The sequence below is a fragment of the Eleutherodactylus coqui genome, chromosome 6 (assembly GCF_035609145.1).
Source record: "Eleutherodactylus coqui strain aEleCoq1 chromosome 6, aEleCoq1.hap1, whole genome shotgun sequence".
NCBI lineage: Eukaryota > Metazoa > Chordata > Amphibia > Anura > Eleutherodactylidae > Eleutherodactylus > Eleutherodactylus coqui.
This window is the reverse complement of record NC_089842.1, coordinates 101,582,313-101,654,401: the sequence shown is the minus strand read 5'-3', so window position 1 is coordinate 101,654,401 and position 72,089 is coordinate 101,582,313.

The following is a 72,089-nucleotide window of genomic DNA, read 5'->3' as shown; positions in this document are numbered from 1 at the left end:
GACCCATTAGCTTTTCCTATTTATGACATAATCAATGCTCATGCCAAATTTCCTGTTTCTATGACACTGGAAAGTGAGAAAATTACATTCCGCACGTAAAATTTGGACGCTAATTCTTTTGCGCATAGAATTGAATAATGGAGTTGGGACCCATTAGCTTTTCCTATTTATGACATATTCAATGCTCGTGCCAAATTTCCCGTTTCTATGACACCGGAAAGTGAGAAAATTACATTCCGCACGTAAAATTTGGACTCTAATTCTTCTGCACATAGAATTGAATAATGGAGTTGGGACCCATTAGCTTTTCCTATTTATGACATAATCAATGCTCGTGCCAAATTTCCCGTTTCTATGACACCGGAAAGTGAGAAAATTACATTCCGCACGTAAAATTTGGACGCTAATTCTTTTGCGCATAGAATTGAATAATGGAGTTGGGACCCATTAGCTTTTCCTATTTATGACATAATCAATGCTCGTGCCAAATTTCACGTTTCTATGACACCGGAAAGTGAGAAAATTACATTCTGCACATAAAATCTCGACGCTAATTCTTTTGTGCATAGAATTGAATAATCGAGTTGGGACCCATTAGCTTTTCCTATTTATGACATAATCAATGCTCGTGCCAAATTTCACGTTTCTATGACACCGGAAAGTGAGAAAATTACATTCTGCACATAAAATCTCGACGCTAATTCTTTTGTGCATAGAATTGAATAATTGAGTTGGGACCCATTAGCTTTTCATATTTATGACATAATCAATGCTCGTGCCAAATTTCACGTTTCTATGACACCGGAAAGTGAGAAAATTACATTCTGCACATAAAATCTCGACGCTAATTCTTTTGTGCATAGAATTGAATAATCGAGTTGGGACCCATTAGCTTTTCATATTTATGACATAATCAATGCTCGTGCCAAATTTCACGTTTCTATGACACCGGAAAGTGAGAAAATTACATTCGGCACATAAAATCTCGACGCCAATTCTTTTGCACATAGAATTGAATAATCGAGTTGGGACCCATTAGCGTTTCCTATTTATGACATAATCAATGCTCGTGCCAAATTTCACGTTTCTATGACACCGGAAAGTGAAAAAATTACATTCCGCACGTAAAATTTCGATACCAATTCTTTTGCGCTAGAATTGAATAATCGAGTTGGGACCTATGAACTTTTCCTATTTATGACATAATCAATGCTCGTGCCAAATTTCACGTTTCTATGACACCGGAAAGTGAGAAAATTAGATTCCGTACGTAACATTTTGACGCCAATTCTTTTGCGCTAGAATTGAATAATCGAGGCAGGACCTATGAACTTTTCATATTTATGACATAATCAATGCTCGTGCCAAATTTCGGGTTTCTATGACATTGGGAAGTGAGAGATTTAGATTATGTACGTAAAATTTGGACGCTAATTCTTTTGCGCATAGAATTGAATAGTGGAGTTGGGACCCATTAGCTTTTCCTATTTATGACATAATTAATGCTCGTGCCAAATTTCCTGTTTCTATGACACCGGAAAGTGAAGAAATTGCATTCAGCACGTAAAATTTGGATGCTAATTCTTTTGCGCATAGAATTGAATAATGGAGTTGGGACCCATTAGCTTTTCCTATTTATGACATAATCAATGTTTGTGCCAAATTTCACGTTTCTATGACACCGGAAAGTGAGAAAATTAGATTCCGTATGTAAAATTTGGACGCTAATTCTTTTGCGCATAGAATTGAATAATCGAGTTGGGACCTATTAGCTTTTCCTATTTATGACATAATCAATGCTTGTGCCAAATTTTAAGTTTCTATGACATTGGGAAGTGAGAGATTTAAATTATGTACGTTAAATTTCGATGCCAATTCTTTTGCGCTAGAATTGAATAATCGAGTTGGGACCCAATTACTTTTCCTATTTTGGAGATAATCTATGCTCGTTTCTACGACATTGGGAAGTTGGAGAACTTTTGGCGAGTCAGTCAGTCAGTGAGTGAGTGAGTCAGTGAGTGAGTGAGTCAGTGAGTCAGTGAGGGCTTTCGTCTTTATATATATAGATACCATTGACTGACTGATTGCGAATACATTACTGGTTGGTGGGATGGATGGGTATAAATTGGTTATAGAGGATTGATGGATAGGAATCAGTGAAAGACAAGATGGTAGATAGATAAATAGATAAACTTTGTCATGTGTTTGGCAGTGTAAGAGGGGTGAGTAGTGCCCTGCTCCCCTTTTACTCCTGATTGCAGCTATGCGTAGCAGGCAGCATCCCCATGCTGGGGAGCTGCAGAGGACCTAAGTGCTCAGAGTTTTTGACAGAGGCCAAGGGTACTGCAAGCCAGGGGGCACAAATACTGGACACAGAGGACTCTGATGACCCGGGGGCCAAAGATGGCAGTGATGACAGTGACAAGCCGAGTGGAAGGAGAGGGAGTCTATCTTCCCGCATGGGACTCGGTTCCAGAAGATGATGATGATGACTGTCTGAATGGGACTGTGTTTAAAATTTGCAGGCTTGTGGTAGGGGTGTTAGCAAAAGGAACAAGGCTGTAACTTTCAAATACACTTCCTGTCAGAGAGAACGGACTGCTAGTTTGAACCAGGGAACAGAGTGAAGTGATGTTTAATCCTTTTGTAGCCAGTAATGCAGTGTATAGAAAAGAGTATAAGAATTCTTGATTAATGATGTATGTGTAATGTGACATTGCAACAAGACCACCTGATGTAAAGAAAGAAAAGTAGCAAAGTACATTAGACCTTAAGTAGTAGTGACGACGTTGTTTCGTCCTGCTGTGAAAAGTGTCCTCCTATGGAGTGAGAACAGCGCGCTCTGTAAAGTTTTGTTTTTTAATTGTGCTGCCTCCGCCTGTCATTGCTGCACCATAACCCCCCACCCGCCTGCTTCAGCGGGATGCATTATGCTGCTAAAAGAGGGTAAGAGGCCATGTTTAGGTAGGTGGTACTGTAGGCGCCAAAGTAACATCCTCATGAATGCCAGGACCCAAGGTTTCTCTCCCAGAGCATCATACCAGCTTGTCGTCTGCCCACATTGCATCCTGGTGTCATGTCTTCCCCAGGTACAAGCACCTAACCGTCCACATATAAGAAAAAATGTGATTGATCAGACCTGGCCATCTTCTTCCTTTGCTCTATGGTCAATTTCTGATACTTCCATTGCAAGCAGTTTTGGCAGTATACAGGCTGGTCTGCGGCTATGCGGCCCCATATACAGCAGGCTGAGACGTCTTATGTGTTCTGACTAGAGATGAGCGAGCACCAAAATGCTCGGGTGCTCGTTACTCGGGACGAATTTATCGCGATGCTCGAGGGTTCGTTTCGAGTAACGAACCCCATTGAAGTCAATGGGCGACCCGAGCATTTTTGTATTTCGCCGATGCTCGCTAAGGTTTTCATGTGTGAAAATCTAGGCAATTCAAGAAAGTGATGGGAACGACACAGAAACGGATAGGGCAGGCGAGGGGCTACATGTTGGACTGCATCTCAAGTTCACAGGTCCCACTATTAAGCCACAATACCGGCAAGAGTGGGCCCCCCCCCCCTCCCAACAACTTTTACTTCTGAAAAGCCCTCATTAGCATGGCATACCTTAGCTAAGCACCACACTAGCTACAACAAAGCACAATCACTGCCTGCATGACACTCCGCTGCCACTTCTCCTGGGTTACATGCTGCCCAATCCCCCTCCCCCCTGCACGACACAGTGTCCACAGCGCACACCAAACTGTCCCTGCGCAGCCTTCAGCTGCCCTCATGCCACACCACCCTCATGTCTATTTATAAGTGCGTCTGCCATGAGGAGGAACTACAGGCACACACTGCAGAGGGTTGGCACGGCTAGGCAGCGACCCTCTTTAAAAGTGGCGGGGCGATAGCCCACAATGCTGTACAGAAGCAATGAGAAATCCAATCCTGTGCCACCTCCATCAGGAGCTGCACACGTGGGCATAGCAATGGGGAACCTATGTGCCACACACTATTCATTCTGTCAAGGTGTCTGTATGCCCCAGTCAGACTGGTAATATGTACCTTAACAGTAACCGCGTTGGTGGTAATGTGGTGGTGACTGCGGACCTAGTAGCACGGTTGTATTTTGTTGGTTTTCGGAATGTGGCCAGGATTAAGTGGGCCGTGGCGGGGGGATGGTGGGGGGGCTCTCTTGTTGTGTCGGTAAAGGTGAAATTCTTGGACTGCCACCAGACGAACCAATGCAAAGGCATTTGCCAAGAATGTTTTCATTGTTGGAGGAGGAGGGGGATGTTTTTGAGGCACTACGTGTCCTCTCCACGTGTCCGTGGTTATATGCACCTTAACAGTAACTGCGTTGGTGGTAATGTGGTGGTGACTGCGGACCTAGTAGCACGGTTGTATTTTGTTGGTTTTCGGAATGCGGCCAGGATTAAGTGGGCCGTGGCGGGGGGATGGTGGGGGGGGCTCTCTTGTTGTGTCGGTAAAGGTGAAATTCTTGGACTGCCACCAGACGAACCAATGCAAAGGCATTTGCCAAGAATGTTTTCATTGTTGGAGGAGGAGGGGGATGTTTTGGAGGCACTACGTGTCCTCTCCACGTGTCCGTGGTTATATGCACCTTAACAGTAACCGCGTTGGTGGGAAATGGCCTCGCCGCCATCATGTCTTTGGGAAGCCTCTGTTTCCACACCCCAGAGACATACCATTAGCAGCGGTATAGGCAGAGCCCAGAATTCGTAACATTTCAGCCGTAGCATTAGGACAGGCCCCACTAACATATCACTAGCAGCATTATAGGGGGAGCACAGTATTAGTTCCATTTCAGTAATAGTAGCACTCAAGACAGGCCCCAGTAACAATTCCGAAGCAGCAGTATAGTGGGAGCGCAGTCTTAGTTCCATTTCAGTAGCTGCAGTATAGCCAAGGCCCAAGTTACATTTATGTAGCTAAAGTGTAGGCCAACCCCACACACCTTTCTGTACCATGAGTGCAGGCGAAGAACATAGAAATTGCTATGATTACACTGTAGGTGAGGGCCCCAAAAAATTGGTGCACCAACAGTACTAATGTACCTCAGTAAAAATTGGCCATGCCCAACCAAGATGGCAGGTGAAACCCATTAATCGCTTTGGTTAATGTGGCTTAAGTGGTAACTAGGCCTGGAGGCAGGCCAGTTTAACGAAAAATTGGTTCAAGTTAAAGTTCCAACGCTTTTAAGAGCATTGAAACGTATAAAAAATTTTTAGAAAAATTATATGAGTGAGCCTTGTGGCCCTAAGAAAAATTGCCCGTTCAGCGTCATTACGTGAGGTTTCAGGAGGAGGAGCAGGAGGAGGAGGAGGAATATTATACACAGATTGATGAAGCAGAAATGTCCCCGTTTTGGATGGTGAGAGAGAACGATGCTTCCATCCGCGGGTGCAGCCTACGTATTGCTTACGTATCGCTGCTGTCCGCTGGTGGAGAAGAGAAGTCTGGGGAAATCCAGGCTTTGTTCATCTTGATGAGTGTTAGCCTGTCGGCACTGTCGGTTGACAGGCGGGTACGCTTATCTGTGATGATTCCCCCAGCCGCACTAAACACCCTCTCCAACAAGACGCTAGCCGCAGGACAAGCAAGCACCTCCAGGGCATACAGCGCTAGTTCAGGCCACGTGTCCAGCTTCGACACCCAGTAGTTGTAGGTGGCAGAGGCGTCACGGAGGACGGTCGTGCGATCGGCTACGTACTCCCTCACCATCCTTTTACAGTGCTCCCGCCGACTCAGCCTTGACTGGGGAGCGGTGACACAGTCTTGCTGGGGAGCCATAAAGCTGTCCAGGCCCTTAAAGACTGTTGCACTGCCTGGGCTGTACATGCTGCTCGATCTCCGCACCTCCCCTGCTACCTGGCCCTCGGAACTGCGCCTTCTGCCACTAGCGCTGTCGGATGGGAATTTTACCATCAGCTTGTCCGCCAGGGTCCTGTGGTATAGCAACACTCTCGAACCCCTTTCCTCTTCGGGAATGAGAGTGGGAAGGTTCTCCTTATAGCGTGGGTCGAGCAGTGTGTACACCCAGTAATCCGTAGTGGCCAGAATGCGTGTAACGCGAGGGTCACGAGAAAGGCATCCTAACATGAAGTCAGCCATGTGTGCCAGGGTACCTGTACGCAACACATGGCTGTCCGCACTAGGAAGATCACTTTCAGGATCCTCCTCCTCCTCCTCCTCAGGCCATACACGCTGAAATGATGACAGGCAAGCAGCATGGGTACCGTCAGCAGTGGGCCAAGCTGTCTCTTCCCCCTCCTCCTCATCCTCCTCATGCTCCTCCTCCTCCTCCTGAACGCGCTGAGATATAGACAGGAGGGTGCTCTGACTATTCAGCGACATACTGTCTTCCCCCGGCTCTGTTTCCGAGCGCAAAGCGGCTGCCTTTATGGTTTGCAGGGAACTTCTCAAGATGCATAGCAGAGGAATGGTGACGCTAATGATTGCAGCATCGCCGCTCACCACCTGGGTAGACTGCTCAAAGTTTCGAAGGACCTGGCAGATGTCTGCCAACCAGGCCCACTCTTCTGAAAAGAATTGAGGAGGCTGACTCCCACTGCGCCGCCCATGTTGGAGTTGGTATTCCACTATAGCTCTATGCTGCTCATAGAGCCTAGCCAACATGTGGAGCGTAGAGTTCCACCGTGTGGGCACGTCGCACAGCAGTCGGTGCACTGGCAGATTAAACCGATGTTGCAGGGTGCGCAGGGTGGCAGCGTCCATGTGGGACTTGCGGAAATGTGCGCTGAGCCGGCGCACCTTTACGAGCAGGTCTGACAAGCGTGGGTAGCTTTTCAGAAAGCGCTGAACCACCAAATTAAAGACGTGGGCCAGGCATGGCACGTGCGTGAGGCTGCCGAGCTGCAGAGCCGCCACCAGGTTATGGCCGTTGTCACACACGACCATGCCCGGTTGGAGGCTCAGCGGCGCAAGCCAACGGTCGGTCTGCTCTGTCAGACCCTGCAGCAGTTCGTGGGCCGTGTGCCTCCTATCTCCTAAGCTGAGTAGTTTCAGCACGGCCTGCTGACGCTTGCCCACCGCTGTGCTGCCACGCCGCGCGACACCGACTGCTGGCGACGTCCTGCTGCTGCTGACACATCTAGATTGCGAGACAGAGGTTGAGGAGGAGGAGGAGGAGGAGGGTGCTTTAGTGGAGGAAGCATACACCGCCGAACATACCACCACCGAGCTGGGGCCCGCAATTCTGGGGGTGGGTAGGACGTGAGCGGTCCCAGGCTCTGACTCTGTCCCAGCCTCCACTAAATTCACCCAATGTGCCGTCAGGGAGATGTAGTGGCCCTGCCCGCCTGTGCTTGTCCACGTGTCCGTAGTTAAGTGGACCTTGCCACTAACCGCATTGGTGAGGGCGCGTACAATGTTGCGGGAGACGTGGTCGTGCAGGGCTGGGACGGCACATCGGGAAAAGTAGTGGCGACTGGGAACTGAGTAGCGCGGGGCCGCCGCCGCCATCATAGCTTTGAAAGCCTCCGTTTCCACAACCCTATACGGCAACATCTCAAGGCTGATAAATTTGGCTATGTGGACGGTTAACGATTGAACGTGCGGGTGCGTGGCGGCGTACTTGCGCTTGCGCTCCAACACTTGCGCTAGTGACGGCTGGACTGTGCGGTGCGAGACATTGGTGGATGGGGCCGAGGACAGCGGAGGTGAGGGTGTGGGTGCAGGCCAGGAGACGGTAGTGCCTGTGTCCTGAGAGGGGGGTTGGATCTCAGTGGCAGGTTGGGGCACAGGGGGAGAGGCAGCGGTGCAAACCGGAGGCGGTGAACGGCCTTCGTCCCACCTTGTGGGGTGCTTGGCCATCATATGTCTGCGCATGCTGGTGGTGGTGAGGCTGTTGGTGGTGGCTCCCCGGCTGATCTTGGCGTGACAAAGGTTGCACACCACTGTTCGTCGGTCGTCAGGCGTCTCTGTGAAAAACTGCCAGACCTTAGAGCACCTCGGCCTCTGCAGGGTGGCATGGCGCGAGGGTGCGCTTTGGGAAACAGTTGGTGGATTATTCGGTCTGGCCCTGCCTCCACCCCTGGCCACCGCACTGCCTCTTGCAACCTGCCCTGCTGCTGCCCTTGCCTGCCCCTCTGAAGACCTGTCCTGAGTAGGCGTTGCACACCAGGTGGGGTCAGTCACCTCATCGTCCTGCTGCTCTTCCTCCGAATCCTCTGTGCGCTCCTCCCTCGGACTTACTGCCCTTACTACTATCTCACTGCAAGACAACTGTGTCTCATCGTCATCGTCCTCCTCACCCACTGAAAGGTCTTGAGACAGTTGCCGGAAGTCCCCAGCCTCATCCCCCGGACCCCGGGAACTTTCCAATGGTTGTGCATCAGTGACGATAAACTCCTCTGGTGGGAGAGGAACCACTGCTGCCCAATCTGAGCAGGGGCCCGAGAACAGTTCCTGGGAGTTTTCCCGCTCCTGAGCATGTGTCATTGTAGTGGAGTGAGGAGGCTGGGAGGAAGGAGGAGCAGCAGACAGAGGATTCGGATTTGCAGCACTGGACGGCGCAGAACTCTGGGTGGATGATAGCTTGCTCGAAGCACTTTCTGCCATCCACGACAGGACCTGCTCACACTGCTCATTTTCTAATAAAGGTCTCCCGCTTGGACCCATTAATTGGGCGATGAATGTGGGGACGCCAGAAACGTGCCTCTCTCCTAATCGCGCAGCAGTCGGCTGCGACACACCTGGATCAGGAGCTCGGCCTGTGCCCACACCCTCACTTGGGCCTACGCGTCCTCGGCCGCGTCCACGTCCTCTAGGCCTACCCCTACCCCTCAGCATCCTGTATTACCAGTGATTTCCAAGCCAGGAAAGAAATTGGCGCAAGCCTGCAGCCAAAATAGAATTTTTTCCCTTGTTTTTCAAAGGACAAGCCACACTGCGTGTATTCAATGAATACTACTAAGTTTAATAACTGTGTTGTGGCCCTGCAAATGTGTCACAGAACTGCAGTGATGCAAAGTTATTCGCTACAGCAGATCAGGGATTTCCCATGCAGGAAAAAAATTGGCGCAAGCCTGCAGTAAAATGTAGCTGGCTGCGTCTGATTTTTTTTAACGTTCTGCACGCAGCACACACGTACCCAGAGCCCTGAGGACTGTCAGAGGCAGGCGAAATAGAATTTTTTCCCTTGTTTTTCAAAGGAAAAGCCACACTGCGTCTATTCAATGAATAATGTATGTCTTCTGGCCCTGCCTACACAATTCTATCCCTGTAGTATTAATGCCGGGTGCAATGGTCTGCACAGCCGGTTTTGAGAAGAAAAAAAATATGCAACACTGCTAACAGCAGCCTGGACAGTACTGCACACGGATAGATGTGGCCCTAGAAAGGACCGTTGGGGTTCTTGAAGCCTACACTCACTGCTAACACTCTCCCTGCCTAACCACCACTTCTGTCCCTATTGCAGGGCGCAATGCTCTGCAGATCCAATTTTGAAAAAAAAAATAAAAATACAGTGCTAACACAGTACTGCACACTATTAGATGTGGCCCTGAGAAGGGCCGTTGGGGTTCTTGAAGCCTACACTAACTCCTAACACTCTCCCTACAGCAGCTCCAGCACGATACCACTGTCCCTCAGCTAACTCACAAGGCATCTGAGCCGAGCCGCGGGAGGGGCCGATTTTTATACTCGGGTGACATCACATCTCCCCAGCCACTCACAGCAGGGGGGTGGTATAGGGCTTGAACGTCACAGGGGGAAGTTGTAATTAGAGATGAGCGAACGTGCTCGGCCCCGCCCCTTTTTCGCCCGAATACCGCGTTTTTCGAGTACTTCCGTACTCGGGCGAAAAAATTCGGGGGGCGCCGTGGCGGCGCGGGGGGTTGCAGCGGGGAGTGGGGGGGAGAGGGAGAGAGAGAGGGCTCCCCCCTGTTCCCCGCTGCTACCCCCCGCACCGCCGCGCCTCTCCCCGCCCCCCGGCGCCCCCCGAATCTTTACGCGCGAGTACTGAAGTACTCGAAAATGGCGGTACTCGGGTGCGTAAGTACTCATTACGAGTACGTTCACTCATCTCTAGTTGTAATGCCTTCCTTGTCTTTCAATTGGCCAGAAAAGCGCGCTAACGTCTCAGGGAAGGAAGTGAAAGTAACCAGAACACCGCATGGTGTTCGTTACGAGTAACGAGCATCCCGAACACCCTAATATTCGCACGAATATCAAGCTCGGACGAGTACGTTCGCTCATCTCTAGTTCTGACTCCTTTCTATAATAGCCAGCAGTAACTTTTTTAGTAATTTGTGCTAGAGTAGCTTGTTTGTGGGATCAGACAGGCAAGCTAATCTCCGCTTCCTACATGTTTCACTGAGCCTTGCCGAACTCACTGATTGTGTTTTTTAGACTATTTCTGGTGGATACTAACCACTAAATACGAGGAACACAGTACTAGTCTAGTCATCACAATTTGATCTTTGTCAATATCGCTCAGATCCTTACACTGCCTCATTTTTCCTGCTTCCAACGCATCGACTCCAAGAATTGACTGCAGCCTATTATACGCCTCCCCATGACAGGTGCCATTGTCCCAAGGCAATCAATGTTATTCGCTTCACCTGTCTGTGGTTTTAATTTTATGGCTGATCTGTGTATACAGAATAGCTGTGAAATGATCTTCATGCTGCTTACAGTAACCGTCTGTTGAGCTTTATGTAGCTGAAGTGATCCCTCTAGTGGTCAGTAGCAGGGACTGCAAGGGAACAATTAGTGAATGTACAACTTTTATTGCAATAATAAAGTTAGATTCAGGCAATCTACTATCTGAACAATAATGATACTTTCTTGTTTTACATACAAGCTAATTCTTTATCACAATAACAAAAGTGCAACAATATAGACTGGTGCCTAGCAGTATCATTTGTACATCACAGCCATTGTAAAGCAATGACTCTCTACTGAGCTGGATAGGAAGATTACCTAAGCCTCCGCATACTTATTCCAGGATTACTAGAGAGACAATAGAACGTACAATGTACTTAACGTCTCTTTTATTCCCAAACCATTCACTAGTTTTCACCTGCAGTGTATTTACTATGTAGAGTTTCCCTATTGTGTTGTGTGCTATAGTACAAGACCTCTTTTACTCGACCATGTGCATTTTTACGTACAGCCGTATGTGCTGAAAAATCACATGAATGAAGAATAGCTGCGATCACAAGCCAATCCTTAGCTGCATATTTTCTGCCGCTCACACGGATGGGTGCAGCGTGTCGGCAAAAAAATACGCTGCAGTGCGGAAATCCCTCAATTGGCAGAACTCCACGGAATGACTACTAATGCTTAAGTAGAGCCAGCTGTCTTCTTTTCCCAGCGTTGGACGCAGCTAAACTCCCTCGCCCTTCCTTTTTTTCCCAGCTCCCATAGGGGTCTATGGGAGCTTCCAGCGTATCTCGGCCAAAATCGCTCATCTGAATACACTGGAATCCAATGCTTCAGATGGTCGCGATTTTTGCCCAACTTTTGGACGCAGCTAAATAGCTGCGTATATATGGATAAGGCCTTAACCTGAAACAGCTTATTTTGAACCATAGCCATCATATAGGGCGACGTTATAATAGGGCCCTTTTACACGCAGGACGATTGTCAGAAGCAGAAGTGCCCGACAGTCGTCCCAGCTATAATCACTCCTGCGCATTCACGCAAAAGTGATGATTGCTCAGTGAATGGAGGTGGAGCGCGTCGGAGATCGCTGCAGCTGCCCTCCTCCATTCACAGTAATCAGGCCTTCATTCATAGATGACTGTCAGATCATCATTCAATTTTTATACCTGCCTAAACTGAATGAATTATCATTTGTCATTTAGTCGCTAGCAGCATTTGCACTGAGCAATTGCCGTTCAAATTCCCATGATCCAGCAAGAAGCTAAATAGTTATCAGTTGGTGTAGAAGTTTATTTACACTGCAAAATTATTAGGCAAAAATGTTCATCTAAGCATTCGATCATCGGGTCATGCCCACGATTAGCTGAGGGATGACCGAACCTTCATTCATTGGCTAATGGGCTCATTTAGGCAAGTATAGAACTGCCCATCTGCCCGTGTAAACAGCGAGATAAGCAGACAACCAATGATATGGGGACAAACAATCATACTAACGATCGTTCATCCCGCACCAGTGATCCTCTACCACAAGGGGCAGGGAGTAGCGGGCACTCATTACATCGGCAATGTCTTAGCCCATGTAAAAGTAACCTTAACCCTTCATGTCTCTAATGAAACAATGACAAATGCTGAAATAATATATAATCTATCTACTGTATCTAAGTTACTTTAACTGTGAATACCATCTTAAAGAACACTCGCTTCTTAAATATTCTCATTAGCTTTTATTGTGCTTCACATTAAAATTAAAGAGTTCTCCTTTAAATCCTGAACCAAGACATGTTCTTTTCTGTCATAGCTACTTGTAAACCTAAGTAAGCTGTTCTGTGGGCTGAGATATTGAAGTTTTGAGAGATATACTGTATATAAATATGTCCTCATGCCGTAAATCTCAGCCCCCTCAACGCTTTCATCAGGGAGGAGCACACTTCTCCATCAGCAGAAAATGTAGTACTCTACCAGTAAGGTCGGGCAGCTTCAGCTGGAGAAACTTTTATCATTCCAAATTCCAGTTACTAAGTGTCTGTAAAGCAGATAGATCACAATAAACTGTCATTGCAAACAGCTCTGGGTCAGATGTGACTAGTCCGGGTGGCAGCTAATGGGATAACAACCCGGAGTGAGGCTGGACTGCTTGTTACTTGGATGTCCTGCAATACTTGTCAGCTGTCAATCTCCTTTACCGGCCCAGTGAGACAGAGTTTGGATGCTTGCAGCCGATACAGATATATTAACTAAGATATTAATTAGCTAAGAAAACCACATTGATGATAGATAGATAGATAGATAGATAGATAGAGACATGAGATTGGTATGGGATAGATAGATATGAGATAGATGGATGAATAGATAGATAGATATGAGATAGAAAGATAGATGGATAGATATGAGATAGATAGATAGATATGAGATAGATAGATGGATATATATATAGATGATAGATAGATAAATAGATAGATAGATATTAGATAGATAGATAGATACATATATATGAGATAGATAGATATTAGATAGATATGAGATGGATATATATGAGATAGATAGATATTAGATAGATAGATATGAGATAAATAGATATTAGATAGATAGATAGATAGATAGAGAAAGAGAAAAGTGTCTAACATGTCTAGCAAGATGCACAAAATCCAACCGACAGCATGAGCCGCTGTCATAACTTTCCACATTCCTGGCGTAGTTTTAAGCTGTCGAAGCTTAACACAGTAATAATAAATCTGGCCCATTGCCCTTTGACTATTGCCAGCCTATTGATCTTTTAATTCATTTTACCAAATCTAAGTGAAAGGTCTGATTGTAAGAACTTAAGGGATAATAGTGTGCTATTAGACATAAACCCTGTGGCAGAATTCAGGCTTAATCACACACTGCCATGGAACAGATGGAAGTAAGCGAAGCTTTTGCCTGTAATTAGTTGATTATAATAACTTGGTTACCATTTAATCAATAGCATTCACTGTGTTAATAACTATACTATTCTAAAAAGTTCTATCAGTGTCCCCACTCTTGACGGAATCCAAGTACAAAGGAAAAAACTGATGTAGTGATACATTAGCGTTATATGCGTGAGTCATAGACGTTGTTAAAAAGAAATCTGTGGGACTTCACACCAAACTTCTGGCTGGAATAAGACACTTTAGTCCATCTCTTCATGAGAAGGGCTATGAGCATATAAATGGGGGGCCGTTCAAGAGCATCAAGAGTAGTTCGAGAGATAACAGCAAGTCCCTTTCAATGGTGCGGAATCTTCAGGAAATAAGTAAAAGGCACATTAAATAACACACATTATGGCCATAATTGATCCCCCCCCCCCCCCCCCTCCTTCCCTGAATTTATTAGCCAAGGTGCTAAGCTGCTAGAAACACTGTCTTTCATTTTGGATGATTTGATATGTCTGTGCAGTACATAAAAATGCCATTGATTTTAATATCATGAAATGCTTTATGTCCCTGTGGTGATGCTGATGGGAAGTTGAACATTTGCTGCCAGGTTCCTCCACAGATTATTGCTGATCGTTAAATATCTCAGCAGTCAGATACCCTGTGATTGGCTTATCAGCAGGGGACCATTCTAACAAAACCAGATTGTCCAAAGTGAACAATCCCTTTAAGGCCTTCTTCACTGTGACTGTGAATATGCAGCTATTGTAGCCGCATGAAAAAATTGCGACCATCTGAAGCATTGGATTCCAATGTATTCATTCAGATGAGTGATTTTTGGGCACGTTAAAAAATAGCGCCAGGAAAGATAGCGCATGGGCGACCGAAAACAACGACCGATTTTATAAGGTGCATGAAAAGATAGGTCTTGCCCTATCTTTTGACAAGATACAAAAGAAGCTCCCATAGACTTAATGGAAGCTGAAAAAAAGGAGGAGGAGGAGGGAGTTTAGCTCGCTCTATTTAAGCATTAGCAGTCATTCTGATGATTACTGCCAATTGAAGGATTTCTGCGCTGCAGCGTAATTTTTTGCTGATATGCCGCAGCCAGCCATGTGAATGGACAAGAAAACGTTAATTAGGATCGGGACTTGATCGCGGCTATTCTTCATTCATGCAATTTGATGGCACTATAGGGCAAGCGTAAAAACGCATACAGTCATGTGAAAGAGGCTTAAGGCAGATGGATAGTCTCCTAACTAAGCTTCTCGGTCTAATCCTGGGATTCTTGGTTTAGGGTGGATGTCAAACACCTAGTACAGCAGTAGAAGCAGTTCACATATTAGTCCCTTAGGAACGCCATCTTTGAATTATAATAGTTTTATATCACTATATTATTAGTATGGCATTATAGTATTTGTGGAAAAATCAGTTCTCAAGCACAAAATTGATGATCCGCCTTTACAAGTTCTATTGTTTTTGCGTACATACCAAGTATCAACCTCCAATGGTCCATAGTCCTGGCCCCTGCTCAAGGAGTGTCAGACTACACAAGCACACCATGAACGTGACCAATCAGACTGCTGCAGACCTGCGTTAAAGGCAACTCTAGTACTAATATTGTACCAATGATAGTAGATGAATACAAGACAGCTCTAAGTGGTTGTTCATTGCCTTTAACTTTAGAGTTTTTTTTTATTTCAGAATTCTGACCCCTTTTGAGTTATACCCACACAACGTTGTCAAATAGTCACCTGAACTTAGTCAATGCTTTGTTTTCTAACATGGCACCACACAGTCAGCACTTGTCAATCTTACCCATAAAATGGTAGAGTTGGAAGGGACCTCCAGGGTCATCGGGCCCAACCCCCTGCTCAATGCAGGACTTACAATGACCATTCGTGCCTCTGATACTGTTTCCTTATTTAGTACCATGTTTGATCACCCTATTGACAATCTGGCCTAACATCTATGCACAGCCTTCCAATTACCATAGGGTACCACTTATTCCAGTAAGGAATTTTTTTAATTAGTTCAACTCAGTGAGGTTGCTGAAGAAAGCATACTTAGAAGAAGAACTTTGCAACCCATTGCTGAGGCCAGAAGAGAAAACGTGACCTTAATTGAAATTCTGGACAACTATAGGACTAGAAGATACTGCAATGTACCACGGCAGACCTATGGCCAGTCCCAGCTTTAATTTCTTTTGGGAGAGTCGGGGAGTAATGGTTCCATGTGCTAAAGATTGATCACCCATGTCCATTGACCAGAAATGTACAAAAAGATCCCATATTACATGTCTTCATGTGAATGAACATGACCCTGGCTGTAGCTGCAGCCCCTACCCAGAGATCTGCATTTGGAGGCTCAGTCACTACAAAAAAACTGTTGCATTTCCTTAGACTTTTTTTCTATAACATCTCAAAGACCGAGAGCAGAATGTTGATTTCCCGCCATGACAGTTGGAGCTTTCATACAGAGCCATAGACTTAATTTATTTGTTCAAATTTAATTTATGTCAAGCTTTCCAATCTCTCTGCTTTTCATAAAGCGGATTCCAAGTCAAAATTCAAAGTAGCCTCGAGACAATTCTCTACACAAAGTTCAGGGCTTAGCTTTTTAAGAAAATTAATTGTCAATCACAAATTACTGTTCTCAGAATTAACCCCTGATTCTGATTATTGAAAGTTAATTAGTCAGTTATTATATTGTTCTATGTTCACCAGGATTAGACGGACTTGGAGCAGAAAAAAATGATAAAGAGAAAGTACAGATACTTTTAGTAGATGTTGATTAGGTTTGGTCACAATTGACTAATTTGGGATTTTACCACTGCTGCTACCCCATTTGGGCTATTAGACATATGAATACACTCATTGTCCCAAAAATCAAGCACTTAGAAGGAGTTGTCGAATCTAATGAAACTTTTTATGTGTGATTGTAACGTTGATATAAATGATTACAATATTGAAGCAAAAGGATGATTTATTGCAGAAAACTTAACACTTGAAGGGAGGTTCTAGTACCCTGGTGTACCGCCTCTAGCTTGGATACAAGATGTGATACAGATGGGCATGGAGGCTCTAGTACCCTGTTGTACCGCCTCCAGCTTAGATACAAGATGTGATACAGATGGGCATGGAGGCTCTAGTACCCTGTTGTATCACCTCTAGCTGAGATGCAAGATGTGATACAGGGCATGGAGGCTCTAGTATCCTGTTGTACCGCCCCTACCTTAGATACAAGATGTGATACTGGTGGACATGGAGGCTCTAGTGCCCTGTTGTACCACCTCTAGCTTGCATACAAAATGTGATACAGGGCATGGAGACTCTAGTACCCTGTTGTACCACTTTGTTCCACATCAGATGTCCAGACGATCTTCAGCCTAACGAAGTTAAATGAGGTAAATTTGCACACAGTACTGTACTTTTTGTGCACGCAGGGACAGTTAACATGCGTGCTACACACTCTTTCCATGGATTAAAAGACTATTACCCTAATGAGGTCTAGATGTGTTCTTTTTTTTATGCCTTTGCGCAGTGTCTCACACATCCTCTTGTGTGTTTGCACACCTTCCATACAGACGTCTGTAGGCTATTGCTGTGCATAACGCAGAAAGAAAAAACAGGTCCTATTTTTCCCGTGCCCGTGAAATGTGAATGCTAAACATGGTCATAAGAACAAACCCAATAAAAAATATTTTTTTATGCACGCAAATACTGTCGTTTGAAGAAGCCCTTAGGGCTCCCACCCACTGGCGATTTTTTTTCCTTTGCATTTTTTCTCAAGAGCAATTAGTATAGAATGTGTTCCTGTCCACTGGCGTTTTTTTTTTCGGTCCGTTGCAATTTTTAACATAGGAACTGTCAGTTGCATGTGTGTCCTTATTTTTCTCTTAATGCACCCATGAATGTCAATGGAAATTAACGGAAAAGGCGCGAAAAACGCCGCGGAAAATGCTGCGTTTTTCACGCACGAAAATCGCAAACGCCAGTGGGTGGGCGCCCTAAGGGCTAAAACACATGGGCGCATCCGGAGTGTCATGCGTGAGTTAGAAAAAAAAGCGGGAAGATAGCTTCTGCCCTATCTTTCTCATGTGTAGAAAAACTACCTGTAAAAAAGATAAGGCAAGTCCTTTTTTTTTCGCATATAGTATTAATGTGCGAGAATCCTGATACTGAAACGATCAATGGTTTTGTTTTATCCCGTTTTACGGGTTTGATTTTTACACCTGCAAAACGTTAAGAAAACACGTCCATCTGAAGAAGCCTTTTGTTCTGCTGCAGATTTCACTGCAGGCAATTCTATTGCGAAAAATCATCATGGTTAATGCTACCTGTGAATACACCCTAAGGCCTCCCTCACACAGACGTTTTTGTACAGCGTTTAGCGCTGCCTTTTCAGCATAGCGCTAAACGCTGTTCAACGCTCCCATTAATTTCAATGGGACTGTTCAAACAAGTGTCAAAACGCAGCGTCTTCAACGCTGCGCTTTGACAGCGATGCATGTTCCATCTTTGTCCATTTTCAGCCCTGCATCGCCCATTGAAATGAAAGGGCAGCAGTTTCAGCACTGCTGAAAACACGGCACAACTTGGTGCCACATTTCTGGCAGCGCTAAATGCAAAAAGGAATACTTACCTAGCTGGCGCCGTTGGAATCCCTGCCACTGTTCTCCAGAGCTTCGGGCAGGCTGTCGGCCACTTGTCAAGCTGACAAGGCATCTATTGCTAGCTACTCCCAGCAAGAGATTGTTCTGATTGGTTCAGGAGCACTGGCTCCGCTAATCAGAGCCGGCGCTCGAAGCACGAATTACAGCCATTCAGTGAATGGCTGTGATTGGTGCATTCAGCGCTGGCTGTGATTGGCTGTGCCTGCTGATACTCAGCAGGCTCAGCCAATCAGAGCAATCTCTTGCTGAAGGCTGGGTCTTCAAACCCCACCACTAGCAAATGCTCTGTCGGCGATAGCAAGTGCCAGGAGCTCCGGAGAGCAGTGACAGGGACCCGGACGGCACTAGCTAGGTGAGTAATAATTTTTTTTCTCTTCAGCTGAAAACGCAGCCAAAACGTTGTCAAAAATGCTTCACAACGCTGCTGAAACTGCAGTAAACATAGCGTTGAAAAACGCTGCATTTCTGCAAATGCCTGTATGAAAGAGGTCTAAAGCTGCCTGTGGTTACCTTAAAGTAAAGCCAGTTTTTGTTAACCAATATTAAAAAAAACAAGACACTTCAACAGGATGAAAAGTTGCACCTTGGTCCGTGAGTCACATGATGTAATTTACTGTAGGTGACCGTGTCTTGTGACCGCAGGGAATCGCATGACACAAGTCACTGAGCAGTTCCTTCCTAACAGTTTGCCATACACAGTATGCGTACTTGCAATAGGGGATTTGTTTATTTATTTATGGCGCCGAACATCTCCTGTTATTGTACTTGTGCTTCATTTCCTCTAACACGTAGCTGGAGGCAGAACTGAACAGATTCCCAGATCCCGGCTTCTCTCTTTGGAGTCCGCAGAATGAAGGATTTGTATAACATACAATATAAGTTTACACAAGAAGGACGTATAAACCCATATTGGGGGGCACTAATGGAACTGATAATGTATCACCAGCAATTATAACACTGGGGGCTTAAACAGACGAGCGCATGCACAAATATGCTCGCCGCTACGGAGTGCATGAACAAGTCAAAAGTTAAAATTTTGCGCTATTGCGCATGGTAAAAAAAAAAACTGAAAAATAGCTGCTGCCTTCTCATGCGTAGTATTAATACAATCCTGCTAGTGGAAATAAAACCATTGAAATCAATGGTTTCATTGGATCCCGTTTTGTGGCCGTGATTTTCACGCCCGCCAAACAAGACAAAATCACGGCCATGTGTTTAAGCCCTAAAGAGGATTTCACACGAGCGTATGGACAAATATAATCACCGCAGCATAACGTATATGCGCATGGATGAGGTTGATGATGCCGATTTGCTCACATGCCTGCACGTAGTACTGTACTTTTTGCGCACACAGGACCAGTTCACACGCATGCGCAATACTCCCCTTTTGTGGATCATAAGGCTATTTAGCCTAATGAGGCCCAGATGTGTTATTTTCCCTGCAGTTGTGCTCAGTGTTTCACGCTCTCCCTTGCGTATTTGCGCACCTTTTATAGCCTGTTATGGGGGCCTATGCTGCAAAAAGCCCATGAAGTGACAGAACAGAGGATGACATTTTTTTTTACTTGGAGCTCCCCAACAGGGTGCATAAGAAATGGTTCAAAACTGTACAAGCTCTTTAAAGAGAACCTGCCCCGTCCTATAAGCACTATAAACTCAGCTATGGTGCTTATAGGACAGGGAATGTGAAGTTCGGAGGTGTTCTCCTTAAACTTTCTCAACTCCTTGTTCCTTTGCTGTCACCCCTGGAAGTTGGGTCTCAGTCTGTGAGCGTGACTCTTCTCCAGTCATTGCACACTCCCATTGAGAACAGTTTGTGTGTCTGCACTCCGGCTGAAGAAAAGTCTCACGCTTATAAACCGACCACCAGCAGCAAGAGAACAGGGAACCAAGTAAGTATAAGGCCTCTTTCACACGGCAAAAGCAATATTGCCGCTACAATATCGCTGCGATATCGCAGCTTTGTACCTGCAATTTTGTAGTGTCAGCAATGCAGGTTTTTTCGCTGCTGTCCGTGACAAACCTGGGCGATTTTATTGCGAAAAGGTTAAGCCCTACCCCGAAACTAAGCCTAGCTGCACTCCATAAAAAATGCAATGGCATTGATTGGCCCGAGCAGCGCTGGATGAACCAATCAGAGCCATCGCTTCCTAGAGGCGGGATTTATGAATCCAGCAATTGGGAAGTGATCTTCTGTGGGCAAACAAGTATTGCAAGACTCCTGTTGGAGCTCTGAAAAGCAGCAGGAGGACCCGGACCGAGCCTTTAAGGTAAGTATTCCCTTTCTTTTAGGAGTGCAGGTAGGGCTTATTTTCAGGGTAGGGCTTATTTTTTAATGCAAAAACCGCAATTTCATGCATTGCGATGTGACAAAAACAAAGGCTCCATAGGGAAACATTGGCTACAAAAAAAACCCCACAAATCATGGCAATATAGAGCATGGCGTAATTTTTTTCCTCGCAAGATAGCTTGTTGTCCTATGCTTGTTGTCAATGAGTGGAAACAATCCTGTTAAAATATATCAATATCAACCCTGGGCTCAAGACAAGAGAGAGTTGTGCTGTGTTTAGCTTACTGATGATTGCTCACACGGATACATTGTAACTATACTTTAGTCAAGTGAGCAAGACTAGGTCAGGACTTGAGACATGGAACCCTGATGACAAATCGAAGGGAAACACTGTGAATCAGGCACAGCATCTGCTATTGCAGCACAGCCCCATGCAAGTGAATGGTGCTGAATTGCCATTCCCCATGGTTTTTAAGATCCGTATTTGCAGTCATTGATTTTTGTACTTGCAGGGGGTAAAACCCTGTCCTAGTCACACACAGGAGAGGAATATGAAAACTGTGCCAACTGTAAGAAGCCATGCAGCTATATGATGTTCACAAGATTTCAAGTTAAAGGGGTTTTCCACGTAAAATACTATTGATGACCTATCAGCGCAAAATGCTGTGTGTGTCATGCAGCGTTTTACCTCTCTGTGGGAGCGCTAATGAGCCGGCAGAGAGCCGCGTATGGCAGCAAGTGCACTGTGCCTGACAGCGTATCTCACACATCCTGTCATGCATTGTATTGCATACGCTACCCATACAATAGAATAAGGCTCACGCTGTGTGATATGCAATGAAATAGAGCATACTGTATTCTTTTTCACGCGCGTATCTATTCACAGTCTTGACATGCTAATGGGAACAGATCAATGAAAGGCCATGTATTTACATTGATTCTATTCGCCACATATCACGCGGAGGTGCATCGCGTGTGTAATACACGACAAAATCATGGTCATGTTAATGAGCCCGTAGACTGTGCTTAAGGAGGGGGGGCTCTAAACATGGGGAGAATGGCACCATGTTTGGTAAAGACAGGAATAAAATGTTATTTCCTGCAGCTATGTAAAAAGAAATAAGAAGTGCCTGACCCCTTTAACGACATAGCCTCTTCTTAAAATGCATCGCTGGTCTGAAAATACATTATACACAGTTGCATAGTAAGTTACAAACAGGAGAAATGGGGAATTTTGGAAAAATTGAAAGGTCCATTTTATCTACGGGACTCTTTCAATAAAGCTGCCGTTGTAATTGGAATATTTTCTTTATATTTTCCATGATGATAAAAATGAGACCTCATGTACATGTGTGTATTATGGCTATGTGCAACACCCAAGTTGGATGGAGTCTTAAAGGGCCACTCTAGTGAAAACAACTTTTCCAACCCTGCTGCCATCACATGATTGCATGTCATACTCTGAAGGTCTTCTCTGTGTATTTTCAGACACTTTCATGCCATGCAGACTCTTATCAGACACCATATTTTTTACTTTCACTTTCAATCAATCCCATAACGCATCAGTCCAGCATAAGTCAAGGCTATACCATTTTTTCCTGCAGGTGGGGATAGTTTAGTTATCATTACCTTCTATATACACCTAAATAAGTTACAGACCATAAGTATACAGTCAGGAGGATGAGCTGTGATCTCCTCTATTATAACTGTGTGACAGGAGCTGTGTGATCATCAGTAATAACAGTGATAGGAGTGTCGGTGTCCTCCTGTAAGCCGTTTTTGTGGTATATTTGGTGTGCCAACATCACACAGACTGAAAAAATGACTAAAAAATGAATCTATAACCCCAAGTACGGTAGATCTGAGCCATACAGAACTGAGATCACATGACTATCTGAGGAAAAAGAGGCCAGAAGATTGAGACAGAAAGAAATAACTAAGCAAGGTAACACTAGCTCACATATATTCTTGGGGCTACATAGTGAATTTAAAAAAATCCTCCTTTAAAAAGTTAGATATAGGCCTCATGTCCACGGGCAGGTCGGATTCCATGAACGGAATCCCGCAGCGGAATCCCACCCTGCCCATGGCAGAGGACATTACTTACCCTTCCGGATCCTCTGCTGCACCTTGTTTTCCTGGTCAGAAGGTCCACAAAACAAATCTGCATACTTTAATTAAGCTGTGGATGCCCATGTCTCCCTATGGGTGGCTTGAACTGCGGATTCCACAATTCAAACCCACCTGTTGACATGAGGCCATACAGGAGGAAACATAGAGATAGAGTGAGAAGAGCAGACACAACGCATTACAATAACGCCTGGCGGGAGGAGTATCATCACTCCTTAAGGAGAGCACCTAGGAGGTGAGTGAGGAGACTTATAAGGCCATGCATGCTCCTCTGGGAAATATATGCAAATAAGAAAGATGGGGTAATGCCTCCGCAGCGCCACCTATTGGATGGCATAAATAACGCCTGGGTGACTGTGACAATATGATAGCTGCTACAGTAAAAACGGCTGCTCCAACTTTCTGGACCAACTACAAGAGGAAGAAGAGGTCACATAGTATACAGCAATAAAACAAGAAATGTTCTCAGCACCGTTCAGTTTAGATTTTTTTGAGTAACAATCTGCTTTCAGTATCTTGCTGATTTGGCAATTAAAATGAATATTAGCAGTATATTTCCTTACACGCTGGAGATGCCAATTACACATCAGGAAATGATTTCTAACATCAAAACCTGCAGTACATCAACATGAAAAGCTGCATTTGCTGAAGACTTTTCTAACACTCACATCAACCAACATTTTTTTTTCCCAAAAAGACACTGCATATGATTCACAGTATATCATTGCCTGTCAAGGCTTACAGTAATAGAGAATGTGGGCAGGCAGAATTAATAGTCCTCTCCTTTCATCGATGAAGAAGTAACTTATTTTCCCCAAGAGTCTATTACCGTTTATCTCTTATCTAACAATGTTTTCTCGAGCAAATGATTGTGGTGCTGTATATTGCAGATATTAGTAACCACGCAGAACTTCAAACCAAATTTTGGGTAACAGGTAAAGAAAACTTATAGTAGAACTTGAGTATTAAGTTTTGGCCAAAAGGCAGTAGCAAAATTTTGGGTGGGCAATGCAATGACTGGAATGATTTTCTATCAGGTAAATATAATTGACTTACAAGTTCATCTAAGAGACTCCTTACAAAAATAAATTACAAGCTACCTTGTAGGCAATACAAGCTCGCTTGAGTTGTTGTTTAATTTGAACCTATTATGGTAATGGTTTTATCGCAATTGATGCGTGACCACAAGCTGCAGTGTAGACTGAAAGTGGTGTCCCACGCCCAGCTGTTTGCTGCAGCAGGAAGCAGACAGCTCCGTACATTGCGCAATGGCGCATGTTGGTACTGCAGGCTGAATCCCATTTACAGGACTCAGCCTGCAGTACCAACCTGGGCCACTGCACAAAGTACGGAGCTGTCTGCTTCCTGCAGCAAAACAGCTGGGAGTGGGACACTGCCTTCAATATACACTGCAGCTTATAGTCGCCACCCATTTACAGGTGCTTTTACATTGGACGACTAGTCGGGCACAGATGACTAAGAGGTTGTCCCAGTAATAATTGTTTCTGTGTTAGTGGATGAAGAGAAGTGAGGACAAAGATCATTCTGACCCGTCCACCTCCATTCACAGTAAACAGGCAGTTGCTCATAAATGAATGACTGCCTGTTTACACAGAACAATCTGTTGTTCAGTTTTCTACATGCAGAAACTCAACAACGAACGAGAAGCGAACAAATTATTGTTCGTTGTTCAATCACTGCATGCACTTAAACTGAATGGGAATCTGAACAATTACCAATCTGTGTAAGGCCAGCTGCACACGATTGGGTTTCAATTGCAGAATCCGCAATCGTCTCCCGTGGGGGCGATCAACAGCATTTCGTACCAATTCAAACTCATGGAGCATCCACATGTCCGCTCACACGAGTCACAGCATATTCCACTTTCACGCAGGCTCTGCACAGACGACCTCCATTGATGTCAATGGAAGCCGTCCGACCCTTGGCCCTTTCGCAATTGCAGAAAAGTCGAAAGACCCGCATCAACGCCAGCTGTACAGAAGGCCGTCTGCACACAACAAGAAATGACAGGTACGCGGGGTCACCAGCCGGGCACAGGGTCGGATTCCAGTGGAGGATTCTGCATCCGGAATCCAACCCGGTCGTGTGCAGCTGGCCTAAAAGGGCCTTTAGCCCTGCTGAGAGTGTTGTAGTCACTGGAACGAGACGTAGATTTCAATGTTTTGTATCACATGGAGCCCTTTCAAATAAACGTCAAACCATGTAAGGGTGCCTACCCACTTGCGATTTTTTTTCCTGTGATGTTTTGCATTTTTTCTCAAGAGCAATTAGTATAGAATGTGTTCTTGTCCATCTGGGTTTTTTTTTCCGTTTTGTGGGGTTTTTTCACATAGGAACTGTCAGTTGCATATGTCTCCTTATTTTTCTCTTAATGCACCCATGATTGTCAATGGAGGGCTGCAAAAAACGCCGCGAAAAACGCGCAAAAAACGCGCGAAGACGCCGCGTTTTTCACGCGGGAAAATCGGCAACGCAAGTGGGGAGGCGCCATAATACTTACACTGAACAGATTTACGGAAGAAATAAGAACACTCTGGTCTAGCTATTAGGAGTCCCAAGAGAGTGACGCTCACCCCTTTAACACCCACATATAAGTACAGGGGTTGTTTTATTATGACATCTCCTTTAAGAAAACCAAGACAGGGCAGAGCTTGATTTCACAGGAGTTTGTCCTTCAAATTCAGCAGTCATCTTCTCATTTTATACATGGAAAAGTTTCCATCTGCGTTTAGTGATTTACAGTGATAATTAAAGGTCCGCAGACAGACCATGATGTTACTCATTTCCTCAAAATTACTTTTTGGATAGAATGTTATCACATCATTTTCTGTAATAGCTTCCTAATATAACTTTATATATGTATTAATATGCCTAATATTGCAGGTTTTTCCCAAGGGATCCGAATATCTAGATATCATTACCAGGAGAATTCCCTAATGTACAGTATTATGGTGATTGCTGAGCTTTAGGATGACGACGTATAAGCTGTACCTGTACTGACTGAAGATGTCACTGCAATAGTGATGAATATATGTGAAATACAGATGTAAAATGTGGAATTACTAAACATACAGCTTTAATAAAACAAGCCACTTAGTAATTAGTAGTAATTAAAATATTGTGCTTTGGGATTCCATATCCCAATTGAAAAACCCCAAAGCTCTAGGTGAACAATGTAGCGGTATCACATGACAATGGGCAGCGGTATCAAATAATGTCATGTGACTACTACATAGGTCATTCATTACATGTGTCAGGGTTCAGGGGACCATTGGAAAAATTCTTGGGGGTTGTCTGATTTCTAAGATTGATGACCTATTCGCAGAATAGGTCATTAATGGCTGATCACTGGGACCAGTATTCATTGAAGTGAAGAGCACTTAGCATACTGGTCAGCAATGCAGCGGCTCCGTACATTAGAGCACCGGCAATCAGCTATTACTTTTGTAATGGCCCCGAGGAACTTACTATAGCATGTATAGCTGGAGGCCTAGTTTTTTCACGGTGACGCCAACACTCCAACTGGACCCTCCAGATGGTATGATAAGAAATAACAGAGTTGAGTCCAGCAACAGTTTAGAAATCTGGGAGTGTACAGATTTACTAACTTTGGTATTTGAAGTACAATTTGATTTACATTTCTGTGGATAAACACTTGGAACAGATACATGAAGATGCAGTACTAGGCAGGGAATTGAACATGATGAGAAGATACAGAGATATTAATTGAATTAATACCTGACTTCAATGCTCTCTCCTTTCCTTTCTTACTGAACTGGTTTGATTAGACAATTTCTGCACTAGCTGCTTTAGATGAAGGATTGATTTGCATTTTAGTGAAGTGTATATAAAGCAAAGGGAAAAGTGGCTGAACAGCTAATCCTGGCTTTGAATTCACTGGGTAGCTATGACTCACTATTTGAAGAAGATAGACCTCAGAATGGTTTTCCTTTCCTCCGCTGTGGGGTGCCAAGGGAATGGGTTTACACCTCGCTCAACCTTGGAAGAAAACATGCTGAACTGCTGGCTTGCTCTAGTATACTCACGTCTCTGCACTCCCCACTCATTCCCCGCTGCAGGATCTGGTCTCCCTGCTGACAGCCTGAAATGTTTACAAACAAAATGCTGTAGCCAATGTCAGCACTTGTCGATTACCACTGAGTGCTGTCAGTGGCTGCAGCAGCAGCTTTATGAGACGTCACATGAAGGCTGTAAACAAATGCAGCAAAGACAAAAGCTGGCAATTGGGGAAAACAGAAAGGTGATTATCCATGGCTTTGTTACTTTACAGCATGGGGGACTCGGTGAGAGGCACATTATATGACTCAGAAATCCTATTGAAACAAACATTTAAAGAAAAAGTATACCTCCAATTATGCCTCTGGCAAATGTCATTCATCAGCTATTGCATTAAAGAAAACTATTTAGGGCCAACATGTGCACCCAGAGTTGGGATTTGACCAGATTTTCCCAATTATACTTGGAAGATAGAAGAAATGGAATATTGACACACTCCACAAAGGTGCTTGATGGGGCAGCACTGTTTGTTCCTGCCATCGGCTTCAACTGGTTTTAAAAACCAGAGGACACAAAGAGAGAGGAAAGGGGATTATTAGATCCTCTTCTCACTCAGAACCACGTTTTAGCCAATGAGGTTGATGCACCATGTTGTTTCCTCCCTCCTCACATGTGAATGGATGGCTGATGTGGAGCAGAGGGAAAAGCAACACTGAGCATGTGTGACTACATTGAAACAAATACTAAGGTAGACATAAAATAGAAGCAGCACGTGGCACTATTATAACATTAGTCCTGGAACATCTGGGGATAAAAACATTCTTTTAAGATGTGTAAATACAGAAAATGTTTGCAGTTATGGGCTGGATGTAACTCAAAACAATATTTTTTATGGAACACCCCTTTAAGGTGGCACTGAGTAGAACAATATTATTTGGACAGGGGGCACAATGTAAGATGTCATTATTTTAAAGTGGTACAGTTTGTGGCACTAATATTTTCAGCAGACAGTTTTTGTCAAGAGTCTGGGTAGTTATGGATGCATATAAAATTATATTCAAAGCGAGCAACTCATTTCAAAATGTGATGATGGGGAACCATACAAATGTGGAAAATTGATAGGATATTAGGAACACGAATCCTACCCTCTACACCAGGGGTGCACAACATGCAGCCCGAGTGCCACATGCATGCCCCTATGCCCTTCTGTGCCGCCTCAATCATCTGGATACAAAAAATATCTATGTGTAGCTGCTCACGTGTCAGGGTGTAGAGGAGCGGCACATAGCAGGGCAACAGGAACGGACAAGTACTAAGGGTGCACTGTGTAACCGTGTCTGGGTCCCCTATATATTAGGACAAGTACTAAGGGTGCACTGTGTAACCATGTCTGGGTCACCTTTATATTAGGACAAGTACTAGGAGGTGCACTGTATAGCCATGTCTGGATTCCCTATATATTAGGACAAATACTAAGGGTGCATTGTCCAGCTATGTCTGGGTCCCCTATACATTAGAACAAATACTAAGGGTGCATTGTGTAGCCATGTTTGAGTCCCCTATATATTAGGACAAGTACTAAAGGTGCATTGTGCAGCTATGTTTGAGTCCCCTATATATTAGGACAAGTGCAGCGTCAGAGGAGCAGGCCCACAGCTGAGGAAATGGCGGGGGAGATAAGGATTACTTTGGTCACCATGGCTCTACAAACTCCTCCCCTGGGGGTAGCATGGTACCCATCAAAGTCACTGCTGGGAGAGGTCCCAGGGAAAAGTAATGGAGAATTACCTTTTGTCACTCGTGACGCCAGCATTCCATCCTCTGCGGTAAAGCTGGATGCCATCAATAACTCAGTCCACACACAGGAAAAACTTTATGGACAAACCGGGAATGGTCGGTAATGTCTGTTTACTGGTTGAACCTTCACAACATCAACAGGCTGGCACAGATACAACGCAATAAAGTGGTGTGACAGGGAGGCTTCTCAGGGTACTCCGGATGATCCACAATCCCAGTTATCTGTATGATCCCGCTCCTGGCAACTCTCTTTCTCTCTTACTCTTTACCGGTCCACACTCACATTTATTGGTCCTTGACTTCGGGCCATGCAGCAGTCCTTTTCACATACTCAGCACTTAAAGGTAGTACTGGAACACTCTGGGGGAGCTAGCCCCAGGCTAAGCAGTAGGAATCGCTCCGCTTCCTCCATTCTCCACACACCGGATGATCACTCAATGACACCGACTTCTCTCACTTAGGATAAGTACTAAGGGTGCACTGTGTAGCCATGTCTGGGTCACCTATATATTAGGACAAGTTCTAAGGATCCACTGTGTAGCCATGTCTGGGTCCCTATATATTAGGATAAGTACTAAGGGTGCACTGTGTAGCCATGTCTGGGTCACCTATATATTAGGACAAGTTCTAAGGATCCACTGTGTAGCCATGTCTGGGTCCTTATATATTAGGATAAGTACTAAGGGTGCACTGTGTAGCCCTGTCTGGGTCTCCTATATATTAGGACGTGTACTAAGTGTGCACTGTATAGACGTGTCTGGGTCACCTATATATTGGAACAAGTATTAAGGGTGCACTGTGTAGCCATGTCTGGGTCCCCTATATATTAGGAGAATAAAGTCTCCTGGACCTGTTTGGCACTCCAGTAATGATTATATGAGTTAGAAGCATTGTAAATGCATGCAGCTCTCTCCATTGCAGTCTATATGACTTTAGAAATGCCTGGGGGCTACCTCCACATCCCTCATCTACAATGGAGAGAGCCACATGCATTGTCTCCTCCTCTCTGGACTGCTGATTAGGAGGAAGATGACCCCTTTTCTCCCAATAGGAGTCCTGGAAGTGGAACTTACTTCAATTTATTGCGGCATATATGTCGGATGTACCATAAATGTTTCAGATGGGAATACCCTTGCAGCCCTTGGAAGTGGTACAGTATGGCAATCTGGCCCTCAGACTAGAGAAAGTTCTGCAACCCTGTTCTACTCCACTAAATTGTTAACAGCATTCGCACTGTGAAGGGACTGAAATCATAGAAGAACTCCAGTACAATGATCTTCACGCTTCCAATTGAAGGTTCTCATACCTTTAGTTTCCATCACCTGATTCATGTTTCTATGGAGGTGTATATCAGTGTGCATAATAGACAATATATAAAGTCTTCAGCTAAAATAAAGGAAGGATACTTTTTTTGATCATCTTTTACTGTAGCATCTTAAAGCAATAAAGATTCAGATAACGATATGAGGTAAAGGCCTGATCCCTGTATGAATAGAGATTAGACAGCCATTGAGAAACGCCTGTGATTAAAGACCTGATGCAGAAGGAATTTGTTAAGATAATAAAATGATCAAGCTCGCCCTTTCCTTGATGTGCATGACAGTAGTTTCTCAAAGTAATCTCTTTTTACTGAGCTCACGGGTGGGCGCACATTCACTGACACCATAGATATTCAGAAAGTTCTGCAAATAGGAGGGTGAATGTTTAAAAAGGAAATAAATCTGGAGTGAACTTCTACTGGTCTCCTTCACGGGCTATAGATGCTGAGTGACAACCGATGAGCACCATTACCGTAACAAACTTTCCACCGACTGAATAGCAGTCTACTTTAGGGGGTGACAAATAGAGATGAGCGAGCATACTCGCTAAGAGCAATTACTCGATCAAGCATTGCCCTTAGCGAGTACCTGCCCGCTCGGAAGAAAAGATTCGTCTGCCGGCGGCGGGCGGGGAGCGGCTGGGGAGAGCGGGGAGGAACGGAGGGGAGATCTCTCTCTCCTTCTCTCCCCCCCCCCCCGCTCCCCCCTACTCACTGCCGCAACTCACCGCTCACCAGCGCCGGCAGCCGAACCTTTTCTTCCGAGCGGGCAGATACTCGCTAAGGACAATGCTCGATCGAGTAATTGTCCTTAGCGAATCTGCTCGCTCATCTCTAGTGACAAATTGTCCCCTTCTCCGAGGACTGGGCAATTTTTGAATGAAACTGAAAAACATTTCTAGTAGTTGTACAAAACATTTTACACTGACGGCTCTGCCTGACAATAGACGAAACCAGCCAGCATTATATAGCACAATATAGTAGTATTATTTGAGAACTGAACTGCAGTATTATGTGAAGGTTATATGCTAATACGAGTAGACGGCCCATCCTAAGATAGTGGCTGCAATTTATGTATACATATATCCATTCTCAGGAAAATGATTCAATAGAATTAGGAATAGCATCGGATATTTCGAATACACAAAATACCTACGGCAAACCAACGTGAAGGTCTCTTCATTGTATCAGTCTCTCTGCTTCTGAAGCTGAACGCTCCTCTTCACTGTTATATATTCAATGACATAAAATGATATCAGAGGACTTAAGTTTGGAATTTGTTAGATAAAGATTTTGCCACTTTGTAAAACTGTTGCCGTAGAACCTCAACAGATGATTGATGAAAAAGTGCCCATTTTACGATATAGGCTTGTGTGTTTGATTGAGAGAAGTAGTTTTTCAATGCTTGTATGGATGTAGATGATGTGAGGCATGACATTTGCTGTAGATGCTATGGTGATGTTAGCGCAGTTGGCGCTGCCGATATATCGTGGGTATCCAAATCATATAGGTATAATTATAGTGAGCTCTCATCTGAACACTGATGGAGTTCACCTATTAGCATATAATCAATCATAGCAGATGTTAACATTAACCCATGCACATGCGGTTTGACTGTTCTCAGCACATATTTCAGCCTTGCGGCTCCCATGTCAATAGTGCTCAAATAAGAGCCTGTATATATGAGGGGCATTCATTAAAGATTTCCCCTGACCCACTTCTAGTTATTGCAGGATGCCAACTGCACAGGTGTAATGATATAAGTCTCTATAGGTTACGTGCTAATTTGCAACTCTGAACTGATAACAGTCTTTCTTTTCCAGGTGCTGAAGTGGTGCGAGGCCTGATAATGGACCCAGTGGAATACACAGCAGTCATCGAGTTCCTTAACTTGAAAGGCCACAAAGCAAGGGAGACGTTCGATGAGAATCATCAATTTAAATGTGGTTGGACTTTGGTGGAAATGGCTCCAATTCCAGGGCGACCCCACTCTGCTATTGATGAACACACCATCCAGCAAGTGGAGGCCGCGATTTTGGAAAATGGACGAGTAACTATTTACGACCTAACCCAAATGTCAATATTACTGTAGGGAAAAAAATGATCCAAGACCATCTTCATATGCATAATGTATCCGCTGTTTTGGTTTCCCGGCTGCTCACACCTTTCCAGAAGCAGGAACGAGTTGAATGCTCCCAGGCTCTTTTGACGATGTGCCATGGAAACCAGGAAGACTTTTTCAACAGACTGATCGCACAGGATGAAAGCTCGGCACATCAGTATGATCCGGAGACTAAAGTCCAGTTGATGGAAGCACCGGACTCACCGCCTCCAGAGAAGGCACGTGGCCAACTCTCAGCAGACAAGAATGATCATGTTCAGTCTTTTGGGACCAGCACGGAGTAGTCTTGATGAATTTCCTAGTTTGCTAGTGTACCATAATTACTGGGACATACATTGCTTCACTGCTGTGTAAATTGTAAGAGGCCATCAAAACCAAGAGACGTGGCATGCTCACCAAAAATGTCAGCCTTCTGCAAGGCAATGCCCCAGTTCACAACCCACATGTTGCCCAGATGGAAAGACGTTGCGGGTATGAAATTCTGCTGCATCCCCCTTATTCACCCGACCTCGCACCATCAGGTGTTTAACTGTTTCCAAAAATAAAGTCATTTTTGAAGGGCAAGCATTCTCTAGATGACGAGACTCTGATTTCTGACGTCACAAGAGGCTTTTGGAGCAACCTGATGACTTCTACAAGTGAAGTGTTTACAGTTGCTAAATGTATAGAAACATGAACAGTAAAGCGCCAAATGGATCCCCCAAATGGGGCCCCAAGCTTGGAGGAATGGGTTAACCCGCTTAGCACCTGTAGTCCAGGTGAGTCCATAGTAATATAAAATCGTTCCTGTAGTATACAGATCCAGGTGGCACCAGGAAGAACCCCAACACTGATGGTGTGGAGGGGAAATATCCAAATCAAATAAGAAACTGCCGAAGCAGTAAAAAAATCTCCTGCGCTCACAGACTCCAATATATTTATTTATTATCCCACAAGGAAAATAAAAAGAATAAATTAAAAATACAAATAACAGAGGTATAGGGACAACGGGGGCATATACCCACTTCCCCAACTGTCACCACACTGGGTGCAACGCGTTTCTGCCCATAAAGCATGGCATACATGTAAATAACACACACACTCGAGATGAGAGAAGTGTGTATCTATAGGTGGCACCTATGTAGAGAAGGACTAATAACTGTGCCAAGTTTTGTTGCTCTCAGTCCACAGGAGTGGGTCAGGGAAAATCTTTAATGAATGCCCCTCGTACTTACACACATTCGGCTCAAATGGATACACTTCTTCTCTGCTAGGTTGGTCTGTGTTAGGGAGCAGCAAAACCATTACATCAGACTTATCTTACTCTTTTCCCTTCCCCTTAAATCACCTAGCTCCACCCCTCTGGGGTCTGGCTAACTGTTTGAGCGTGTTTTTAACATTTTATGTCCAGCAGTCCAATGGTACACACATTATAGAGAACTTATAGACGGGCCCTTCACACATATAAATTCACAAATTCTCCTTGTCTCTGACAACTTTAAATCACTGTACATAAACATTCTTTTAATTCAACATGCTTGTAACCTCCAGAACAAACTTGCTGTAACACTTAAATTCAAGTATTCACTTTTTTTTCTTCTTTTTTTTATCATGATCGGCTAACCAGCCTCCACTTTCTCAAACGCGCTTCACTTCTGAATTTCTTCCATTTCTTTACACCTCCACATTTACTTTCTCAATCCGTCTATACAAGGTTCTACAGTGCGTCTGATTCATTGGGCAGAGTTATCCTGTACAGCAATCACACAAATTCTCATGCAGTTCTCTGAAGCTGACAGCCCCTCCCTCCGTAATTTACTTTATCTTTGAGAACAAGTAAGGAGCTGGTAATTCTTTCTAGTAACAGAACTGCACAACAGATTTCACTGTCAACTTTAAGCATAACCTCCATTTTCTTCTGAGGGCAGATAGTTAGAGCAAATCAGGTCTATTGGATGTGTAGGTACGTGTTGTCTGTGTCTCAAAACCCACTCCCACGGTCTGTTAATGGTGTGATAATTGAGGTGTGTGGAGATTGAGAGTGTAATATATTTGCCTCTTTACCCGATTATTACGATTTTCGCCTGATGCGATAGTCATTAAAAAAGCAGAGTTTGAAACCAATAATTTTTAATGGTTTCGTTCCCATTAGAGATGTTTTCAGTGATGCGATGTTGAGAGAACAAAAAATCGTGGCATGCTCTATGTTTCTGCGATGTGCAATTTTTTTTCTCCCATGTTTCCCTATGGAGTCTTCTTTTTATCGCAACACAACAACTGCGCATTGCGATGCGATTTTAGCATTACAAATTCCTATTGACTTTTGCAATAATGCAAGATTATTCTCCAAAAAAGCATCGCTGGCACTCAAAACTTGTGGGAACAAAGCCGCGATTTTGCCGTGATTTTCTCGTAGCAAAATCGCGATTGGCCGTGTGAAACTAGACTTACACTGATGATGAGTGCGTGTAAGGAATAGCGTATAATAATATATAATGCATCCACATGGGGGCGGAGTCGTTTCGATAACCAACGGCACCACATCAGGCTAAGATGTATATATGTTAGATTATGTGGGCTCTCCAAGGAATATTATTTGGTTACTTCACTGCATAGTGGTATTATATGGGCTGTATATGGCTTTTTTATGGCTCCTGCTTGGAATATTTTATTGGAGTATTATTTGGAATCCAAATGGCTGTTTTATTTGGCAGATGAATGCCAATCTTGTGTGGAAAATATATGAACACAATATGGTGGTATTATCTGGATTCTGTATGGAGCTATTATTTATATTTGAGCTCTCAATGGCTGTATTGTGTGTGATGGAAGTATTATTTGGCATTATGTCGCAGTATTTGGGTATAAACATTCATGTAAGAATTGTATCTGCATGAAATTCCGATTTAAAAAGTGCAAATGGGGGCTATATTGTTTGTACGAGGCCCCATTTTCTATAAAACCTTCCCTGTTAAATAGCTGTAACTTGAAATCTGTAAAAGACCCCTCCACCTATCATGTGGCACTTACAATGCTGGTGTATTCTTATATGGCTGAGGGGCATTTTCGCTTGATTGTTGACTACCCTTGTTCTCTCTTCTATTGTCAGGCCTGAATGTTGGTCTTCACTGTTGACCTAGAATTCTGTTCATGAACTAGAAAACTCCGTATGAATACTGCTAGAACAGTGATAGTGGTGGCAGAGTGTTTAAAGCAGGATAAGCGGTATTATTACTGATACATTTTTATTAAGAATTCATGTAATTAGGATCAGTAAGCAGTGTTACATCTGTAACTGCATCCTATGGGAATCCCTGGAAAAGCAGTTTTAAAGATAAAATGTGACTGTCTTCTATAGTTTTTTTTAAAAGGTAGAAAAACAGTTTTGATATATCGTCTTTCTGAGACCCATAAGGGGAATAATGTATGAACTTCCAAATATTCGTACAATAGCATTACAGTATGTTAGCTGTAATGTACCTTGGATGTGAGCCCATAACTATTTTCTAGGCTCATAAAACTTGTGAAGTAACGTAGGATGCCAAACTTACATTTAAGGATTTGGCGAAGGTTTGCCGGGGTGCAGAAGGTAATTTGAGAATTTTTAACTACGGCAATTTTTAGTATAGCATCAAGCGATGTAGACAGGGGGATGAGCCATAGGAGGTATAGCAGTCATAGTCAGGTACATAAAAAGATATCAGTTTTATAAATGGCACATGGTGAGTGGGGGAGGGGCTGTTATGGATTTTACATTTGAGCCAGATTATGCCTCTTAAAAAGACTAAGATGTTCAAAATAGTCAAGTATTTAGGTCCTGACAGTGGCGTAACTATAGAGGATGCAGGGGATGCCGTTGCACCCGGGCCCAGGAGCCTTAGGGGGCCCATAAGGCCTCTCTTCTCCATATAGGGAGCCCAGTACTATGAATAAAGCATTATAATTGGGGGCCCTGTTACAGGTTTTACATTGGGGCCCGGGAGCTTCAATTTACCACTCCGGGTCCTGGTAATTACTGACCTTAATGTATAAACAGATCGATAACTGAACCAGAATAACTTATCAACATGACCACTAATCTGAATTCTAATCCATAGTGATTGGTTAGACCCCATTTATACTGACAGATGATCGCTGAAACGACTGTTTGAGTGACAGTTTTGAGCGATCACCTTTGCATAGTCTATAGTAGTTAAGTAGCTACGAAAGAGCTATGCAGGCAAAGCGGGGTACCTCCGCTATCACTCGGTGAACAATACAGCTGTTCTGCATAAGCAAATTACGCGATTAGTGGCGCTCGTGTGGCACTGTGAACTACCAGCGGGACATGACCTGAAAGAATGTTATCAGCGCTGCCGACTGTGATAACAGCTTGTACCGCCGATAAGAGGTCATCGCTCAATTCAAGAAAACTAGAATTGAGTAAGGAACGACTTGTGCATGAAAACTGCACGATGTCCATGCATTTAGACCCAATGATTCTCTCTCAAAAGACGGTTTTGAGCGAATTTTGAGTGAGAATCATTGGGTCTAAATGGGCATTTATTGTTGCCATACAGGTAGTGATGCCCTCTAGGGCCAATAAAAGCCTATACACTATTGCCTCCGCATTGGGAGGGGGTTATTCGTTTTTTGTCTACATAGAAATCGCCCTATGGATAACAATTAGAAGTGTATGGCCATCTTAAGGTTTTATGCACACAACCATTTAGTAAATAGGTGTTAAATTAATCCAATACAGTGGTCTAAGGAATCTTTGTGTCCATATTGCTCCCGTGTACCTCTAATTTCATCTGTAGGAATCCATGAGAGAAAAAATTTTGTGCCATGTTCCATCATGTACTATATGTATTATAGAAGCATTAAAGAGGTGTTCCCGGTATTTAGTATTGATGACTAATCATTAGGACTGGTCATCAATAGTTGTCGATCAGGTGATGCTCCAGCCCTGTGGATGTTCACATCGCTGGTCAGAACCATATTGTAATAGAAGGCTTCACTCCCATTGAAGTCAAGGGAGTGATGCCTTCTATTACACTTCTGGATCCTCATTGTGGTCAGAGGCATAAGTGTAATAGAAAAGATCACTTCCATTGATTTCAAGGGGAGTAAAGCTGTCTATTACTCTTCTGGTCCTGACCACCGAGGATGACATCCAGCCTAGCTGCACTGACAGTGATCCGGAGGATCAGCTGATCAGTGGGGATCCCAAGTGGCGGACCCCTGCTGATCAACTATTGATGACCTATTCTGAAGGCATCAGCAGATATCAATAGTAAGTGCCTGGAATACCCCTTTCATGCATTACCTCACAATATCACCATGCACATAGAGAAGTACACAGAGGATCTATGACTCCATTATGCACATGAAATTACTGTGTGATTATAATATTAGATAATGAACACATCAGCATCTAACACCTTATACATTATCAAAACGTCGTCTATGTCCCCAAAAATGCTACCAATTAAAAGAACAACTTGCCCTGTTAATACCAAGCCTTCTTATGGCCGAGTTGACTGAAAAAGGCAAAAGTTATGAGTCTCAGAAAATGAAAATATTTTTTTTTAAAGTTTCAAACTTTTTAAAAGCAGTAAAATATAAATAATATAAATTGGGTATTGCTGTAATCATAATGAGCCACAGAATAAAGCAAACATGTAATTTTTAGCACGCTGTGAATGCCGTTAAAACAAACACCCAAAAAAGTCACAGTTGCTTTTTGTTCCTTTCATCCTAATTAAAAAATGTAAAGTTTTTCACTATAATACATGCTACATTAAACTGTCCAGCAAAAAAAACCATGCCCTCATGCAGCTATGTTGATGCAAACATAAAGTTATGACTCTTGGAAGGCAGGAATGAAGAAATAAAAAGCTGGAATATCTCTGGTCTTGAAAGGGTTAAAGATCAATGTCAAAATATGGCAAATACAATCATCTCATATGAGATAATTATTTATAAAAACAGAAAATGTCCTGAAAAACTCATGGTATGGGATATATGGTGTAGTTCCTTACATACTGTTTTCACTCAAAATGCTCATCACTTCTTACTACCCCAATTAACATTCTCAAAATACTATCAATAAATAAATCTTGGTATTTGTATAGCGCCAACTTATTCCGCAGCGCTTTCAGGTAATTATTATTTATTACCCCCCACCAAGCTGGGTTCTCATTTTACCGATCTCGGAAGAATGGAAGGCTGAGTCAACCTCGAGCTGGCTACCTGAGTCATGCGGGGATTGAGCTTGCAACCTTCAGGTTGTAGGAGAGAGCTTAGGACTGCACCACACGAGCCTCTATCAAATACAGATAGTCCCCTACTTGCAAACGTTCGAGTTACGAGCTTCACAAGATACAAAGAATCAGTCCTGCACAGTATGATGTAATGCTATGGCATTACATCATACTGTGCAGGGACCGGACAGGCTTCTATCAAGCCTGCCTGGTAAGATCGCGAGACGCTGTGCGGTTGCTAGGCTGCCAGAAGCGTTCTGAAAGGCCCTAGGGCTGCCTATGCAGAGCGCCTATCAAGCCATGCGCTTGATAGGCGCTCTACATAGACAGGCCTGGGGCCTTTCAGAACCCCCCGGCTGCCTAGCAACCACACAGTATCCCGCGATCTTATTGCGGAATGCCGTACAGGACCCTCAAATGTCGAGTGCCTGCTGTTTCTTACAGCGGACACCCAGCAGCAGCAGCAGTTCTGACAAGCCGCACCACTCGTGGGAACTGTTAACGCTTTAAATACCACTGTCTATTCTGACAGCAGCATTTAAAGTGTTAACAGTTCCGATGAGCGGCACGGCTTTTCAGAACTGCTGCCGCCGGGTGCCTACTGTAAGAAACAGCAGGCACTTGACATTGTATGGAGCGGGATCCACCCGCGATCCCGCTCCATACAACCATTTCTTCGGACATACGAACAAATGTACTTGCGAACAGGCTCCTGGAACGGAACCTGTTCGCAAGTAGGGGACTATCTGAACGGGTTCTTTCACACGAACGTCTGGTGACAGCGTATTACACTCGCGGGTATGCACTATATCAACCTGCCATAGGCTCCAATGTTGCTGCTCACACATATTGCATGAAATACAATAAAGATGGCAGCAGTTTCTATCTTGGTGCATATTACACACGCGTGCACGCTAATATTGTGCATGTCAATTGGCGTGGTCATTACATGCTTGCTGCAAGCGGCAAACAGTGAAGTCACTCATGTAAAGCCGCCCTAACAAAAACTATCCTAACTGTATTTGTTATTACTAAATCAATATATCGGTATACATACAAAAAAATTATATTTTAAGGCTAGGGTCACACAGGGCGGATTTGTTGCGGTTTTGCTGCGGTTTTTTCTGTTGTGGTATTGACGCAGAAGAACTGCTTCTGCGCCAAAACCGCTTCAAAGGTTAATTTGGGCTTGCGGATTTTCGTGCTGAAAAATCTGCAAGCGTTTTTTTCCGCAGCGCTTTTTTACTTTTGTCGCGTATTTGGTGCGGTTTTGGCTGCGTCCATACAGGTCTATGGACAAAAAAGCGCTGCGGAAAAGACCCAAGAATGAACATGCTGCATCTTTTAAAACCACGACGCAGTTGCATTTCCGCACTGCGGCTGTGCGGAAAAAATCCGTCCTGAGAGAACAGCTTTTTGGCAAATCTCATTTGTGCTGCATTGCACTGCAAACGCAGCGGTTTTGCCGCAGTGTGGATATGCAACGGCAATCCGTGGCAAAACCGCTGCACATCCGCCCTGTGTGACCCCAGCCTAAGGGTGCATTCACACGAACGTATATCGGCTCGGGTTTCACGCCGAGCCGATATACGTTGTCCTCGTGTGCAGGGGGGGGGGGGATGGAAGAGCCAGGGCCAGGAACTGAGGCTCCCGCCCCCTCTCTGCCTCCTCTCCACCCCTCTGCACTATTTGCAATGAGAGGAGGCGGGGCGGGGGCGGGGCTAAAGTCCAGTGAATTAGCCCCATCCCCGTCCCACCTCTCCCCATTGCAAATAGTGCAGAGGGGCGGAGAGGAGGCAGAGAGGGGGCGGGAGCCTCAGTTCCTGGCCCTGGCTCTTCCATCCTCCCCCCCTGCACACGAGGACAATGTATATCGGCTCGGCGTGAAACCCGAGCCGATATACGTTCGTGTGAATGCACCCTAAGAGTGTAATAAATATATTTAATAGATTTAATGATCTTTTTAATGATACTTAATGTATAAGATGTTTTGAAAACCTGACACATTGTAACTGCATTTATCTGTATAAGTGGAATATGTCATTCTTCACTAAAACAAGTTGAAAAATAAACATCCATCACTTTTTACTTTGCTATGTTGCTGTTTTACTCTGGGAGTTGTAGTACATTCGAAGCAGCCCAAGATGGAAACTGTGGAATGTGTGTAATCATACCCCAATTTTCTCAGTAAACCAGACACAGTTGCTACCATGCAATCTTCAGTCATTCTCATATATTTTGACACTGAAATGACCCAGTATTATTCCATTAAATCAGAGGGAAGGCGACTTACTACATCTCATGTGTCATTCACTGGCCCATACTTTCAAATTACCAAGGACTGCTGAGAAATTGCATCCTGAGCTTATTTTGCACAATTGTGTCTCATCATCACTTTCAAGAATTTCTACCTTAACTCAGCCGCTTCTATCCAGCCCTGTTTAGCCAGTAATTTTTGTCCTTCTGCTGAAGGACGACTTGCTTTTTTGTTTTTTGTTTTTGATGTTGTTTTTCACATCATTGCCAGAAAAACACTGCAACGTTTTAGTGAAATCTGGATTTCATTTATTGACATTAATCATAGCATCTCCGTCCTTTTGATGCAAACTCCCTATTGAGTAGATCTGAATAAAGCAAGTTGCATAAAATCACTTAACCCCCTGACAGTTACATTAAAACTGCAAAAAAACTGAAATGCCCCCTTTTTATTGTAGATTTAGAATTTATGTCTCTATTAAATATGGTTGGTACAAAACTCAGTCTCTCTAAGTGCATTTTTAACCCCTTAGGGTTTAAAATAAGGGACAAAATAAACCATACTAAGCACTGCAAGCTGGGGTAATTTCCACACCAAAATGCGCAGGTTATCTCGTGGATTTTGATGTAGAATTGACAATGGCTTAAAAACCTGCTTGCAATTCTGCATCAAAATCTGCAGTTAGACCTGCCAATCTTGGTGTGGAATTCTGCAGCTGTAGATTTGGCTGCATCCTACAGCGTAATTCCGTTCTGTGTGAAAGAAGCCTAAGCAAATAAGGAAGATGTAACAATACCTCTGTAGCGCCACCTATTGGTTGGCAGCATTCCTTCAAATTAATGTACGACGCTTTAACAAGTCTGTTAAACCCTATTTTCTATTCCCAATCATTGCTTTACAGACTTGTTAAAGAGTCATACATTGATTTGAAGGAATGCTGCCATCCAATAGGTGGCGCTGCAAAGGTATTGTTTTATCATACTTATTTGCATACATTACCCAGCGGAGCTAGCATGGCATTATAAGTCTCACTCACCTCTCAGGTGTCTTCTCATACTACTTCTGGGTGCTTTTCTTGGGCAGAGACGATGCCCTCATCCCCTCCCGACCCACTCACCCTCTAGGTGTCGCCACACACTTTTTGGGTGCTCTCCTTAAGGAGAGATGACACTCCTCTTGATCAAAGAAGCCTCAGTGATATGGCTAATTTTAGCCTTAAGAACCAGTTCCTTTATTCCCTCTTTTTTTGGCTATGTATACTTTACTGAATAGGTTTTTGGGGGGAAGGCAGTGGAAAAAAAAGGGATTTCACCATTGTTTTTTGGATTTATTTTTACAGCATTCACCATGTGGTATAAATATTATGTTAATTTTATTCTGTGGGTCATTACAGTAACACTACATTTTTATAGGTTTATTATGGTTTTTCCAACTTTTACAATATAAAAACATTTTTAATAAAAATATTTCATTTCTGTGTTACCAGAATCCAAGACCATAGCATTTTTATTTCTCTGTCAATAGAGCTGTATGAGAGCTTGTTTTTTGCAGGACAGCTTGTAGTTTTATTGGTTCAATTCTGGTGTATACAATTTGTTGATTGCTTTTTTAATCCTGCTAATCTTAATCATTTTACCTTATTTCTCATTTTGTTAAAGGGTATTCCTGTCTCCAACCCTTATGACATATCCACAAGATATTCCATAAAACTTTGATAGATGTCGATTCCAATGTTCTTAGCCTTCGTGAATGCAGTAGCCATGTGGGGTTGGGAGAGCAGAATAGATGGGCACCCTGTGCTATGCTCTTTCCATATCACTCATAGAAGTCAATGCTAATTACACAAAAAGAGTGTAGCACTGCTGTTGCTGTAAAGCAGGAACTGTGAAAACCGCATAGCTCACTGTGATATATTGTATCTGTAACTTCACTTGACTTCTATGGGATATGTGGAAAACAAAGTATGTCAGTCAAGCTCAAATGCTTCTGTCAGTCCAGCCACCTCATATTCAGCAATGTTCCCATCTAGAAACACAATTTCTCACAAAACAAATTCAACACAATAACAACCCATGTTAGGAAAAGCCTTAAAGTTCGAAATTCACAACACAAGCACTAGGTGGCCACAAAAGACACCTATAGCATAGACAACATGCAACAGAAGATGACAAAAAACAGGTTGTTTTAAAAAACTGGTTGTTTTTTGTGACACATACATTTAAACATATCCAGCCAAGAGAAAAGGTAAGGAAGGCCCCATTTGTAGATGCTGGGATCAACATTAACCACGGCATATGTAGGGTTAAATGGCATAGAGGAGCAATTTTTTTCTCACTCCTTTCCTGGAAAGAACCCCCTGCCCCCTCCCCCATATGTGGCAGAGAGCAAATTTTTTTGCTCTCTGATTGATAAGGTTGGGAGGAGTGTGTTGATAACATGAAAAAAGTCAAGAGCATGGCACACAAATCCATAACAGTAAGCATCTGACTGACTGCACTTGGCACAAAGTTATTCTCCTATCGACCTACCAACTCCACCTCCAGTATGCTGTAGTGCAGCATTCTCAATCATATCACCGCAAGTTCCACAGGTTAGTGGGAACTCTGTGCATGACTAAGCCCCCCCCCCCCCCCCCCCCAACTTGGTGAACCAGTCATAATGCTAGTAGGGAGAACCACCACCTTGACACATACAGTATTAACATAATAATACAATGTTAAACTGTATAGTAGAACATGTTGTTGCAGCAGTGCTGGAATCTCTGCCAGGTTGACTGAGTCTGCTGCGGGTTTTAGACATGGTTCTGCACCTTCTAGCTTAGTAGGTGTGATGCAATGTGTTTACATCTGTGGATGATTAGCTAGATATTTATCTGGGATAGATAGGAAGTTAAGGTGTTGTAAATTGTCAGTTGCTCGCTGTCTGATCTGGCAGTTAGTGGCTCCCGTGGACAGCGTGGTGTCCACTGTTCCTGACTCCGGACAGCTCTGTATGCTGCGGCTTGTTCTACTAAAGCTAAGTGCTGTGTTTTATTTTGTTTTGTCCTTTATCTCTTTGGCCAAGCAGGGTTACTTAGGTCCCAGGTATGAGTGCAGACTTTACATTTATTATTTGTTAATTTGTAGAGATGAGCGAATGTACTCGTCCAAGCTTGATACTCGTTCGAGTATTAGCGTGTTCGAGATGCTCGTCACTCGAGGCGAGCACCACGCGATGTTCGAGTTACTTTCACTTTCATCTCTGAGATGTTAGCGCGCTTTTCTGGCCAATAGAAAGACAGGGAAGGCATTACAACTTCCCCCTGCGACGTTCAAGCCCTATACCACCCCCCTGCAGTGAGTGGCTGGCGAGATCAGGTGTCACCCAAGTATATAAATCGGCCCCTCCCGCGGCTCGCCACAGATGCATTCTGACATAGATCAGGGAAAGTGCTGCTGGTGCCGGAGCTGCTATAGGGAGAGTGTTAGGTGTTATTTTAGGCTTTAAGAACCCCAACGGTCCTTCTTAGGGCCACATCTGACCGTGTGCAGTACTGTTGAGGCTGCTTTTAGCAGAGCATTGCGTCCTCAGTCTGCAGTCATTGTACATAGTATAGGGCCAGTACTGGTGAGGCAAGGACAGTGGGAAAGGTGAAAGAGATAAACTGTCTATATAGGCAGTGGGCTTTTTCAAACAAATTTGGGGAAAAAAAATATATTTGGGCTGCCTGTGACCGTCCTCAGTGTACTGCGTGTCTGCTGGGGGTAGTAGTCCTAATTAATACACAGCTAAGTGTTACAGCAGGCTTGCGCAAAAGTGTTTCCTGGCTCTGCGTTGCCCGTTACATCACAGCCGTCATCCCGTCCAGAGGGAAACAGTCTGCAGTAATTTTACATAGTATAGGGCCAGTAGTGGTGAGGCAGGGACAGTGGGAAAGGTGAAAGAGATATACTGTCTATATAGGCATTGGCTTTTTCAAACAAATTTGGGAAAAATACTATCTTTGGGCTGTCTGTGACCGTCTTGAGTCTACTGTGTCTCTGCTGGGGGGTAGTAGTCCTAATTAATACGCAGCTAAGTGTTACAGCAGGCTTGCGCAAAATTCTTTCCTGGCTCTGCGTTGCCCGTTACATCACCGCCGTCATCCCGTCCAGAGGGAAACAGTATACATATATACGCTGCCTACAGTATCTGTCTGCTGTCTCAGCTCAGCCTTTAAAAACACTTAAGGCCTACTAGTGGCCTTTGGACACTTGACTGCTTCTGCGCTGTAAATTCCACTAGCTCAGTCATACGCACCTACGTCTCACTACAGGCTTGCGCAAAATTCTTTCCTGGCTCTGCTGTGCATTCCGTAAGCGAAGTCAGCCTCCAACCACAGGCCAATAAGCGGCACATTTAATTACAGCGTTCTGTTTCTGTACTACTGGTAATACACCATGCTGAGGGGTAGGGGTAGGCCTAGAGGACGTGGACGCGGGCGAGGATGCGGAGGCCCAAGTCAGGGTGTGGGCAGAGGCCGAGCTCCTGATCCAGGTGTATCGCAGCCGACTGCTGCGGGATTAGGAGAGAGGCACGTTTCTGGCGTCCCAAGATTAATCTCACAATTAATGGGTCCACGCAGAAGACCTTTATTAGAAAATGAGCAGTGTGAGAAGGTCCTGTCGTGGATGGCAGAAAGTGCATCCAGCAATCTATCGACCACCCAGAGTTCTGTGCCGTCCACTGCTGCAACGCTGAATTCTCTGGCTGCTGCTCCTCCTTCCTCCCAGCCTCCTCACTCCATTACGTTGACACATTCTGATGAGCAGGCAGACTCCCAGGAACTGTTCTCGGGCCCCTGCCCAGAATGGGCAGCAATGGTTCCTATCCCACCGGAGGAGTTTGTCGTGACTGATGCCCAACCTTTGGAAAGTTCCCGGGGTCTGGGGGATGAGGCTGGGGACTTCTGGGAACTGTCTCAAGAGCTTTCAGTGGGTGAGGAGGACGACGACGATGAGACACAGTTGTCTATCACTCAGGTAGTAGTAATTGCAGTAAGTCCGAGGGAGGAGCGCACAGAGGATTCGGAGGAAGAGCAGCAGGACGATGAGGTGACTGACCCCACCTGGTTTGCTAAGCCTACTGAAGACAGGTCTTCAGAGGGGCAGGCAAGTGCAGCAGCAGGGCAGGTTGGAAGAGGCAGTGCGGTGGCCAGGGGTAGAGGCAGGGCCAGACCGAATAATCCACCAACTGTTTCCCAAAGCGCCCCCTCGCGCCATGCCACCCTGCATGGGCCGAGGTGCTCAAAGGTCTGGCAGTTTTTCACTGAGAGTGCAGACGACCGACGAACAGTGGTGTGCAACCTTTGTCGCGCCAAGATCAGCCGGGGAGCCACCACCACCAGCATGCGCAGGCATATGATGGCCAAGCACCCCACAAGGTGGGACGAAGGCCGTTCACCGCCTCCGGTTTGCACCACTGCCTCTCCCCCTGTGCCCCAACCTGCCACTGAGATCCAACCCCCCTCTCAGGACACAGACACGACCGTCTCCCGGCCTGCACCCACACCCTCACCTCCGCTGTCCTCGGCCCCATCCACCAATGTCTCTCACGGCAGCCGTCGCTAGCGCAAGTGTTTGAGCGCAAGCGCAAGTACGCTGCCACGCACCCGCGCGCTCAAGCGTTAAACGTGCACATAGCCAAATTTATCAGCCTGCAGATGCTACCGTATAGGCTTGTGGAAACGGAGGCTTTCAAAAACATGATGGCGGCGGCGGTCCCACGCTATTTGGTTCCCAGTCGCCACTACTTTTCCCGATGTGCCGTCCCAGCCCTGCACGACCACGTCTCTCACAACATTGTACGCGCCCTCACCAACGCGGTTACTGCCAAGGTCCACTTAACAATGGACACGTGGACAAGCACAGGCGGGCAGGGCCACTATATCTCCTTGACGGCACATTGGGTGAATTTAGTGGAGGCTGGGACCGAGTCAGAGCCTGGGACCGCTCACGTCCTACCCACCCCCAGAATTGCGGGCGCCAGCTCGGTGCTGGAATCTGCGGCGGTGTATGCTTCCTCCATTAAACCACCCTCCTCCTCCTCCTCCTATGCAACCTCTGTCTCGCAATCAAGATGTGTCAGCAGCAACACGTCACCAGCAGTCAGTGTCGTGCGGCGTGGCAGCACAGCGGTGGCCAAGCGTCCGCAGGCCGTGCTGAAACTACTCAGCTTAGGAGAGAAGAGGCACATGGCCCACGAACTGCTGCAGGGTCTGACAGAGCAGACCGACCGCTCGCTTTCGCCGCTGAGCCTCCAACCGGGCATGGTCGTGTGTGACAACGGGCGTAACCTGGTGGCGGCTCTGCAGCTCGGCAGCCTCACGCACGTGCCATGCCTGGCCCACATCTTTAATTTGGTGGTTCAGCGCTTTCTGAAAAGCTACCCATGCTTGTCAGACCTGCTCGGAAAGGTGCACTGGCTCAGCGCACATTTCCGCAAGTCCAACACAGACGCTGCCACCCTGCGCACCCTGCAACATCGGTTTAATCTGCCAGTGCACCGACTGCTGTGTGACGTGCCCACACGGTGGAACTCTACGCTCCACATGTTGGCCAGGCTCTATGAGCAGCATAGAGCTATGGTGGAATACCAACTCCAACATGGGCGGCGTAGTGGGAGTCAGCCTCCTCAATTCTTTACAGAAGAGTGGGCCTGGTTGGCAGACATCTGCCAGGTCCTTGGAAACTTTGAGGAGTCTACCCAGATGGTGAGCGACGATGCTGCAATCATTAACGTCACCATTCCTCTGCTATGCCTCTTGAGAAGTTCCCTGCAAAGCATAAAGTCAGATGCTTTGCGCTCGGAAACGGAGGCGGGGGAAGACAGTATGTCGCTGGATAGTCAGAGCACCCCCCTGTCTATATCTCAGCGCATTGAGGAGGAGGAGGTGGAGGAGCATGAGGAGGAGGGGGAAGAGACAGCTTGGCCCACTGCTGAGGGTACCCATGCTGCTTGCCTGTCATCCTTTCAGTGTGTATGGCCTGAGGAGGAGGAGGAGGAGGAGGATCCTGAAAGTGATCTTCCTAGTGAGGACAGCCATGTGTTGCGTACAGGTACCCTGGAACACATGGCTGACTTCATGTTAGGATGCCTTTCTCGTAACCCTCGCGTTACACGCATTCTGGCCACTACGGATTACTGGGTGTACACACTGCTCGACCCACGGTATAAGGAGAACCTTTCCACTCTCATACCCGAAGAGGAAAGGGGTTCGAGAGTGATGCTATACCACAGGACCCTGGCGGACAAACTGATGGTAAAATTCCCATCCGACAGCGCTAGTGGCAGAAGACGCAGTTCCGAGGGCCAGGTAGCAGGGGAGGCGCGGAGATCAGGCAGCATGTACAGCACAGGCAGGGGAACACTGTCCAAGGCCTTTGACAGCTTTATGGCTCCCCAGCAAGACCGTGTCACTGCTCCCCAGTCAAGGCTGAGTCGGCAGGAGCACTGTAAAAGGATGGTGAGGGAGTACGTAGCCAATCGCACGACCGTCCTCCGTGACGCCTCTGCCCCCTACAACTACTGGGTGCCGAAGCTGGACATGTGGCCTGAACTCGCGCTGTATGCCCTGGAGGTGCTTGCTTGTCCTGCGGCTAGCGTCTTGTCAGAGAGGGTGTTTAGTGCGGCTGCGGGAATCATCACGGATAAGCGTACCCGCCTGTCAACCGACAGTGCCGACATGCTTACAATCATAAAGATGAACAAAGCCTGGATTTCCCCAGACTTCTCTTCTCCACCAGCGGACAGCAGCGGTACCTAAACAATACGTAGGCTGCACCCGCGGATGGAAGCATCATTCTCTATCACCATAAAAAACGGGGACCATTTAGCTTCATCAATCTGTGTATTATATTCATCCTCCTCCTTCTGCTCCTCCTCCTGAAACCTCACGTAATCACGATGAACGGGCAATTTTTCTGAGGCCCACAAGGCTCAGTCATATAACTTTTGTAAACAATGTTTATACGTTTCAACTCTCAATTAAATAAAGCGTTGAAACTTGCACCTGAACCAATTTTTATTTTATCTGGGCCGCCTACAGGCCTAGTTACAAATTAAGCCACATTAACCAAAGCGATTAATGGGTTTCACCTGCCCTCTTGGTTGGGCATGGGCAATTTTTCTGAAGTACATTTGTACTGTTGGTACACCAATTTTTTTGGGCCCTCGCCTACATTGTAATCCTAGTAATTTTTAGCCCACCTGCATTAAAGCTGACGTTACCTCAGCTCTGCTGGGCACTGCAATGGGATATATTTATGTACCGCCAGTGGGTTCCAGGGAGCCACCCATGCTGTCGGTCCACACGGAGTTGTAACTGCATGTGTCCACTTCTAAAGAACCCCAGTCTGACTGGGGAATACAGTGTGGGCCGAAGACCACCTGCATTTAATCGGACGTTACCTCAGCTGTGATGGCCAATGCAATGGGATACATTTATGTACAGCCGGTGGGTTCCAGGGAACCACCCATGCTGTGGGTGCACACGGAATTCCCATAGCGGAGTTGTACCTGCCTGTGACTATTTATAAAAATCCCTGGTCTGACTGGGGCATGCAGACCCCTTGACAGAATGAATAGTGTGTGGCACATAGGTTCCCCATTGCTATGCCCACGTGTGCAGCTCCTGATGGAGGTGGCACAGAATTGGATTTCTCATTGCTTCTGTACAGCATTATGGGCTATCGCCCCGCCCCTTTTAAAGAGGGTCGCTGCCTGGCCGTGCCAACGCTCTGCAGTGTGTGCCTGCGGTTCCTCCTCATGGCAGATGCGTTTATAAATAGATATGAGGGTGGTGTGGTATGAGGGCAGCTGAAGGCTGCGCAGGGACACTTTGGTGTGCGCTGTGGACACAGGGTCGTGGGGGGGGGGGGGTTGGGCAGCATGTAACCCAGGAGAAGTGGCAGCGGAGTGTCATGCAGGCAGTGATTGTGCTTTGTTGGAGGTAGTGTGGTGCTTAGTTAAGGTATGCATTGCTAATGAGGGTTTTTCAGAAGTAAAAATTGTTGGGAGGGGGGGGGGCACTCTTGCCGCTATTGTGGCTTAATAGTGGGACCTGGGAACTTGAGATGCAGCCCAACATGTAGCCCCTCGCCTGCCCTATCCGTTGCTGTGTCGTTCCCATCACTTTCTTGAATTGCCCAGATTTTCACAAATGGAAACCTTTGCGAGCATCGGCGATATACAAAAATGCTCGAGTCGCCCATTGACTTCAATGGGGTTCGTTACTCGAATTGAACCCTCGAGCATCGCGAAAATTTCGTCTCGAGTAACGAGCACCCGAGCGTTTTGGTGCTCGCTCATCTCTATTAATTTTTTTGGCCACTGCACTGTGGGCAATTATTGTTCATGTCTGCAGGTGCTGGTCCAGCACGTCCTTTGCAGACGTAACACATGTGCAAATAAACAGATAGTAATTAATAAACGTAACATGCCCCATCACACCCCCACACTGAGGAAGACAGAAAATTAAGAAAAGAAATAGATATAATAAAAAGGAAAATCTTTGATTTTTAGAAGAAAATCCGAGGTATCACGCACATATGAGGCTGTTGAGGTGACGAATACTCTGAGTACTTTATCGAGAAATATCGAAACATTATTCATTAGTGCGCCCCTCCCCGACACGATGGGATGGCCAGGTGGAGACTCCAGATTTTTGTGTATCTTTGGCAAAGAGTATATTATCGGCACAACAGGGAACTGTATGTAGAGAAACTTCTTTAGCTTAAGATCTATAATCCCTGACAAGAATGCATCCTCTAAAAAGAGGGACAACTCCCTTTGATATTCAGGGGTGGGATTTGTAGTCAACAGCTCATATGTTTCCCTATCTGAGAGTTGTGTCAATAGTTCTTCATGGTAGTATGATGCGTCCATCACCACCACGGCGCCGCCTTTGTCAGCAGGCCTGATGGTGATGGACGCATCGCCCCCTAAAGTTCTGACAGCTTCAGACTCCTGTCTTGTTAAGTTATGTTTAACAGGATATTTGAAACTCTTGCTGCTTCAGATGATATTTTTCAGATGAAACTTTGCATTATTTAATGAGGTTAGTGTATATACTGTAGGTGTGCTGACGTCTGGTGTTTACTATGTTGTATGTTGGAATTCCCTGTGTCTGAAAGTGTGCTGAAACCTTGTGTGTATGTCCTATGTTGGTGTTCCTGCCTATTCCTATCTAGGTTGAGACAGGTGGTCCCTAGGTTTCAGTGTGGGGCTGTCCTTATTGGGACAATCATCCTGCTTGTAGACAAGGTTCCCTTTCCTGGGTTTAATCTTGTTAGTGTTGGAACTCACAACACAGCAAGGACCCTTCACTTGGCCTTGTGAGCCTACGTATTCTTGCCAAAATACTAATTCATACCTCGTACTTATTTATATTTCTATCTGTCTTGGTGTTTTAGTACTTTGGTAAGTATTTGGCCACCTGGTGTTGGTGTATAGTCTTTGTCCCTATTCCCCCTATCTTGCTTGCATATTCGGTGTATGTTTGGTGTGAACAGTTTACAATTGTGGGTATATCCCTTTAACTTTCCCTAAATGAGGTTGCATTCCTATAGGCAAGAAGAATAAGTCTTGTACATGAACACTTTTCTGTGGGATCTGACTAGATTGACTAGCTTTCACTTCTGCTCATGATCCTATTGCTGGTTATCTTCTCTTGGACCGCTTTTGGTAGGTACTAACCATTACACCACTACATACTGGGAACACCCTACAAGACCTGCCGGAGATGCTCTGACCGACCCTGTCTTCTAGACCATCATAATTTGGTCTTTGTCAAAGTCACTCAGAACCTTACTCCTTTCATTTTTTCTGCCTCTAATGCATCAATTTTAAGAACTGATGGTTCACTTGCTGCCTAATATATCCTACGACTTGACAGGTGCCAATGTCACAAGATAATCAATTTTATTCACTTCACCTGTCAGTGGTTTTAATGTTATAGGTGATTGGTTTATATCTGGACTTGAACATCTAAAAGAATTAAATTGCACTGTCTGGAGTTGCATTTAATAAATGTATGTTATTTCTAACCTAAAGCCTCCCAACTAGATATATCTGTTCCGGAATTCAACAAAATTGTCACCATCCATGTAGCCTGTAGAAACCTGTCCTAGGATAAGAGAATGCTCCTCCATACTAGAGGGAGAGGGGAAGAGCCATCGGTTGGGGAAGAGCCTAAAGACACTCTGTTGAGGTAAGCTGTCCTAGGATGAGATTATGTAGGCTGTACAAACGCTGACGCTGACCATTTTGTTGAATTCCAGGCAACCCCTTTAAGCCAGCACTAACCTTTAACCCTTTAAGGATGTAGCCCTTTTTTACATTTACATTTTAGTTTTTTGCTTCCCACTTTCAAAATATCATAACCCTTTTATTTATCCATTGACATAGCTGTTGGAGGGCTTGTTTTTTGCGGGGCGAGTTGTATTTCTCAATAGTACTATTTAATTTATGATATAATGTACTAAAAAAACTTAAAAATGTGTAAGTAGGGTGAAATGAATAAAAAGAAATTTTGAGATCCATGGGGTGGGGTTGTTTTAATGGCATACACACTGCAGCAAAAATGACACAATACATTTATTCTAGGGGTCAGTACAATTATACTGATACCAAATTTATCTAGTTTTTTGTTTTTGCCGTATTACTTTTAAGAAGAAAATTATTTTCTGCTGCCATCTTCTGACAACCATAACTTTTTATTTTTCAGTTGACATAGTTGTACGAGGCCTCCTTTTTTGTCGTACGTCCTGTCATTTCTATTGGTACCATTTTGGAGTACCTACAACTTTTGATTGCTTTTTATTACATTTTTTCTTGGAGATGGGGTGACCAAAGTGCAATTCTGGTGGTGCGTATTTTTTTCCAGACAGCAGTCACCATGTGGGGTAAAGAATGTGTTACTTTGATAGATCAGACTTTTACAGAACGAGCTTTTTAAAAAATATTTTATTTTAAATATATGAAAGGTTTTTTAAAAAAACTTTCAATACCTTTTATTTCTAAGTAATAAAACTTTTTAAAACTAATTTTTACACATTTTTAGTCCGTATAGGGGACTTAAACTTGCAACTGTTTAATCGCTCCTGCAGTATGATGTAATATCATAGTATTACATCATACTGCAGTCTGACAGACATTCAATCAAGCCATTCCACAGACATGACTTGGTAGGAAATCAGCCATAGCAGCATTGGGGGTCTTTAGAAGACCCCTAGGCTGCCATGACAACCAAACACAACCCTGTGATCTTACCGTGGGGAAGATGGGTGGGTCGATTAAAGTGCCACTATCAGTGGCATTTACAGGGTTAACAGCCACGATCAGTGTCAACGCTGAACCCAACTGTTGCTGGCGGGTGTCAACTATGAAAAACAGCCACTACCCACTATGCATGGAGCGGGATTGGCTCCTGATCACCCTAAATGCAAACCCTGAACGCACAGGACGTAACTGTATGTCCTGTGTCATTAAAGGATTAACCCTCTCCAATCCACTGTCTGCTGTCTGAAGACATTATGATTTAAGGCTGTACAGCTCCGATGTTGGAAGACATCCGTCAGGGTTCTCTTACTGTATATTGCCAGCCTCTCTGCTGTCGGAGCCTATCCAACGTATCACCTCATGCAGTACTGGCTTTAGCCAGCATATAGCGCTGTTGTATAACGGCAGAAAAAGAGTAAGCCCCCTAGTAAAACCAGGATACAAATTGGTTTGGAAAGGGTTAAAGAGTACCTGTCATGTCCTCGTGTCAGCAGGGCCGGCTGCATAGCTTTGTAGCTGTAGCTGTGCTGATTCCAACTATGTCTTTCTTTTACTTATATGCACCCCTGTTTGGCTCTCGGCACCGTGAATATGTCAAGTGAGCGGTCCCCACTGTTCGCTGTTAATAGATGATGTCAGAATTGATTTACAATGAACAGCGGAAACCAGCCACAGCACCAGGGGGCAAATCTAAGAAGAACCCATATGGGGGAATAGTGTTGAATATAAACAAAAGAAAGACTTCATTGGAATCGGTGGAGTTGCAGCCACAAGCTATGTAACCAGCCCTGTCGGCATGATGCCACAGCAGGTCCTCTTTAAGTGCATTGCTGGTGAAAGTAAACCCTATAAAATTGCTTCTAAAGAAATGTACATCTTTGTATCTCCATCCCATCTAATTGGAGATGTGAAAGATAAAACAGTAATTATGGGGGCAAGATATGTCTCTTAACTTTATGTCTCTAATCCCATATACTCAGCCTGAATTGACTGATAACAAGGAACAATAGATAGCATTCAGATTAATGTCAAATCTAGTGTCCCTTTAAGAAGTACATTTTCCCCTCTTATGTTGAAGTACCTTGTATATTCTTTCTTTCACATTATGTAAAAACATCCTATGTGCATTTATCTAATTCTCATCAGTAAGAACAGTTTAGGCTTTTTCCCATACAGATTGTGTTCTCTTGACCCAGTTTCGTCAAGCTTTCTCTGTGATCAGACAGCTCTAGCAGAAGGCTGACATCAAGGCTCGATAACCTCCCAGGGCAGCTAAAGCTTAGTCAAAACTGCCTGAAGGAGTCTTAAAGAATCTCAATGTGGTGTCAGAAGAGTATATTAGAAGTTTGAGAAAAAAAGGAACATTATTGTGCCATCTCTATATCCATTATTTTCATTTGACAAAAAAGGAACCTTAGTAGTTAAGAACTCAGGAAACAATACTGTTTGCTTTAACAGCATGTCTGAACTAAGTCATCTATTGTTGCATTATGTTTTCTTATTAAAGGGCTTATCCGACCAAAATCATTTATCACTTATCCACTTACACCAAGGATGGTGCATCCTGAGTCCCCCTATTGAATGGATCATCACTCCATCCACTAATATGAGACTGAGGGAGATAAGCGTTCATTTCAGACTGGACTAGACCATGACTCGGGTATACCAGAGATGTTACCAGCTGTAGTCTTCTGACCTCATTCTTCCAATTACTAACCCCACACCCACTACATACTGAATAATGACATACACTTATTAATTTTGGATAATTTGGCCACAGCAGCCAATTTATTATAAATAGTTTACATGAATTAACCCAATATAACCATAAAACTTATTGATTACATTTTCACCATCCACCAAAAGAGGGGAGGTCCTTGGAGAACCAAAATCTGTCAGCTCACCATTTAAAGGGAAATATCTCAATTGCCGCCAGCCACACTCCAACTGACTTGGAGACCCCATATCAAAAATTGCTTCAGCCGCACACCTCCCGACTTGGAAACCCTTTAGCCTATACAAGGCTACATACACCACCATGTCTGCAAGGATTACACCTTACCAGAGCCAAGAGGCGACAGACATCAACAGACACCATCCAATGAGAGGGGGAATATGTGGCTATCCACAGCCTGCCTCTCCCTCCTGATCAATTTTATAACCAACCCCAAGGACCCCACCACAGCCTCAGCAAGCACGGCTTGACCACCTCAAGTCTGCAATGCCCCCTACCACACCAAGGCTCTCTCAATCCTCTCTCGGATCGCCAATGATTATAGGTCAATGCCCACTCCATTTAAGTGGACACTGTCACTCCTCAAAAATTCCCATGTCCAGATTCCAAATCCACATGCCTAATGGCCACTCCCCCCTTGCGAGCTACAAAACCCAAAATCTGTGTTTATTTTTTACCCACGCTTTTCTCAACCTGATCACTGACCTTGCGTTGGGCCATGACTTACGTAGCACCATCTCAGACCATACCATTATTAAACCTAGAAACGACGTCAAGAGATGCAGAATATTGTAATGAATATCCCACGAAAGTTCCCGAAACGACCTACCACCAAGATCATTCCCCCCGATGCGTAACACCAAAATGTTAGGCCCACAAAGTGCTGTACCTCCAGAAAGGCTCTATACCATGCCATACCATGCAACTCTATTGATCTTATTATTGCGTTGCTCCGCGCAAACCCCAACTGTCTCCTGTCCCCCGCTATTCCCCTCTCTTGTTTACTGTTAACCCTTTTCTTCGCACTTCGCTGTTAACCCTGTCATGTGGGCCTCCACTCACGGCCCTGTAGGCCTCTGTTCCAGCCCTTCTGGAACACTAAAATACTTAGAAAGCAAAGAGGTAAGTAGTCAAGGGACCAGTGGGTCAAAAGTAGATGGTCAATAAAAACACCAATAATTCATCATACAAGGTGGAGCAATCCTAAAATGAGGAACCACAATTTCTGAGATGAACACAGAATCAAGAGTGAGATGTTATATAAACTAGATATATATACTAGAATCAGAATATGGATAAGTCAGAACATTGGTAGTAGATGTACTGTTGCAACGTCCCATAGGGACACCCCGGACACTTGACAAACGTGATGAGCTGGGAGGGTTAAGTGTTGGCTTGTCACGGTGGCACCTACCAGGCTCTAGTCCTTGAGGGATGACACGTAGTCAAGGCCAGAGCAGAATTGTAGGCCACTGTCAACACCCCTAGGAGAGGGAATGCCAAAAAAAGAGGATGATGGAGGTAGTAGTTGCCAGGGGTGACACCACCTTTCCCACACACCAGTATGGCGGAGAATAACCACTGACACTGGTTTACAGTACCTCGGGTCCCCAGGAACGGTTAGGGCCCGGTATCAACTATACTTTGAATAACTTTGGCAAAACAATTCTTCACAACAATTCAGGTACAATTCTTCACAGTGCAGGTTAGAAAAGAAGGCCAGAGGTCAGGGAGGATACACAGGATGAAACTGGTCCTACAGTCTACATTATCTGTTAGGTACTGCTCCTGGATTGGGAACCCTCTGGAGAAGGAAAGAGGGTAGCGGTCACTCCACAGACACTCTGCTAGCAATTATTTACTTTTAGGATTTGCACCCTGCAATGGAAACGTGTGGGTATGACTTAGGAGAGTACTTCTATGCGGTAATCCTGCGGTGATACTTAGAATGGCTGCGTAGGAATAACTTGTGACTTTGAATTAGTGCCTCTGCACTGGGTGTTGCCAGAAAAAAATGATTACTAACAAAGGCTCTCTGTTAGGCTTAGAACTCACTCCACTTACATCCAAACTGCAGACGCTACAGGAAATCTCTCCTCCTCCTCCATCCTTGTGACAAGGAAGCTGAAGGTGCTTCTGGAATTAGTGCATATTGACGCCACCGGAAGTAGTGATGGAGCCAAGATACAGTGAGTTTGACAGGTGGTTGATTCCCCCTGTTTGTGATTGGGTGTCCACTAGAGATGAGCGAGCACCAAAATGCTCCGGTGCTCGTTACTCAAGACGAACTTTTCACGATGCTCGAGGGTTCGTTTCGAGTAACGAACCCCATTGAAGTCAATGGGCGACTCGAGCATTTTTGTATATCGCCGATGCTCGCTAAGGTTTTCGTTTGTGAAAATCTGGGCAATTCAAGAAAGTGATGGGAACAACACAGCAACAGACAGGGCAGGCGAAGGGCTACATGTTGGGCTGCATCTCAAGTTCCCAGGTCCCACTATTAAGCCACAATAGCGGCAAGAGTGGACCCCCCCTCCCAACAACTTTTACTTCTGAAAAGCCCTCATTAGCAATGCATACCTTAGCTAAGCACCACACTACCTCCAACAAAGCACAATCACTGCCTGCATGACACTCTGCTGCCACTTCTCCTGGGTTACATGCTGCCCAACACCCCCCCCCCACGACCCAGTGTCCACAGCGCACACCAAACTGTCCCTGCCCAGCCTTCAGCTGCCCTCATGCCACGCCACACTCATGTCTATTTATAAGTGCGTCTGCCATGAGGAGGAACCACAGGCACACACTGCAGAGGGTTGGCACGGCTAGGCAGCGACCCTCTTTAAAAGGGGCGGGGTGATAGTCCACAATGCTGTACAGAAGCAATGATAAATCCAATCCTGTGCCACCTCCATCTGGAGCTGCACAAGTAGGCATAGCAATGGGGAACCTATGTGCCACACACTATTCATTCTGTCAAGGTGTCTGCATGCCCCAGTCAGACCGCGGTTTTTTATAAATAGTCACAGGCAGGTACAACTCCGCAATGGGAATTCCGTGTGCACCCACAGCATGGGTGGCTCCCTGGAACCCACCGGCTGTACATAAATGTATCCCATTGCAGTGCCCTGGACAGCAGAGCTAACGTCAGATTAAATGCAGGTGGGCTTCGGCCCACACTGCATGCCCCAACCTGACCGGGGGTTTTAATTCATAGACACAGGCAGTTACAACTCCCTATTGTGAAGTCCCTGTGGACCGACAGCATGGGTGGGTGCCAGGAAGCCACCGGCGGTACATAAATATATCCCATTGCATTGCCCATCACAGCTGAGGTAATGTCATGTTTAATGCAGGTGGGCTTCGGCCCACACTGCATGCCCCAGTCAGACTGGGGTTCTTTAGAAGTGGACACATGCAGTTACAACTCCCTGTGGACCCACAGCATGGGTGGCTCCCTGGAACCCACCGGCGGTACATAAATATATCCCATTGCATTGCCCATCACAGCTGAGTTAATGTCATGTTTAATGCAGGTGGGCTTCGGCCCACACTGCATGCCCCAGTCAGACTGGGGTTCTTTAGAAGTGGACACATGCAGTTACAACTCCCTGTGGACCCACAGCATGGGTGGCTCCCTGGAACCCACCGGCGGTACGTAAATATATCCCATTGCAGTGCCCAACACAGCTGATGTAACGTCAGCTGTAATGCAGGTGGGCTAAAAATTAATTGGATTACACTGTAGGCGAGGGCCCCCAAAAATTGGTGTACCAACAGTACTAATGTACCTGAGAAAAATTGCCCATGCCCAACCAAGAGGGCAGGTGAAACCCATTAATCGCTTTGGTTAATGTGGCTTAATTGGTAACTAGGCCTGGAGGCAGCCCAGTAAAAATAAAAATGGGTTGAGGTGAAAGTTTCAACGCTTTAATGAGCATTGAAACGTATAAAAATTGTTTAGAAAAATTATATGACTGAGCCTTGTGGGCCTAAGAAAAATTGCCCGTTCGGCGTGATTATGTGAGGTTTCAGGAGGAGGAGCAGGAGGAGGAGGAGGAATATTATACACAGATTGATGAAGCAAAAAGGTCCCCGTTTTGAATGGTGATAGAGAATGATGCTTCCATCCGCGGGTGCAGCCTACGTATTGTTTAGATTTCGCTGCTGTCCGCTGGTGGAGAAGAGAAGTCTGGGGAAATCCAGGCTTCGTTCATCTTTATGAGTGTAAGCCTGTCGGCACTGTCGGTTGACAGGTGGGTACGCTTATCCGTGATGATTCCCCCAGCCACACTAAACACACTCTCTGACAAGACGCTAGCCGCAGGGCAAGCAAGCACCTCCAGGGCATACAGCGCGAGTTCAGGCCACGTGTCCAGCTTCGACACCCAGTAGTTGTAGGGGGCAGAGGCGTCACCGAGGACGGTCGTGCGATCGGCTACGTACTCCCTCACCATCCTTTTACAGTGCTCCCGCCAACTCAGCCTTGACTGGGGACTGATGACACAGTCTTGCTGGGGAGCCAGAAAGCTGGCAAAGGCCTTGGATAATGGTCCCCTGACTGCGCTGTACATGCTGCCTGATATCTGCGCCTCCCCTGCTACCTGGCCCTCGGAACTGCGCCTTCGGCCACTAGCACTGTCGGATGGGAAGTTTACCATCAGTTTGTCCACCAGCACCCTGTGGTATAGCATCATTCTCGAACCCCTTTCCTCTTCGGGAATGACAGTGGAAAGGCTCTCCTTATACCGTGGGTCGAGCAGTGTGTACACCCAGTAATCCGTAGTGGCCAGAATGCGTGTAACGCGAGGGTCACGAGAAAGGCATCCTAACATGAAGTCAGCCATGTGTGCCAGGGTACCTGTACACAACACATGGCTGTCCTCACTCGGAAGATCACTTTCAGGATCCTCCTCCTCCTCCTCCTCTGGCCATACACGCTGAAAGGATGACAGGCAAGCAGCATGTGTATCCTCAACAGTGGGCCAAGCTGTCTCTTCCCCCTCCTCCTCATGCTCCTCCCCCTCCTCCTCCTCCTCCTCCTCTGGCCATACACGCTGAAAGGATGACAGGCAAGCAGCATCTGTACCCTCAGCAGTGGGCCAAGCTGTCTCTTCCCCCTCCTCCTCATGCTGCTCCCCCTCCTCCTCCTCCTCAACGCGCTGAGATATAGACATGAGGGTGCTCTGACTATCCAGCGACATACTGTCTTCCCCCGCCTCCGTTTCCGAGTGCAAAGCGTCTGCCTTTATGCTTTGCAGGGAACTTCTCAAGAGGCAAAGCAGAGGAATGGTGACGCTAATGATTGCAGCATCCCCGCTCAGCATCTGGGTAGACTCCTCAAAGTTTCTAAGGACCTGGCAGATGGCTGCCAACCAGGCCCACTCTTCTGTAAATAATTGAGGAAGCTGACTCCCACTAAGCCGCCCATGTTGGAGTTGGTATTCCGCAATAGCTCTACGCTGCTCATAGAGCCTGGCCAACATGTGGAGCGTAGCGTTCCACTGTGTGGGCACGTCGCACAGCAATCGGTGCACTGGCAGATGAAACCGATGTTGCAGGGTCCGCAGGGTGGCAGCGTCCGTCTTGGAATTGCGGAAATGTGCGCTGACCCGGCGCACCTTTCCGAGCAGGTATGACAAGTGTGGGTAGCGTTTCAGAAAGCGCTGAACCACCAAATTAAAGACATGGGCCAGGCATGGCACGTGCGTGAGGCTGCCGAGCTGCAGAGCCGCCACCAGGTTACGGCCGTTGTCACACACGACCATGCCCGGTTGGAGGCTCAGCGGCGCAAGCCAGCGGTCGGTCTGCTCTGTCAGACCCTGCAGCAGTTCGTGGGCCGTGTGCCTCTTATCTCCTAAGCTGAGTAGTTTCAGCACGGCCTGCTGACGCTTGCCCACCGCTGTGCTGCCATGCTGCGCGACACCGACTGCTGGCGACGTGCTGCTGCTGACACATCTTGATTGCGAGACAGAGTTTGCGTAGGAGGAGGAGGAGGGTGGTTTAGTGGAGGAAGCATACACCGCCGCAGATACCACCACCGAGCTGGGGCACGCAATTCGGGGGGTGGGTAGGACGTGAGCGGTCCCAGGCTCTGACTCTGTCCCAGCCTGCACTAAATTCACCCAATGTGCCGTCACGGAGATATAGTGGCCCTGCCCACCTGTGCTTGTCCACGTGTCTGTTGTTAAGTGGACCTTGGCAGTAACCGCGTTGGTGAGGGCGCGTACAATGTTGCGAGAGACGTGGTCGTGCAGGCCTGGGACGGCACATCGGGAAAAGTAGTGGCGACTGGGAACCGAGTAGCGCGGGGTCGCCGCCGCCATCATGCTTTTGAAAGCCTCCATTTCCACAAGCCTATACGGCAGCATCTCCAGGCTGATCAATTTGGCAATGTGCACGTTTAACGCTTGAGCGTGCGGGTGCGTGGCGCCGTACTTGCGCTCGCGCTCAAACAGTGGCGCTAGCGACGTCTGGACGCTGCGCTGAGAGACATTGCTGGATGGGGCCGAGAACAGCGGAGGTGAGGGTGTGGGTGCAGGCCAGGAGACGGTAGTGCCTGTGTCCTGAGAGGGGGGTTGGATCTCAGTGGCAGGTTGGGGCACAGGGGGAGAGGCAGTGGTGCAAACCGGAGGCGGTGAACGGCCTTCGTCCCACCTTGTGGGGTGCTTGGCCATCACATGCCTGCGCATGCTTGTGGTGGTGCCTCCCCAGCTGATCTTGGCGCAACAAAGGTTGCACACCACTGTTCGTCGGTCGTCAGGCGTCTCTGTGAAAAACTGCCACACCATAGAGCACCTTGACCTCTGCAGGGTGGCATGGCGCGAGGGGGCGCTTTGGGAAACAGTTGGTGGATTATTTGGTCTGGCCCTGCCTCTACCCCTGGCCACCGCACTGGCTCGGCCTGTGCCCACACCCTGACTTGGGCCTCCGCGTCCTCGCCCGCGTCCACGTCCTCTAGGCCTACCCCTACCCCTCAGCATGCTGTATTACCAGTAGTGCAGAAACAGAACGCTGTCATTAAATGTGCCGCTTATTGGCCTGTGGTTGGAGGCTGACTTCGCTTATGGAACGCCAGGAAATAATTTTGCGCAAGCCTGCTGTAACACTTAGCTGGCTGCGTATGAATTTGGAGAACTACTACACCCAGCAGAGACCCAGAACACTGAGGACACTCACAGGCAGCCCAAATAGATTTTTTTCCCCAAATGTATTTGCAAAGGCCCACTGCCTATATTCAATCAATAATCAATATGTCTTCTGTCCCTGCCTAAGCGCTTCTGGCCCTGGAGTATGTCAAAGAACTGCAGAGTGTTGCACTGTGGACTGCAATACAGCGGTGATTTCACAGCCCAGACAGAGCCAGGAAATAATTTTGCGCAAGCCTGCTGTAACACTTAGCTGGCTGCGTATGAATTTGGAGAACTACTACACCCAGCAGAGACCCAGAACACTGGAGACACTCACAGGCAGCCCAAATAGATTTTTTTCCCCAAATGTATTTGCAAAGGCCCACTGCCTATATTCAATCAATAATCAATATGTCTTCTGTCCCTGCCTAAGCGCTTCTGGCCCTGGAGTATGTCAAAGAACTGCAGAGTGTTGCAATGTGGACTGCAATACAGCGGGGATTTCACAGCCCAGACAGAGCCAGGAAATAATTTTGCGCAAGCCTGCTGTAACACTTAGCTGGCTGCGTATGAATTTGGAGAACTACTACACCCAGCAGAGACCCAGAACACTGAGGACACTCACAGGCAGCCCAAATAGATTTTTTTCCCCAAATTTTTTTGCAAAGGCCCACTGCCTATATTCAATCAATATGTCTTCTGTCCCTGCCTAAGCGCTTCTGGCCCTGGAGTATTACTGCAGTGTGCAATGCTCTGCACGGCCGATATACCAAAAAAAAAAATGTGCAACACTGCAAAAAGCAGCCTCCACAGTACTGCACACGGTTAGATGTGGCCCTAAGAAGGACCGTTGGGGTTCTTGAAGCCTAAAATACTCCTAACACTCTCCCTATAGCAGCTCCACCAAGATAGCACTTTCCCTAAAGTATGTCAGAACGCATCTGTGGCGAGCTGCGGGAGGGGCCGATTTTTATACTCGGGTGACACCTGATCTCGCCAGCCACTCACTGCAGGGGGGTGGTATAGGGCTTGAACGTCGCAGGGGGAAGTTGTAATGCCTTCCCTGTCTTTCTATTGGCCAGAAAAGCGCGCTAACGTCTCAGAGATGAAAGTGAAAGTAACCCGAACATCGCGTGGTACTCGTTACGAGTAATGAGCATCTCGAACACGCTAATACTCGAACGAGTATCAAGCTCGGACGAGTACGTTCGCTCATCTCTAGTGTCCACCTGTCTCCCCGTGCTGCCCCTCACAGGTCCTGTAGGTGTCGCAGTCCTCCCTGCAGTGCTGTACGTGATGCCCTGCGCTCCGTTTTTACTGCTCCTTCTGGTAACTGTGCCTGCCGTGTTACTTGTGCTCCCTGTCGTCGGTGCTGACAGTCAGCATTTAGGTGCGCTTGTAGCGCTCCCTCTGGTGAGTGTCCGGCGGCTGCGTCGTTGCCCCTTGCACCCGTCGGTCGGCATTTATGTGTGTTGCCCGTGCATGAAGGGTAGAGCCACCGTTTGACAATGCTGAGCAGTGCTGTGTCACATCTCAGTACTGGCCCTTCAGGAAGCTCGCACCCCAGCAGACTACACTCCCGAGAGTTGGTGAGCGGGGCTGGGAGCGCAGTGTCAGGAGTGGACCTTGTTTTCCGCAGAAGCATTGGGGGGGAAGGGGAAGGCACAGTGTAAGGAGCTGAGCTTGTTGGCGGCAGTGGCCCCGCGGTGCATGTTCAATGGGCAGCGTGTGCATGGATTTTTGCCTGTGCTTTCACCTTACGGATTAATTTTCCAAATAGCTTTACATTCTTTGCAAGCAAAAAAGTATGCAGCCGATGCTAGGACCTTCTTGACTTTAGCCAATCAGAAGCTAGGGGTGTGACAGAGGCGTGCCTTTGTTAAAACCCTAGCTTCTGGTGGCGTCAAGATACACTAACACCGTTGCTTCCATGTGGCTCAGTTAGACTCTCTCAGAATGAAGACAAGATGAATCTCTCTTCCTGCTCTCAATCACTCCTATTTATACCCTCACTCAAACCACATGACAAACTGATACATTTACATGCAGGCAACGATTTCATTAAAGTTAAAGGGGTTGTCCCGCGGCCAAAATGAAAATTTTTTCACAGCTCAGTCCCCCATGTTCAGCAAACATCACAAACTACCCATGTAAATCGTTTGTATAGAGCGTTTCTACTCACCATGAAGCAGTTTTATGAAGTTATAAAATTCTTCTTCCAAGATGGCTGCCGTCATTTCCCAAGGTGCACTGCTGGTCTTCTCCCATGGTGCACCGCGGGTCTTCTCCCATGGTGCACCGTGGATGTTCTTCTCCAGTCTGAGCTCCACTGCTGATTACAGCCACCTCATTGGCTGATCGGCACCACGTGATGGGGCGGAGCTACGTGATGACGCGGAGAAGAGGGAAGAGCCAGGACGCAGCTCGTGAGCCCGGACCATCCAGAAGAGGAATCTTCAGTGCGCAAGCGCGACTGTTCCTGCGACCAGAGGAGAAGTTTGGTTGGCGTCATGGAAACGGGGACGCCAGCACAGGGGGGGGGGACCCCCTGTAGGTAAGTAAATACCTTCTGTATGGCCAATATTTAATGCACGATGTATATTACAAAGTGCATTAATATGGCCATACAGAAGTGTTTAACCCCACTTGCTGTCGCGGGACAACCCCTTTAACCCCTGAAACGCCGCACCTGTGCAACACACACACTGGAAATGACAGGACAGCTTTGCACAGTGCATCCACATAAAACAAACATATAAGACATTTATGGAGGGGACTAGGATGATGTTCTGGGCCACTACATGGTAAATTATTGCACTCTATTGTTTTGCCACTAAGAGGCACTCTAAATGATATATTACACATGCCAGAAAGAAGGTGGTTTGTGGCACAAGTTGTTCTTGGATATTTTACGGTAACAGCACATCAGCTGGTCAAATGTGGTATTACAAGAACACATTATCAAAAGTTTTAACAGGATCACTACCTGAACAGTTATTAACGATGCAAGAAGTGTTAAATGACAGGGTTGAGCATATAAATATGTTTGCACTGTTTATTGTCTTCTTTGCTTTTACAGTCCATTTACAATACCCAGCACCACGGTGAAGAAGACATATCCTGTGCTTAAAACATTAGCAGCCACGCTATTTGTTATGTGTTTAAGGGAAAATGCATATAGCCATCTCTTAAGTGCCTGATCAACAGCGAGAGATGAGTGACTCAAACATAAGCAAGGCTTTCTTAGCCAATATTTTACTCATCATTCCATTACTTTACAAATACATTTTGGTTTAGAATCAAACAACATTTCCTGTATGGAACATGCAGAATATACAATACTTTATCCAGCTCGTCCCAGTAATTACGTGCTATAAAATGCCCCACACTGTGTATATCTGCTCTGAAACACTATATATATATATATATATATATATATATATAGAGAGAGAGAGAGAAAATGCTAAAGACTTAACAATAACAGTAAATGTGAAAGCCGGGCTGCATCTATAGAGCTATTTGAAAGGATATATCAGGAAATTGTAGAAAATAACAAGACCTTAAAGTGAATGTTCATCAAAATTCTGTAGGGAGTGTAGGAACTACTTTCTGGCTCAAGATTAGCATTCCGGATAACTAGGTTGTGAATGCATTCGCGCTACAGTAACTACTTAAATGGATGTGGAGTTCAAGGATAAAATGATGTCTTCCTGCAGTTACCACTGGGGAGAATTTAAAGTGAACCTGTCACATTGAAAATGCAGTCTAATCTGTAGGCAGTGAGTTATAGAACAGGAGGAGCTGAGCAGATTAATATAAATGCCTGTGGGAAATGATTCAGTAGAACATGTATTTTATTCATTTAAAGTTTTGCTCATTCTGGACTTAGGAGTCCAGTGGGCGGTCCTATCAGTGACTGGTATTTATTTATGTATACAGTGATACAGCTGTAGTGAGGCTTTTCCTACAAAATCTCAATTTCCCTGCTCTATAACATGTTGCCTGCAGATTGGACTGCATTTTCAACATTTTGGGTTCCTTTTAAAAACTCACGGCATATTCTGTATATTTAGAAATTAATTATAAACCAGTATGCATTATGCTCTTAATTAAAGTACTAGGGACCACTTGTCCGTGAGTGCGTTACATGTTCCGCCCCACACAATGGTGATGTCATCACAGGTCCTAAAGCATAAAACATGCAGAGCCTGACAGCAGCTGTGTGCTTATAGGACCTGTGATGATCTCACTGTCATGTGACCAGTCACCTGTGTGGGAGGGGCCCGGGTCACATGACCAGGGGTTGATCAGTGTGTGCTATATTCTCCTGTGAAGGTTCTGATCTCTGTTATATGGGATGAAGAATGAATGTAGCAGAGCTGTGTGTGTATGAGACACGCGCACGTAGCAGAGCGGTGTGTGTGTGTTTGATGTGCGCGTGGTAGAGCTCTGTGTGTGACAAGCGCATAGCAGAGCTGTGTGCGTGTGACGTGCGCATATTAGAGCTGTATGATGTGTGTGTATGTGACATGCATGTATCAGAGCTATCAATTATCTATCAAACACCCTAGAGGCAGAATTACGGTGACGTGATCACAGGTCCTAAAATAGTAGCTGTGTGCTTACAACTCCAATCTCTCTTACAATATTATATTAGTAAGTGGTGAGCAGAAACAATGCTACTATAATTTCGGAATAATTATGAGTCTCCTCCTAATGGCAGCTATAGGCAGACAGATTTTTAGGATTTAACTGTGTTATCTCTAAGTAGTTAGTGCAACTGAATTAAAGGGGTTGTCCCGCGGCAGCAAGTGGGTCTATACACTTCTGTATGGCCATATTAATGCACTTTGTAATGTACATTGTGCATTAATTATGAGCCATACAGAAGTTATAAAAAGTTTTTTACTTACCTGCTCCGTTGCTAGCGTCCTCGTTCCCATGGAGCCGACTAATTTTCGCCCTCCGATGGCCAAATTAGCCGCGCTTGCGCAGTCCGGGTCTTCTGCTCTCTTCAATGGAGCCGCTCGTGCAGAATGCCGGCTCCGTGTAGCTCCGCCCCGTCACGTGCCGATTCCAGCCAATCAGGAGGCTGGAATCGGCAATGGACCGCACAGAAGAGCTGCGGTCCACGGAGGGAGCAGACCCCGGCGGCCATCTTCAGCAGGTAAGTATGAAGACGCCGGACCGCCGGGATTCAGGTAAGCGCTGAGCAGTTTGTTTTTTTAACCCCTGCATCGGGGTTGTCTCGCGCCGAACGGGGGGGGGGGGTGGTTAAAAAAAAAAAAACCCCGTTTCGGCGCGGGACAACCCCTTTAAGTGCTCGACTGGGCCCACTAGTAAAATGTATTCTGTTTAGCTACATGCAAATATTATATAATTGTGATTTGCAAATATGTCTCTGTATTCTCCATACACTTCAATCAAAAGTTGGCTACGTTTGACGGGGTCATGCCTCCACTGAAAGTATATGGCGAATGCAGCAGGCAGGAATTGGTGGACCTTCATTCATATAGTAGATGAGGATCCCACAAGTGACATTTATGGTATATCCTTTGAAGCGTGACCTTACAAGTAGCGGCTACAACATGGCCAAAAATCATGTCTACTTGTAGTTTTGGCTGCAAAGTGGCTGAGTTTTCAGACTGATTAATAATAGCCACATGGTTTTGTAGATAATTAGCAGTTTTAACCACAAAACCACACAGTCATTAACAAACAATTAGAAAATTGTGCCAATTTACAGTAAAACTTGCATGCCAGCACAGTTTCCAGTTATACTGTGGCAGTGCCAAGTCTTCTATTTCTGGAATCACCCCTAAAAATGTTCCTTGTGGAATGCAATCTGTGGAGATATCCATAGTACATAAACTCTCAGCATGGTTTTTAGTTGCCAGAGCATTCTGGGAGTTATAATTCCCAGTGGAGAAAAAAGGAATGACAGGAATATGAAAATGAACTACTATTAAATACTTTTTTTCCACAGCACTTGGCTGCCTGGCTCTTGCCTCGGACTAGGGACCTTCTGAAATCTGTGAGCTGGAGGTACATGTTCCCATATCAGCAGGATTCACGCAACAGCAAAAAGTACAAATTGATTAGTGGGAGGAGAGCAGTAAAAATTTGAGGTCTGGTCTGGCCTGTGAAGGGATTATATTAACTGACCTACTGCTGCGCCTAGATGTCATCTAAGTCAACCTAGGCATCTACAGACGAGGGGGAGTCGAAAATTACAAGTCATTGACTGTAATCTTATCATATCAATGCTTTCCGGTATAGGTCGCTGTCTTCCCAGTCCCTGATGTGCAGGTTTAGTTGTGTTGTGTCAGTTAATGAGTGACTACAGTGCAAGAAAAAATGTCTGCCTTGCTTTTGATTTGCTCGAAAGAAGAGTAGTGTGCAGTGATTCGTCTTTTTTTGCTCTAAGTGTGTGTCTATTGCCGATATTTATCGAAGACTTTGTGCACAGTATGGAGAAAATGTTCTGTCATGAAAAAGTGTATATGAATGCATAGAGGAGTTTAAGGAAGGTCACACAAGTGTAAGTCATGAAGAAGGAGCTGGAACATTATCAGGAAAAAGGTTCAACAATCATCAGTGCTTGTTACAATGAGATGCTCACTGAAGAGCTGAGCTTAAAATTCGAACAAAATGCAGGGGACCGCTATCCAAGAGTGTTGTTTCTTAACAATGCACGTCCAAACACCACTGCCCGTACTGTTAACACTCTCCAAAAAATTTGTGTGCTGTTAAAGCATCTTCCTTATAATCCATCGGAGTATTACCTGTTTGGTCCTCTGAAAAAAGCCCTAGGAGGATGAAGATTAAGTCTGATGAAGAGGTGAGGACAGAGGTGCATTCATGGCTAATTGCTCAACCTAAAACACCTTTAAATGAGGAAAATGAAAGCTTGTTGACAGATGGGCAAAGTGTATTGAAAAGCAGCGAGATTAGGTAGAAAAGAAATGCATTTGTGTTTTCTGAAAGTTGATTTAAATAAAATCTACAGCCAGAGTGAAGATAATTTTTAACTTACCCTCATAATAATAAACTGGGTACTTGTTAAACAAACTACCAAATTCATTATACAGATGTAACAATCATTAACATGATTGGCATATTGTGATAACGTGATTTACAACACTGTAGTACAATGTAGCTGAACAACGAACTGGCGAACTCAGACAGAATCGCAGAACTACGAAATGGACTTCATACTCGACGATAGGTGAACTCAGATGGAACCATAGAGCTGCGGAACGGACTTCATATTCACCGATGGGTGAAATTAGACAGAACTGCATAAGTGCGGAATGGACTTCATACTCGCCGACAGGCGAACTCAGACAGAACCGCAGAACTGTGAACTGGACTCCATATTTGCAGACAGACATAAACCAATGACTAACAAGCACTCAAAACATGATCAAGCATAGCCGCAGACATAAAAAGATATAAATAGATACGACACGAGGTATTGGTTCGTATTTTGGCCAAAATACTTAAGCCCGCAAGCCCATTTAAAGGGTCATCATTGTTTTCCAGGTCCCTACAGTATCGAGACATCTACCTCCTGACTAGTTTCATTTTTTTCGTTTTATTTCTATATTGGCATTTCATTTGTTTCTTTGAATTCTTATTTTACATTTGTACTACATATTTTGTTATTTATTGTTGTACCGTATCCATGTTACCAATAGGAAGAGTCAGTGTAGCCTTATGTTCCGCCACTTTTAGGGCTTCTTCACATGACTGTAATTGCGTGTGTTTTTGTGTGCATAAACTATACGTGCACTACACAAAGGGAACAGAACCCATTGATTTTAATGGGTTTGTTTTCATGAGCGCACACTGCTGCACACTAATTAGGGGAAAACATCCTGAAACAGCTGTCTGCATATGGATTCTGGCTTGGCTTTCATTTCCCAGTCATTGTTACAAGGCTTGTATAAAGAGTCTAACATTGACTTGCAGGAATGCTGCCTTCCAATAGGTGGCGCTGCAGAGGTATTGTTCTATCTCCCTTATTTGCATATTACCCAGAGGAGCATGTATGGCCTTATAAGTCTCCTCACTCACTCACATTCTAGGTGCTCTCCCTGAGGAGAAAAGATAGTGTTCCTTTACATGAGCGTGCATGGGAAAAAGTCAAACCTGCTCTATTTTCCTGCATTTTGAGCAGCAAAGGGCCCATGGAAGTCTATGGGAGGTGCACAAATAGGCAAGAGGAAGCATGAAACACCACACAGAATACATGGAAAAGGCTAATTAGACTAATTACCTTCTATTCCATGGAAAGGGTGTGTCATGCGCCCATGTGAACTGGCCACTGTGTGTGCAAAAAGTGCAGCACTATGCACAGACCTGTGTGCAAACCAACCTCTTCAAACCTCATTCATGCGCAAATACGCTGAGCTGCGGCAAACATTCTTGTGCATACGGTCATGTAAAGAAACACTTAGGTAGGTTCTCGTATCATTAGTAGTTTAGGGTCAGATTTCCCATGTTTTGATTTCATTATTAATATTTTGTCTTCTCTATGTTAATATTTTATGTGTGTAAACGTCCTTTTAGCACAACTATTTTCATCCAATCCAGACCAGTTGTTTTGTGTGCAGCTCGGACATAACACTTCCATAGATATAGACAATGCAAACTCTATGAAGCCAGTGATGGGGGGGGGGGGGGGGGGTGGCAGCACTGAACTTTCTGCCCTGCTTCCCAACACACAGGATATGTTTGCAACTGCCAATAAGGTAAACTCCCTGTGCAAAGATTTTTATAGTTGCACTGAGAAATACTATAGTACCCGTATAGGCCCACATAATGTGAGCTCCCACCAGCAAAAAAGGTTTGCAGGACCCTATGATTTCTGGGTACGCCACTGACCACATACACTCATAAGCTTATGGCACAGCATATAGTGAAGGTGTATTTTTTTCTCATGACCTCTTCAAAATGGTGACTGGTGCCTTTTAAATACAGAAAATGTATCTCATTAAAGTTTTTATTTCTTCGTTTCCCTGACAAAGCAGTCCAATATTAAGCCCGCAGAGCTGTCATCACTGTGATGGTATTTAACTGGCCTCACAGTTAAGGATGGCAAACATTAGAGGACAGCAAAGATTTCTCAGATTAACCTATTTTCCTTGGCTGCTTAGAACAGCAGAGCTGCATTTTAAGAGCGAAGGAAGAAGCCGAGTCCCTTTGATGTAGAGATTCTTCCCAACCATGAAATTGAGCCGGCACTAAAAGCCAGTGTAGGTGATTACAAAGAAACAATCCACGTGCCATAGGTTCTTATCCAGTGGATACTGATAAATTGAGCAATTGTAGGTTTCATTGGGAGCAATAAAAAGTTTTCATTTTCCCTTGGACTGCATTCTGTATAGCCTGGAGTCATCGGAACAAAGGCAGTCATTTCAGCAAGGTTACGTTCTGCAGAATGCCTGATTATTGACTTATTATTGTGATTTCAAACATGGACGGACTAATAACGTGACCCATGTAAAGGAAATAAGAGATTGGTACTTAACATGTCATGAGGTTGTGTAATATATGCTATAGATAATCTGCGTCTCAGTAATAGCCAGCCATTATAATAAATATTGTAATGATATCAAGCATCTATGTACAGTAATAACAATGTGGTTATCCTATGCTGATGGCACTCTTAGGCATACATTCTTCAGAATCTGTGATCACAGTAGGGACTGGAGTTTCCTCCTGCTACCATCCCTAGACTGATAATGGTATCAGATAACTACCTTATGAAAAACTGAACCCTGCTGCAGTCATTGAACCACCCATAGAATTGTGACAACCCCATATTATCAAACATTGCTTCTTGCTGCCATTACTGAAACATCAGTTGGGTCTGTTAAGTTGTGCTCCTAGGACCTGTAGTACTATGGGTTTCCAAGAGCACACTTTCACAGGTGTGGGATGATTGAGCTGGCTGGGTGTGGAGATCTCTAGCCAGCCAATCACCCCCGATCTGCTGCATATAAATACCAGCCCCTCTGTTTAGAGGATGCTGGTTTCCTCACTTGCCCTAGTGTTTGCATCCATGCATGTTGTTTCTATAGGTGTGAACAGCGACGTGTTCTGTGTGTCTGAACAGGCAGCCAGACATAAGGTGAACAGTCCTGGTCCATGTGGTAAGCATTCCCTTGTGTGTTGGTGTGAACTGTGTCCTATTCTGCTTGGATCGTTTTCCATCTAGGGAGAGCCAGATTCTTAGGTTCCAGTGTGGGGCCATCCCTATTGCTTACAGGCAGGATTCATGAGATAAGTTGTCTTCTGAGAGTAGGGACCCAGGAGACAACGAGGACCCTTGTCACAGACTTGTGGGCTTAAGAATATTGACCAAAATATGAACCAATACCTCGTATGTACTGTAGCAATTCCATCTGTTTCTGCCTGTAGGGGTATGTTAGGTGAGTGTTTTGGGTGTTTGTCAGTCATTGGGTTATGTCTATTTGTGAGTCCTGTTGGCAGTTCTAGAGTCCAAAAGAAGAAGACATAACAGGACA